The sequence below is a fragment of the Pinus tabuliformis genome, chromosome 1_2 (assembly GCF_031772625.1).
Source record: "Pinus tabuliformis cultivar Carrire ecotype Pingquan chromosome 1_2, CPIR1, whole genome shotgun sequence".
NCBI classification, from domain to species: domain Eukaryota; kingdom Viridiplantae; phylum Streptophyta; class Pinopsida; order Pinales; family Pinaceae; genus Pinus; species Pinus tabuliformis.
In genome coordinates this window covers 1,083,202,795-1,083,274,883 of record NC_142298.1, presented here as the reverse complement: position 1 = coordinate 1,083,274,883, position 72,089 = coordinate 1,083,202,795, and the positions used below count along the sequence as shown (strand labels likewise).

Genomic DNA, 72,089 nt, shown 5'->3' with positions numbered 1-72,089 from the left:
TGATCTAGAGGCCGGGTTTCTGTCTACATTCGATAGGCAGGAATTCTCTCCATCATTAACTTGTAATTACGACAATTGCACTCCTCGTAACCTACTGATCTGCAGAAGTTGCAGAAGATTTGTGGCAGTGTCTGTACGAATTTCTGCAGCAAGTGGCAATTATTTGTTGCATATTTTCCAGCTACCTAACAGATAGCTGATCCGGATTTAAATAGGAACGCAATAGATTACAGAGATAACCATAAATACAGAGATACGATAACCATAAAAACAGAGATGCAGCGGAAATAATACTTCATTTCATTACTGTAAATACTGAAATATGTTTACAAACAGAAATGGAAAGAAACCAGCTAGGGCGATGGTAGCTTATCTCTGAGAAGAGATGTGGCGGCTACATGCCTCTGAACTGTTCCGAACTGTATTACAATGAGGCTCGAAGGCCTATTTATTGTTGAGAAACAATGGAAAACCCTTCACATCCCGAAACCTAACCCTAGAAGATGAAACGCCAAATTGTGGGCCCCGTTTGGGTAAATTGGTACATCAATTTCCCGGGGTCGTAACTTTGGCATACGATCTTCGTTTGACGCGTACAATAGCTCGTTAGAAAGATCTATCCGAGCACTACCACTTTGGGAAGGGCAACATTGGTCTATAGACCCATGTTGCCCCCAGATTCCCAAAAAAACATCGTTTAGGGCCTCAAAACGGCTCCGGAAGTTCAGGACCCGAAAAACTGCTAAAAATAGTAAGTTGTGCTACAATTAAGGAAACTGAAAATGCTGAAAGAGACAGTTGTGGGGGTCCAAATGGGTTGGTGGGTGGCCACCAACATCCACCTGGATCATTCCTCCCCCCTTAGGAAGCAATGGTCCCCATTGCGTTGAGTTCCTCCATCTGCTGAACTTGTCCTGCAATCTCTGATGTGTCCAGTGATGGTGGGAAGCATGGTCGACGATGGTCCACATTGAACATTTGGTGCAGGCGAAGGAATGGAGGAATTATGTGCTCCAAAGCATTGTTCCCCATAGCCTTGGTACTGCTATAAGGACCATGTCGGTGTGGTCTGAGCTTCTGATGGGTTCTGGTAAGGCGTTCTTTCTGTCGATGCAACCAGACTTTGTTGCCCACCTGAAACTTATGTGGTACCCCTGTGGGTGAGGAGAAGTTGTTCCTGTGTTCTGTCATGACCGTATCCTTTTGCTGCTGCTGCTGCATGGAGGAACCCTTTGCAGGGGTCATGGGTGTAGCAACGATCTTCCCCTTATTTTGGGAGTGAACCAGACAAATGAATTTCCTGGTCTGTGATATGAGTTTGCTGCCTTTCTTGGTAGTGATCAAGGATGTGGCAGTAGGTGGGGCTACCTCTGGTATCCTGTATAATGAATTATTCAAAGAAATAATGACAGCACGAGGCCTTGACTCATACACAGCATGTCGCCTCCATAAGTATGGCTGGCCTAATAATACATCACAAACATCCAGAGGTGTAACATCACACAATACCTCGTCTGTGAATGGTTTGATGCTGTAGGGAAGGCGGCACTGCTGGCGAACTTTCAGATCTCGTCCTTCATGAAGCCACCCGATACTGTACGGCTGTGGGTGTGGTGTAGTCGGTAGGCCCAACCGCTTCACGACCTCTGCTGAAACCAGGTTCTTTTGGCTACCACTGTCGACAATGAATCGCAGCGGTGAACCCTTCACCCACATCTGTGAGTGGAAAAGACGCTCCCCCTCCTCTGGATCTTCGGGCTCATTTTTCTTGATCTTGGCGGTGGCAACAGTGGCACTGGGATCCGCATCAATGATCTGCTTCCCTTTACCATTCCCCTTGTCGAGTTCTGGCTCAGGGTCGGAACATGCATCTGATTCGGAAGCCTTCAACTCGGCCACCAGCGACTGCTTGGTCCGACACTCACTTGTGTTATGAGTGGGACTCTTGTGGAACTCACACCACTTTCCTGTGTCCTTCTTCGGCTTCGTGGTGTTGTTCTTTTCTTGCGGCTTCGACGGGTTGTCTTGGGTCACCCCGCCTTGGCTTTGTCCTTTGGGCTTTGGATTTGCAGATCCAAAGTCTCGCTTCTTCTGTTTGAACTTTTGCTCGATTTTGACAGCGTATCGGTATGCTGTGCCAAGTGAGGAGATGTTCAAGAACACCATCTCTTCCTGGATGTATCTGTGCAGGCAGCCACGGTATTTGAGTACCAGATGCAGCTCGGAATCTTTGATACCCAACTGTGTGCGAAGGGTATGAAAAATGTTTGTGAACTCTGGCACATCTTGGTCTCGTCCCTGCCGCAGTGTGGTCCATTTGATGTATTTGTCCTCATAGCTTCCGACAGGGTAATACTGCTCCTTGATGGCATCCCGAAAGTCATTCCAAGTGGGTGCGGCTGAAAATAGTGAGCCTGTACTTTCATCCTTCTGCTCGCAGTAGGTTTCCCACCAGTCCTTGACGTGGGGGGCTGCTTTGAGAAGAGCGAAAACAATCTTTTCCCGACTTGAAAATTCATGAACAGAAAAATACCCATCTAGCAGATTTAACCATTTATCTACGGCATCTGCGTCTATTTGACCCTCGAAGATGGGGATTTCAAAATTAACTTGTACCTTGAAGGGTGTGGCGTTTCCAGAGTCGCTTTTGGAAGCCGATGCGTCGCCTCTGGGTAGCCGCTGAAGAATCTGCGCAAAGCTATCCATCATCGCGTTCCTTTGCCGCTCGAGCGCTTCTTCGAGCAAGATTTTGATAGGATCTCCTGCCCCCTCGTCTTTCTTCTCATCCGCCATGGGAGGCCGTCGGGATTTGCGAGGCTGGTCTTGCAAAGGTTCGACCAGTTCAAGCCCTAACTCCTTATATCCCAACCTCGTTGGGGACATGCAAAGAAAAACAGAGAAAAAGCAGACCGCTCTGATACCACTGATCCGGATTTAAATAGGAACGCAATAGATTACAGAGATAACCATAAATACAGAGATACGATAACCATAAAAACAGAGATGCAGCGGAAATAATACTTCATTTCATTACTGTAAATACTGAAATATGTTTACAAACAGAAATGGAAAGAAACCAGCTAGGGCGATGGTAGCTTATCTCTGAGAAGAGATGTGGCGGCTACATGCCTCTGAACTGTTCCGAACTGTATTACAATGAGGCTCGAAGGCCTATTTATTGTTGAGAAACAATGGAAAACCCTTCACATCCCGAAACCTAACCCTAGAAGATGAAACGCCAAATTGTGGGCCCCGTTTGGGTAAATTGGTACATCAATTTCCCGGGGTCGTAACTTTGGCATACGATCTTCGTTTGACGCGTACAATAGCTCGTTAGAAAGATCTATCCGAGCACTACCACTTTGGGAAGGGCAACATTGGTCTATAGACCCATGTTGCCCCCAGATTCCCAAAAAAACATCGTTTAGGGCCTCAAAACGGCTCCGGAAGTTCAGGACCCGAAAAACTGCTAAAAATAGTAAGTTGTGCTACAATTAAGGAAACTGAAAATGCTGAAAGAGACAGTTGTGGGGGTCCAAATGGGTTGGTGGGTGGCCACCAACATCCACCTGGATCAATAGCACACCACAACACGGGTCCTGCACTTGGCCCTACTTAAGCTTCTAGCATTAGAGGCATCGACCCTCCTCCTGAAACATAATTTGCGAAGAAAGGAAAATGATCTTTATCATGCCCTTGACTCTTACATTTCAAACACCAAACTTCTTCACACACTTTTGACAAAGTTGCTCTATCCTTCTTCAGAGTTTAGAATTCTAGGAAAAGGTTCTACAACTCCACGTGAATCTGTTGAACTCCCAAAGTAGCATCTTGAATTGGTGTCTCGTGCAGTCTTGTTAATTTCCAGGGCCTCCTCCTGGGTCACAATATTTTGTTGTGATAAAGCAACCCTCAAATGAGGCAAGAGCAAAGCCACAAACCATTCGCAGTGCTGCCCATCCGTAAGACTCATGCTAGCCTTGAGAATATTTTACTTCAATCTCTGATCCAGCTCCTAGGGTGTCTTGCCAGGCTTAATCATGATCTCCTTGAATCCAATGATCGATTGCGCTTCAGATTTGGGCCTACCGAATTCCTTATTCAGCGCAGTCTGAATATCTGCCAATGAAGTTGTCGGGTTATTAGTGCAATACTTAATGTACCATGTTAGCACACATTCTTGTAAAGTAGTAACCAACATTGCTTTCTTCATCTGATCGTCTATAATTCCCTGGACTTCCCACACAACCTTCACAATGAACCAAAACTGGTATGGGTCCTCATTCCCCAAGCCCTTGAAAATGGGAAATTTCACTGAATTCGCCATATTGAACAGTGTTAGAGGTGGCGTAGTGTGGGCGAAGGTGTATGCGGTGGAGGTGAAGATGGAGGTGGTGTGGGTGGATGTGGTATTCACAGGAACCCTTGCCTTATTAACTGGATAGTGCTCTATAGAGAAGCCTGTGTTGCTTCTTCATCGTCACTCAGAGGAGGCTCGATCACTGAGTTATATTGATGTCTTGTTCCCCTTCTATCCTTGAATAAATTTCCACTTTGCATAGCTCCAAACATTAAGGTAATTGAATAACCCGCTTTTCACACAAAAGAATTTTAATGCAAGTATTCAAATATCTTAAATACTTACCTTGCGATCCTTTGAAGAAGCGTCACTCTGTTGCGTTGTAGCTGACCGAGGTATCGACCGCGAACTCTGTTACAAACCCTCCGAGGATAAAATCAAGCTAGTGATCGACAACACACATGATCTTATCTTCAGAGGCTTCCAACCTTCACACTAACTCCAGGTTCCAAACTATTAGACCGTCAAGCCTCCACCTTCCTTGGCCATCTGCCAATTTAGCAATCCACTCATATAATTCGACCAGGAAGGACCATAAGCAAAATTTCGTGTATTCTATGTACATATACCTGTCCAACCATAGTTCTTTTGTCAATCACAGGTTCCTGTTCTCTTGTGTCGCAAATTTGTGGATCTTTCAATCTAGCCAATCTTCAATTTCCTTCTTAGTTGGATTCCAGTGATGCGACATCACACATCTCTTTATGCAGATCACGGTCTTGGCAACAGAACCATTTGTTGGCTTAGTGGGTCCTGACTCAGGTTCACAGTTAAGTTAGCCAAACAAATCCCTACACTACTGGCCCTTTCGGCATCAATCCGTGGAGCACGAATTGAAGTATCACCCGAAGCATTATGGGGGGGTGCTAGAACGAAGTTTCTGCACCCAGATATTAGCTTAATGTCATTTTATGCCCTAAATATACCTTTGCTCAGATCGATAAGCCTTTTAGGGCTTATCAATATACTTCTCTTAATCTCACTTAGACTTTCGTGGAGGTATACGACTGTCTTTCGCGTACCTTAAACAGGTGAATCAACTACTTACGTGCTTTTGTGATTGCTTCTGTGTTTACCTAGATCAGCTCAAGTATCTAATAACTTTAACATGCATTAATATATTCTTCGCATAAATAGATATTATGACTTGCGTTTGTATAACAATGTAAAACACATAGATTCGTGCATCAATACAACAATAAATCATACACTCATTATTCATCATAACATAATCACATTCATTCATAACAGAAGTAAAAGGACAAAACATAGATATTTCTGGAACAATCTCTTTATTAATGCTTCAGATCTTCTTATAGACTCAAACTAACCTGCGCACTCAACTGCAGGGGTCCGTGTACTCAGCTGCAGACTCTACTCTAGGCCTCTATGCACACAGCTACAGATCCTCTCTTCTACTCTAAGACTCTTCACTCGTCACTTCTACTAACCCATTACATTTATATCATTATGTTATGAAACTAGCTCATAAAAAGATACAAAAGATAGATCAACGCCTTAGAATTCAGCCTCTTCGAGGGGGAAACCTCATTTACATTACACAAATGAATTATTATTTGATGATTCAAATGAAAAAACCTCCTTTCTATATATAGGAGTCTAAGGAGTCACAATATAACCCAGCCAACCTAACAATAATAATATAAAGGCACAAAAATAACAATAGAGGGATTCTATGGGGCACAGTAATAACAATATGGGGACAATAGGGGCACAACATTGTTAATAAGGGATACAACTACAATAGTAATGGAGTAATCACTAGTATTATAGGGACATAACATGCCCCTCTCCTTCAAAAAAGTGTTGTCCTCAACGCTTGAGTAGTTCTAGATGCTTCTGTATAAAATTCTCATCCTCCCATGTGGAATCTTCAGCAGATAATTTCTTCCACTTGATGAGATACTTCGAAATTGATCGATTTCGTAGCTGTCAAGTTTTTGTTTCTATGATTGCTTTTGGTTCCAATATAATTTTTCCTTCCTCGTCAAGTTCTGGCAATATTGTTTGAACTAGGAGCTTGTCGCCTATAACCTTCTTTAAACATGAAACATGGAAAACTGGGTGCACTCGAGAAGCTGCAGGAAGCTCCAATTTGTATGCCATAGTACCAATCTTTTGCAACACCTTGTACGGAGCATAATACTTTGGTGATAATTTATTATCCTTCTTATCTTGCTTGAGGGACATTTGTTTATATGGTTGTAGCTGTAGGAATGCCCAATCACCTACATCAAAATTTCTTTCACTGCAATGTTGATCTGCCTGTTGTTTCATTCTATTCTATGCCAACACAAGGTTATCCTTTAAGAGTTGGAGGACTTGTTGTTGGTGTTCGATGTGATGTTCCACTACTTGAACCTTAGAATTTTCTCTTAAATATGATGTGATGGATGGTGGCTGATATCCATAAAGTTCCATAAATGGGGTCATTTTTGTTGTTGTATGGAAGGAAGTGTTTTACCACCATTCAGCCAAAGGCAACCATTTGACCCATTGTGTCTGTTTATCATAGACAAAGAAACGAAGATATCCTTCCAAACATTTGTTTACTATCTCATTTTTCCCATCAGATTGAGGATGATAAGATGAGCTATGAGCTAACTGAGTACTGAGACAAGAAAATATTTATGTCCAAAAATTTCCAGTGAAAATGGATCTTTGTCACTTACAATAATCTTTGGGTTTCCATGTAGCTTTTGAATTGTTTCCATAAATGCAGTAGAAACTCTACTGGCTTTAAATGGATGTGATAATGCACAAAAGTGTGCATACTTGGTAAGTCTGTCAACTACCACCATGATGACACTCTTTCCCTCAAACTTGGGTAAACCTGTGATAAAATCCATTGAAACCTCCTCCCAACGTTGGCTTGGAATGGATAAAGGTTGTAATAGACCTGGGGTCTTAATTGTTTCAACTTTATTTTGTTGGAAAACAAAACATTCTGCCACAAACTTTTGAATATTTGATTTAAGGCCATCCCAAAAAAATTCCTTCTTAACCCTGTGGTAAGTTTTTAAAAATCCTGAGTGCCCTCCTAAGGGAGAAGTGTGCAATTCCATAAGAATCTTTTGTTTGAGTTGGGAATTCTTACAGAGGTATAAGCGATCTTTGTACCATAACGAATAATTTTGCCAGCTAAATGTATTAGATGTACTGGAATCTTGTTGTAACTTTCGAATAAGTTCCCACACTTCTTCATCATTCTTCCATTTCTCCCTTGCTTCGTTTATCCAATCTAGTTGGATAATAGAAATGGCGCACAACAATGCTTCCACATCCTCATCCTTTCTTGAGAGTGCATCTGCCACCACATTTTGCTTCCCTTTTTTTTAGATGATTTCAAATTCATAACCCAACATCTTTGTGACCCACTTTTGTTGCTCTTCAGAGGATAATTTTTGTTCTAAAAAGTATTTAAGGCTATCATGATCCTTTTTTACCTTGAAGTGTCTTCCCATTAGGTAGGGTCACCATTTCTTAAGTGCATGTAGTATTGCCAACATTTCCTTCTCATAAATAGCTTTGTGTAAAAACTTTCCCTTGATTGGATGACTTTCAAAAGCAATGGATCTTTCATATTGCATTAAAACAACACCAATTCCATTTCTTGAAGCATCACATTCCACAATAAATGTTTTTGTGAAGTCCGATGTAGCTAAGACCGGTGCTTGGCACATTGCCTCTTTAAGATGTTCGAAGGCTTTTGTTGCTTCTAGAGTCCATGAAAATGCATCTTTCTTCAATAATGTTGTTAGAGGTGTTGCTATTCTCCCATAATTCTTAACAAACTTGAAATAATACCCTGTCAACCCAAGAAATCCTCGTAGATGCTTTATGGATGTGGGGATTTTCCATTCCTTAATGGCTTTAATTTTTCTAGGGTCTACCTTAACCCCTTCATGAGATACAATATGACCCAGATATTCCACCTCTTGTACTCCAAAGAAACATTTGGATCTTTTTGCATATAATTGTTTCTCCTCCAATACTTGTAGCACCCTATCAACATGTTCAACATGATCCTTCCAAGACTTGTTGTAGATTAGTATATCATCAAAAAATACTAACACAAATTTTCTAAGGGTTTGAAAATGGAATTCATCAAACCTTGAAATGTAGAAGGTGCATTGGTAAGGCCAAAAGGCATGACCAACAATTCATAATGACCCTCATGAGTTCTAAATGTTGTTTTCGGAATGTCCTCAGTCTTCATTCTGATTTGATGATATCCTGAACAAAGATCCAACTTGGTGAAGTAAATTGATCCATGCAATTCATCCAGTAATTCATCAACGACAGGAATGGGAAATTTATATTTAATAGTGAGCTTGTTGAGCTCCCTATAATCCAGACACATGCACCATGATCCATCCTTCTTGTGCACCAATACTACTGGAGCAGAGAAAGAACTTTGACTAGGTTGAATTATACTAGCCTCTAGCATTTCTACAACCATACGTTCAATTTCACTCTTTTGGGCACAGGGGTGTTTGTATGGCCTGATGTTTGGAGGAACACTTCTTGGAATCAGATGAATAGTATGATCATGATCACGAATAGGTGGGAGACCTGTGGGAGTCTCAAATACCTTGGAATGATTGTCCAAGACTTTTTGGAGATCTGGAGAAATAGATGATTTCGATGTGGAAACATCTAGCGAACATAATTGTGAAATTACTCCTTTTTGTTCCCTTTTTAGAAGCTTTGTCATACCGTTAGAGCTGATTATCTTTCCCGGTTTCCCTGTAATACCCCTTAATTCAACTTCCTTTCCTTCCGCAGAAAATTTCATGAAAAGTTCTTGAAAATTAAAAGCTATTGTACCCAAGGGTTGTAGCCATTAGACTCCTAGTACAACATCAACACCTCCCATTGGAATGGAAAGCATTGGGCTATTCAATACATATTCTCCCATGGATAGCTCGATATTATGGCACTTTCCAGAGCAATTTATCGTTCCTCCATTTGCAACCATCACTTGACACTCTGGTGCTGGATATAGGAAGTAATTTAATTCTTTTGCTATCTTACAATGAATAAAATTGTGGGTACTTCCTAAATCAATCAACACTATTACCTTTTTCTTCTTGATTTGTCCTTCTATCTTGATGGTTTGAAGAGTGGTAATTCCAGCCAATGCATTACAAGATATGGTCGGATTCATTTCTTCTTTATCTAAGCTTTGTTCCTGGAGTATATCCTCTTCTTTTAACCTTTCTTGCTCATTTTCTTATTCCTCTTCACAATCTATGTAGAATAATTTCTTCTCAGCACACTTATGACCTTTAGTGTATTTGCTATCACAATTGTAACAAAGCCCTTTTTCACTTTTTTCTTCCAATTGCTGTGGTGTCAACCTTATAGGTTGTAGAAGACTAGGGGCAACAACACTTCCATCTTTATAGTTGTGAGTGTTATGCTTCCTGGTTGCCATAATTTTGCTTTCCATTTTTCTTGCTAACCTAAATTCCTTCTCTAATGATTCAGGTTCCCAAAGGCGAACATCATGTTGGATATTATCCTTTAAAGTCCCTATGAACACATCAATCCTATGCTCCTCTGGAATATTTTTTACCCTTATGTTCAATTTTTATAACTCCTCAATGTGCTCTATTATTGAACCCTTTTGTTTGAGACTTATCAATTAGCTAAAAAAAGTGTTGCTTTTTGTATCCTCATAATGTGTTGTCAATTCTTCCGTAAAAATTGCCCAAGTGATAATTTGTTTACAAGAGTAAAGCCATTGATACCATACAAACTGATTTGGTTCCACATATAAAGTTGCAATACGTACCTTTTATGTGTTTTGCACATTATTGAGATTGAAAAATTGCTCCATCTGTAATATCCATGTTGCATGATCCTTGCCATCAAACTTCCTCATATCGATTTTTGGAATATGGTGGGTCTTCGATCCAACATTAGAGTCTATGAAATCATGATTAACATTTCTTTTGTTCGCATCATGATTTTCCTTTACTACCCTTTCACCATTAGTAAGTATTTCTTGTAGAAAATTTGTCAAATCTGTCTTCAAATCTGCCATGCCTATCTTCAAATTTGTCTTCAAATCTATCTTCAAATCGTCTATCTTAACTTCCATGCCATTCATCTTAGCTTCCACGCCCTTTATCTTAGATTCCACACCATTTATCTTAGATTCTGTTAGCTTTTGTGAGAGTGACATTTCTTGCACTTGGTCTTATAATTTTGATATATCATTTAGCATTTCTTCCTCTTCTTCATGAGTCATGCTAGAGCTTTCAGGTTGCTTACTAGGTGTTTGCATTTTCTTTGCTTATTATGCCCTTTGAATTCCTTCAAAATAATTTTTCAAACCAAGCTTAAGCAAAATTTTAAAAAAATCTGCACACCTTTTTTTACTTTGTAGGAGCTCGATATTGCCTCTGATGTATCTCTGTAATTTCGGATCATCCAATTCTAAAATTTCGACCTACAGTAGCCCTTTGTGTCCTCTTTCCAATGCCACCAGTCTGATCCAAATTGGATTCTCCAAGGAAGAGTTATGCCAAATCTCCCACAGTGACCTGATTATAGACTAGTTCAGTAGAGCGAACTTGTACGACGTGCCACGTGTCCCTGTTTCAACCTTTGGCTCTGAAAATATATACAAGAAACTACAGTCCGTCCTCTTTCTGTAACTTCTTACGAAATTTCAATCTAATGATCAGAGAGAAAGTTATGACGATTTTCCCCAGGCCACCTATTTGGAATGTAATTCAGGAGTCTGCAAAAAGACCAACTTCCTCAGATCATATCTCCGCAAATATAGTGCAAAAAGCTCTGAAAATCGGACTCGAAGTTCAGTGCGATTTCATCTCAAATGGGTTTTTTTTTCACTTCTAAAACGTCGCAGAAAAAATTTATAGTGAAAATGCCACAATGACCTATTTGGAGCAGCGAAACCCTAGATTCCAAATGTTATGAACCCAGCGCACAAAAAGATAGAAAAGATAGCTCAACGCCTTAGAATTCAGCCTTTTCAAGTGGGAAACCTCCTTTACATTACAAAATGAATTATTCTTTGATGATTTAAATGAAAAAACCTCCTTTCTATATATAGGAGCCTAAGGAGTCACAATATAACCCAACCGACCTAACAATAATAATATAAAGGCACAAAAATAACAATAGAGGGATTCTATGGGGCACAGTAATAACAATATGGGGACAATAGGGGCACAACAATATTAATAAGGGATACAGCTACAATAGTAATGGGGTAATCACTAGTATTATAGGGATCTAACACATTCGCTACCAAAAACTGCCTTAGACTCTTCTAAGAATTTCCTTTTTATATAATCCCATGGTCCGCGGATCATGGGTAGATCTTCTAAAGCCGACACATCTTACATAAAGGAAGGGTAAAAACCCTTTATGACACTTTTACATCTACGTGCTCCGCAACCACATCTTGTGGAAACTTTACTCTATATACAAAAACTTGGGCTTTCAGCCCCAAAACTTAGGGTTTTGCCCCAAAATTGACCACAGGGGACCCTGTCCCAACACTACTCCTTGAGTCTTTTTACAAGGGGCCAAAGATGTCCCTCGATGGGATTTGAAACTAGGTGAAAATGATAACATCCCATTGTGCCAATCACTCATAACCCCGAAAAAAACAAAAATAAACTTTTAATCAAACAAAAAAAATCATACTTTAAGAATAATCTAATTTGATCTATTACTATATTGTTTGGTATTTTTAGTTTTATTTTCATAATTTATATTTTGAATATTCTAGTATTTTTTTAATTTTACATTTAAAAAACCACTAAAATAACTTTCATTTACATTGATAGGTGTGAATTTTCTCTTAAAGTTTGTCCTAGTGGAAGAGGAGGTTGAACGTGTGAATTTCCTAATGGTGCTACTAGCGAGAGCTTATGGATGAGACTTATAACTTCATATTTCAGGTATGGAAAACCACTAAATATGATTTATATTGAAGTGCAATTTAAATGGGCTACATATTCATCTGTAAAATAATAGAATTTTTTATTTGATTTTGAGAAATTTGGTGGAGATTTTGAGAAATTTGAGTTGTAGTTGTCAAACTTCAAGATTTTGAATGCTTTAAGGTTTTTAATAATATCATGTTATTAAAAAATAATTTAAACATGATTTTAGATATTTTAAGAGTTTTTAATAATATTGAGTCCATTTCCCTTATTAAAAAACGATTTGAACATTCCCACGATCAAATTTCTTTAATTTTTTTTAACTAAATTCTAATAATAATTTTTAATTTTTTTTAACTAAATTCTAATAATAATTTGAATAAAAACAAGTCCCATCCCAACGAAATTGTAATCTCGTTGGACAACGCCTTTATATCGATGAGAATTGAATGTATTTCGATGAGGTTACACCATGGAAGAGGTGAGCTCAAGCCCTTATGTTCTCGTAAGGGTGACGGAATCTCATTCTTTTTAACGAAATAAAGTATGGTACTATGTTTTTCTTTTTCTAAAATAATTTAGGAACTCTTGCATTTTGATTTTAGTATTTATAAGTTTTGCAAGCTAAATGTTAACAATGTTAAATTTTTATTTGAGAAGTCAATGTTGTAAAATATGGTAAATAGTAGATTGGGATAAACCTGTATTATAACATGGTAATGGAATAATAATTATTATAAAAATAGTTTTGTTTAAAGAGTTGATACATCATGTTTGAATTTGCTGAGGGTCACATTAATTTTATACATATATGAGAGTCATATTATATATATATATATATATGAAATACAACAAATTATAGATATAATTATAAATACAAAGATGTAGTAGAAATAAAACTTCATTTAATTAATATCAAATACTGAAATATACTTACAAACAGAATGGAAATAAGATTATTTCGAGTGATGGTAACTTATCTTTGAGAAGAGATGTGGTAGTTACATGCCTCTAACTATGTTACAATGAGGCTCAAGGGCCTTTTTATTACTGAACAATAAGAGCAAACCCTAAACAACCAAACCCTAACCCGAGGAGAAGTAATGCCAAGAGTTTGTGGGCCCCGTTGGGGTTAGTTGGACATCCAACTTCCCAGGGTCGTGACTTGGTCATATTATCTCTGTTTGATGTGCATGATACCCCTTAGATAGATCTCTCTGAGGACTACAATGGAAAAGACGATCTTATCAAAATATTATTGGCGGTAGATTGCCAGAAAACGTCGTTTAGGGCCTCAAAACGGCTCGAGAAGTTTAGGACTTGAAAAACTGCTAAAAATATTAAATTGTACTACAATTAAGGAAACTGAAAAACTAAAAGAAACAATGGTGGGGTCCAAGTGGGATTGGAAAGTGGCCACCAATATCCACCTAGATCATTCCTCCCCCCTTAGGAAGCAATGGTCCCCATTGCGTTGAGTTCCTCCATGAGATGAGGAAACTTCTGCTGAACTTGGTCCCTGGTGAGCCAGTTTCCCTAGTGAAGGAGTTGGCCTACTTTGACAACTCAATACAGTTGGATCTTCTATTGGCAAGTGTGCTTGATCTGCTTGTCCATGATCCGATTAGTTGTGGCTTGTTCCATGCAATCTGCATTTAACTCTGTAGGTGTGAGCTGTTTGGCAATGTCTAATGTGTCTAGCAATGGTGGGAAGTATGGTAGAAGGTGGTCCACATTGAACACTGTGTGTAGGCCAAGGAATGGGGGAATGCTGAGCTCAAATGCATTACCTCCCATAGCCTTGGAAATGGTGTAAGGACCATATTGGAGTGGTCTGAGTTTCCGATAGGCTCCAGTAAGGCATTCCTTTTGCAAATGCAGCCAGACTTTGTCGCCCACATGAAACTTGTGTGGCACCCGATGTTGATCATGTTTCTGCTTGTACTTGGCATTTTATTTCTCCATAATGTCGTGGACCTGTTGGTGGATATGTTGGATGTGCTCAATGAAGTTGTTTGCCTTATCGATTTCAGACTGGACATGAGCCGAATCTGCTTGAGTAGTTGAAAATGGCATGGCCACATCAATGGGACATAATGACTGGAACCCCAAGCCCAACTGAAAAGGGTTGTGGCCAGTCGAGCTATGGAGAGCCTGGTTATAGTTGTGTTGGATATAGCGGAGGTTCTCATCCCATGTGCGTGGATGCTTTGAGTTGTACATGTGCAGAATGTGTATGATCATCCTGTTGATGACTTCTGTCTAGCTATCAGTTTGGGGATGGAAAGTTGTAGAATTAGTGAGCTTGGTGTCCAGCATCAACCAGAGACTGGACCAAAATGTACTAAGGAACTTGTTGTCCTAATCTGAGACGATAGACAGTGGGATCCCAAAGTGTACCCACACTCGTTCAAAGAAGAGTTTAGTAGTGGCTTCCACTATGATATTCTTCTTGCAGGCATCCATAATGGCCATCTTCGAGAATCTGTCGACGACCACAAAAACACAGTCATTACCATGCTTAGTAGAAGGAAGGCCCGACATGTAATCCATGGAGATGGATTCCCAAGGTTGAATAGGGGTAGGCAGCGGAATATGGAGGCCTTGCTTCTTCATGGTCTGTTTGGAAATGGCGCAGGCAGTGCAAGATCTGATGTACTTCTCGACATCCTTTCAAAGATTCAGCAAATAGAAATACTTCTGCAGTACTGCCACCATTTTTTTGACCCTGAAATGCCCAACGACCAGACTATAGTGCGCTTCCAAAATCATCTTGACATGCTCGCTTGAAGGAACAAAAAGGTGTCCTAGGTGGCATAACAAGGCATGTTGGAGGTGAAAATATGGAACTTGCTGACCCTCCAAGATTGTCTGGTATGTGTGGCCGAATTCTGGGTCGCTTTTGTAGAGGAGTGTCGAATCAGAACTCTCGTGCCCAGAAGAGTTGAGCACAATGGTTAATGCCATGATCGGTAGTCGGCTGAGGCAATCTACAACATTATTGGTGCTACCCTTCTTATGCTTGATATTAAAATGGCATTGTTGCAGGTATATGGTCCACTTTTGATCGCAATCATTCTGCAACTTCCCTTGTGTCTGTATGAACTGCAGGGGCCGATGGTCTGTGTGGATGATAATTTCCTTCCCCAAAATGTAATGCTTCCATTGTCGCCTGGGTTGTACAATGGAATACATCTCTTTGTCATAAGCGGGATACTTTTGTACTATGTCTAAAAGTGTCTCACTATGATAAGCCACTAGATGCCCATGTTTAGTAAGGACTGCCCCAATAGCATAGTCAGAGGCATTTGTCTCGATCTCATACGGTTGTTGCAAGTCTGGTAATGTGAGCACTGGTGCAGAGCAGAGGCGATGTTTCAACTTTATGAATGCCTTATGTCGATATTCAGACCAAAATAATTTTGCTTTCACTCCTCCCTTGGTGACTTGACTCAAGGGCCAAATGATATGAGAGAATCCCAACACGAACCTACGGTCGAAATTAGCAAGACCCAAAAAGTTGTGGAGCTCTGTCAGAGTGGCTGGAGCTAGCCAATCCCGAATGACTTGGATCTTGGCTAGATCCACTTGCACCCCCGTCCATCAATAATGTATCCCAGATACTGAACCTGGGTCATGCCAAAAGTGCATTTCTCCAAATTGGCACATAGCTTGTGTTGTCGTAGTGTTTGGAGAACCTGTCGGATGTGGTGGAGGTGCTCTTCCTAACTCTGGCTGAAGATCAGGATGTCATCCAAGTATACCACTACAAATGAGTTGGTGAATGTCCGCAATATGTCATCCATTAGCCTCATGAAGGTTGCAGGAGAATTCGTCAACTCGAAAGGCATAACCAACCATTTGAAAAGGCCCTCCTTGCCTTTGAAGGTAGTCTTCCACACATCAGAGGGTTCAATTGGTACCTGGTAATATCCTAATTTCAAGTCGATCTTGCTGAAATATTTTCCCCCCTTCTATTGGTCCAGAGGGTCATCAATCCGTGGGATCGGGTACCTATTCCAGATAGTGATCTTGTTCAATGCCCAATATTCAATACAGAGTCTCCAAGTCCCATCCTTCTTCTGTACCAACACGATTGGGCTCCCATAAGGAGATGAACTCAGACGGATGTGACCTTTCTGCAGTAGCTCTTGAATCTGCCTCTTGATTTCTTGATTCTCCAAAATTGAGCGTTGATAGATTGTTCCATTGGGCAATGGTGCACCTAGGGTCAGATCGATGGAGTGCTTGACCTGACAGTGCAGAGGCACCCCTGCAGGGGAGGTGAAGGCATCCTCGTACTCCTCCACAACCTTGTCCATCTGTTATTGTCATGCGGAGGGGCCCTGTTTGGAGGTCGTGGCCACTGTCTTCTTCTTTCCATGAGGGTGTATCATCAGGAAAACAAATTTCCCAGTTTTGGAAATGATATTACTGCATTTTTTTGTAGTAACCAAAGAGATGACGGTAGGCAGTGCTACCTTAGATATCCTTTACAACTTATTTCTCAAAGTAACAATAACAGCACAAGGTCTTGACTCATACACAGCATGCCACTAAAATAAGTATGGTTGGCCTAATAATACATCACAAACATCAAGGGGAGCAACATCACATAATACCTCATCCATGAAGGGCTTGATGTTATATGGAAGGTGGCACTGCTGGCTCATGCGAAGATCTCGTCCTTGGTGAAGCCACCCGATGGTGTATGGTTGTGGATGTGTTGTGGTTGGTAAGCCCAGCCGCTTCACGACCTTTGCTAAAATGAGGTTATTTTGTCTCCTGCTATCAACAATGAACTATAGCGGGGAACCCATTACCCACATCTGGGAGTGAAAGAGGTGCTCCTCCTCCTCTGGATCTTCGGGTTCCTCCTTCTAGATTTTCATGGTGGCAATGGTGGCGTAGGGCTCCGCATCAATAATCTGCTTCCCTTTGTCATTCCCCTTGTCGGGTTCTGGCTCAGAGTTGGAACATGCATCTGATTCTGAAGCCCTTTAGCTCGGCCACCAGTGACTGCTTGGCCTGACACTCACTTGTTTTGTGAGTGGAGCTCTTATGGAACTCACGCCACTTTCCTGTGTCCTTCTTCGGCTTCGCAGTGTTGTTCTTTGCTTGCAACTTTGGTGGTTTGTCCTGGGTCGCCCCGCCTTGTCTTTTTCCTTAAATTGTTCTGCGATTTGGGGGCACCTTTCCCTTGCTTCAGATTCACAGAACCAAAGACTTGCTTCTTCTGTTTAAACTTTTGCTCAATCTTGACGGCATATCGATATGCCTCTCTGAGCGAGGAGATGTCCAAGAATTCCATCTCGTCCCGGATCTACCTGTGCAGGTAGTCGTGGTCCTTGAGAACCAAATTCTTCCTAGAATCCTTGATACCCAACTTTGTGCGAAGGTTATGAAAAAAATCGGTAAATTCTGGTACATCTTGGTCCCTTCCCTGTCACAGCATTGTCCACTTTATGTATTTATCCTCATAGCTCCCGACAGGGTAGTACTGCTCCTTGATGGCATCCTGAAACGAGTTCCAAGTGGGTGTGGCTGAAAACAGTGAGTTCGTACTTTCATCCTTCTGCTCACAGTAGGTTTCCCACTAGTCCTTGACGTGGGGGGCTGCTTTGAGAAGTGCAAAAGCGATCTTTTCTCGGCTGGAAAAATCATGAATGAAAAAATATCCTTCTAGCAGATTTAACAATTTATCTATAGCGTCTGCATCTATTTGACCCTCAAATATGGGAATGTCAAAGTTAACTTGTACCTTAAAGGGTGTGGTGCTTCCAGAGTAGCTACCAGAAGTAGATGCGTCACCCTTGGGTAGCTGCTGAAGGATCTAGGCAAAGTTGTCCATCATCGCGTTCCTTTGTCACTTGAGGGCTTCTTCGAGCAATATTTTGATAGGATCTCCTGCCCTTTGTCTTTCTTTTCATCCACCATGGGAGGCCATCGAGATTTGCAAGGCTGGTCTTTCAAAGGTTCGACTAGTTCGAGCCCTAACTCCTTATATCCCGATGTCGTTGGGGACATGTAAAGAAAAACAGACAAAGAGTAGACTGCCTTGATACCACTGATCCAAACTTAAACAGGAATGCAACAAATTACATATATAACCATAAATACAAAGATGCAGTAGAAATAACACTTCATTTCATTAATATCAAATACTGAAATATGCTTACAAACAGAATGGAAATACTACTAGCTCAAGTGATGGTAGTTTATCTCTGAGAAGAGATGTGGCGGCTACATGCCTCTAACTATGTTACAATGAGGCTCAATGGCCTTTTTATTATTTAACAATAAGAGCAAACCCTAAACAACCAAAACCCTAACCTGAGGAGATGTAACGCCAAGAGTTTATGGGGCCCATTGGGGTTAGTTGGATAGCCAACTTCCCGAGGTTGCGACTTGGTCATATTATCTCCGTTTGACACACATGATACCCCATTAGAAAGATCTCTCCGAGGACTACGATGAAAAGACGATTTTAATGTAAATCGTAAGGTAGATTGTCAAAAAAACATCATTTAGGGCCTCAAAACAGCTCTGAAAGTTTAGGACCCGAAAAACTGCTAAAAATATTAACTGTGCTATAATTAAGGAAACTGAAAAACTGAAAGAAACAATGGTGGGGGTCCAAGTGGAATTGTCAGTTGGTCACCAATATCCACCTGGATCAATGAATAATAATATATTTAATAATTATAATAATAAATATATATATATATATATAAGTATTTAGTACATTAATTTAATTAATGTAATTTTGAAAGTTGGGGAGAAGTATGATAATATTTAATTATGTTAGATCAAAGATTTTTGTGATTCACAATGTAGATATAAGTTTTTCGTATTAATCACATTGTTAGGATTTGGTTGACATTTCAAACCAACTAATGTGGTTCATCCTCAGGACAAGGTGAGAAATCAATCGATCTAAAAGAATAAATAGTATGGATGCATCATTGCCCAGAGTTAGCCGTTGAGAATTAGTTGTTCGTAATTTGTTAATAAGGAAGGTAAAATATTATTTAAGAATTAGTGGTAAGGAGATGTCTAATAAATATTATCTATTTAAATTAAAAACTAGCTATTATAAAATATTTTATTTCAATATTATCGATTATATAATATAAAATTTATTAATAGTATTAATTTATATATTATTATTTGTTATGGGCTGACTTATTCTCATTTAGTTGAAAGCTAGCTATTGGGGATAATTCAATTTAAAATATTTTATTCTTTAAAATTTTCATTTTAATTTTTTGTTATTTTTTTTAATATGATTATTTATTAATATTTTCAATTGATATAATTATAATTTGTGAAAATTGTTCATATCTTTTGTTGCTTCAGCTCCCGCTCTGCAACCTGCGAGATCCGCATTCTGTGGGCTTTGAAGACTGCGCGCGAGCCCGCTCTCTGCGAATACCGATCCCTGCGGGCGGATCCGCCGAGGGCTTCCCTTCTATCTGCAGTCGTTTAGGGTTTGAGCTGTTGGCCCTTCATGGAGGAGCCGACTCCCCCTCAGGGGTCTTCGTCCCCTCCTCTGCCTTTCGCCGTTGAGGCCTTCAGATCCTTGCTAGCCTCCCTGCCCAAGAAGAAACTCGTGGAAGCTGCCAAATTCGTGAAAAATATAGAAGATATCCCCGGGATCGCCCTTCCTCCTGAAGGTCCGATTCAAGTAGCATTATCTCTGGCAGATCGTGCTCTGGTCGGTCAGTTTACAGGTCTCTGGCCTTCCCCGAAATCAACAGAGAACTGGGTCGCTAGGAACTGGGCTCCACTGATAAAGAACAAGGTAACCTCTTACTTCCTCGGAAGAGGATACTTCTTATTTGAATTTTTTGAAAAAGAGGACAAGGATCTCATTTTCAGGAACGGCCCCTACTTCATGGGCCCTCAAGCGCTGTATCTAAATAAATGGACGCTAGACTTCGAACCGGCGGTGGATGTGCCTTCAGCGGTCCCGGTGTGGGTAAGGCTCCCTAATCTCCCTGTTCACTGCTAGAATTGGGACTCTCTGAAACATATAGGAAACACTCTTGGGAAATTCATAGACAATGCCAACAGTAAATATCAGTATGACTGCGCCAGAATTTGTGTGGAGGTAGATCTGGAGGTAGGACTACCAGAAGCCATCAAAATAATTGTAGGTCCCTCGACGCATGTACAGAAATTGGACTATGAACAGCTGTCGTTCAAATGTCGGAAGTGTCACATCTACGGACACTTCGCCAGAGACTACCCGTCCAAAGGGGTAGAAGAAAAAGGGAAGGAAGAAGGATGGAATCAGGCAAAAAGACCCAAAACTTCACTCAGGAAGAATGCAAATGCTAATGCTAGAGCCCCCCAAGCGGGACCTGCTCAGAAACCACCCATGGAAAGCCAAGGGAACAAATTTGAGATCCTTGGATCTGAAATCATGAATACGCAAGAGACAGAAATTCCGAAGGAGATCTCTCCATCTAAATCCAAAAGCGCTCCAGAGAGATCCAAAGGGAAGATGTCAAAAGAAGAAGAGGATTAGAGCATGCATTTTGGAGCCTTGGATTGCTCCTCTGGTGAATGGGAGGGCTGCTGATTTTTTCAAAGCCTCTAGAGGGTTGAGGCAAGGGTGTCCCCTTTCACCCCTCCTATTCATCCTCCAAGCTTTTGTCCTCAGCTTTTACCTAGATAAAAAGCAGCAAGATCAAGACATTGATGATTGCTGGCATGTGCATTGCAAGAGGGGTAAAAAGCATCAACCACGCCCTCTTTGTTGATGATACTTTACTGTTGGGGGCTACTTCTCCTCACTCGGCTATTGAATTCAAAGATGTTCTGGATGACTACTGTAAGGTCTCAGGCAGCGTTTTAAACAAGGGTAAATGCCATATATACATTTGGAATATTCTTGCTTCTACAGCAAACTCCATAGCCAGATGCCTTGGATTTGCAGCCTCCATTTCTTGGTCCTCATTTAAATACCTTGGTCTGCCAATCTTCCACAAGAGGGCATTGAGCAAAGACTGGTCCCCTCAGCTAGACAAATTCAAAGCAAAAATGCAATCATGGGATCCTCTTGGCTCAACATCACCGGAAAATTAGTGCTCATTAAGGCAGTGCTCAGCAGTCTTCCAATATTCAAATTCTCTATCCTCCTGGCACTTGTTGGAATCATCAAAAATATGGAGAAGCTAATCAAATAGTTCTTCTGGAAAGGAGGCAAACAAAACGATAAGAGAATTTCCCTAGTTAATTGGGAAATAGTCACCAAACCAATTTATGAGGGAGGATTGAATTTCAAAGATCTCAGAGCTCAAAATCTAGCCATGGGAGCCAAATTGATTTGGAAAATCATAGCTCCTAATCCAGGTTGGGTACAAGTAGCATTGTGGAGGAAATACTTCAGAGGAATGAGACTTAGATGTCTGGCTCAACCCAAAAATCAACTCAGAACTCCTTTCAGCATGTTCATCAATAGAATTGGCTCGCTGATAAGAGATTACTCCTTCTGGATTCCAGGGAATGGCAAAAGCATTCATCTGTGGAATGAAAAAATCCTGGATCGACCTCCACTGGCAAAATTGAGAGACACTACATAGCTAGAGCGATGGATGTCTGAAGCGAACATCAACACCCTGTGGGACCTATCGACTTGGAAGGATGATACCTGGGCGAGTTGGAAACAGCTCCCTGTTCCTCACGCCTTGCATTCAGAGATGGAAATGCTCAGCAAACACTTTCACAGGTTGGCTCCTATACACGCGTGCAGGCAGGACGGGAGAGGTTGGGGCAAAAATCGGGCAGGCTATACGGTATCTCAGGGATACATTAAATGTCTTGAACGACCCCACGTGGCTCCCAACCCTGCCCCCTGGGTAGGCATATGGAAATTCCCTTCAATTCCTAAAGTAGACCACTTATGTTGGCTTCTCTGCCATCAAAAAATACTCACTGATGACAGGCTCCAGAAAAGGGGCATCTATGGGCCTTCTAGATGCATGCTTTGCAAAGAAAACTCAGAATCTGCCTTCCACCTCATGATTGAGTGCAAGTTCGCAGCCTCTATATGGTAGGAGCTTCTTGTTTCTTGGAAATACAAGTTCATCTTCCCTTCCTCAGTTTCGGAGCTGTTTGCGGGCTGGATGGCTAGATATCGAGGCACACTTCCAAAAAATAAAACAATCAGGACAACGTGGATTGCTCTGCCCAAATTCATCAGTTGGCAAGTTTGGTTGGAAAGGAACAGGAGGATATTCCAGAGCAAGGAACAGGATTTCAGAATAGTAGCCAACTCAGTGAAAGGCCAGCTAGTTGAGTGGCTGGAAGACAAAGGTGATGATTCAAATCTAAGTCAGCAGGATAGAGATTTAGGAACTGTCCTCAATTTCAATTTTCAAAAATCAAACAGTTCTCCTCCAATCCTTAAAGAATGGCAAATTAGGAAAAACGAAGAAGACTTTTAGTCCTGGCTGTCCAATCAACCACTTCCCTCCCTCTTCTTCGATGGGGCAGCAAAAGGGAATCCAGGAATTGCAAGAGTTGGTGGGCTCATCATTAATCTAGTCAGCCCATCTTCGCGCAGTTTTGCTTGGGGATTAGGCCATTCCTCAAGCATACAAGCTGAGGTGTTGGCCCTCTTTCAAGGTATCAAACACCTCAAAGAGCTAGGACTGGAGGAGGCAAATGTCTTTGGAGACTCCCAGGTTATCATAAGAGCAGTGGCGACCAATTCCAATCCAGCGGATCTGCAACTAGCAAGGTTAATTACAAGGATCAAAAGCATGTCAAAATACCTGAATCTGAATTACTTCCATGTCTTGAGAATAAATAATAAAGCAGCAGACATTGAGACAAACAAGGCAGTCCACTTGGATGCCGGTACTATTCTCAAAGATAAGGAAATCCATTAGGAACCAATCCCTTAAAGTGTCATGTTTATTGCATTCTTCTGCACCAGTTCATTTGTATCTTTCAGCTCGGAAAATTAGCAGCAGAAGTGCACTTTAACAATTGTAAAAAGAGCAACCTGATAAGAGTAGGCGCTATTTTCCTCTTGTTGGAAAGGCATGCTGAAATCTGCTCCTCCTTTTGTAACCGAATTTGTGGCCTTTAGCCATTCAGTTAATGAAATCCCATAACCGTTCTTGTAAATATATATATATATATATATATATATATATATATATATATATATATATATATAGATATATATATATATATATATATATATATAAAATTTGTCGGAGGTTAGCTTATTTCATTTAAATAGAAATGAAATAATGTTGAATTATATAAACGAAAGTTTTAGGTTAAGAATTGTTAATATTAGGGGTATACATATTTTAGTAGTATTAATAAACTTAATAATATTACAAAAATTAATAAAAAGAAGAGGAGGATCCAAAATTTTATAGGAGTTTAGAAAGATGAAAGATCAAGAGGTGAGATAAAATCATAACCAAATTCTAAAGGGTTACAAAAAAGTGAAATTAAAAAAGGGTAAGCATAATTAAAAGAGAGTTAAAAATAATCATTATTATATTTAATTATATTAAAAAATATTAATATGAAATATAATTTAAGAGTTGTTGTTATGTTTAATTTATCATATCTAATTATGAGAAAAGAGAATTAAGGAAAATAAATATATATATATATATATATATATATATATATATATATATATATATGGGGGTTTGCCATGATCTTTAGGAATATTGAAAGATTATTTGTTTGGTCTTTCTTCAAAGATGTTTCCTCTTGAAAATTTCTACTATATGTAATAATTATTTATTTTTAGGTTAGCTATATATATATATATATATATATGGATTTGCCATGATCTTTAGGAATATTAAAAGATTATTTGTTTGGTCTTTCTTCAAAGATGTTTCCTCTTGAAAATTTCTACTATATGTACTAATTAGTTATTTTTAGGTTAGCTAGTGTGAGCAAGTTATGTTCTAAGGGTAATTGATTCATTGATATAATATAAATATTTGGGTTATTGCATTTATGATTTTTATTTAGTTTCATTTCTAATCTACATGCATTATTATTGTTATGAGAAAATAAGAATAGAGAGAGACAAGGATTTCATAAAAGAATGGAGGTTTCTAACACATTTATCTTCAATTGTTCATAAGTGTATACCTTACTTATAATACATTCCAAGGGATATCTAACAATGATAAATTATTGCATTACTTGTAACTACAAAAGTTGGAAGAATAGGAAGAAATACAAGAGTAATAGATAAATACTTAAGGTGAGCAAGTGAAGTTCCACAAATACATGTAAGAAATCAATAAGCAATAGCTTATCTTATAACATGATTAGGTAATAGTCATAATGAAATACCTTAGAACTCCATTGGTATCTTCTAAATGAATGATCATGCAACAAGTAATTGTGGAATCATAGTAGCATTTCCATATAAAAATGTGATAAGGACTAAATAGGGATGGTGCATATTAGGATGAAAATAATGTCAATCAAGTAGTTGAGTTAAATGTTTGGAATAATGATGTAGGCCATTTCTAGGAACTATAGGAAGGATGGTTATGTTAGATTAAATATGAAATTAACCCAATAGTTCTTGTAAGGTGGAATTGAAGAAGATAAGTTGTAAAATATAAGAATCTTGCAAGAAAAAAAGAGAAGGGAAAAAAACATAGGATAAATGAAATTTGATCCTTGTTAGTCAAGGCATATTGACAATAATCAAGGTGTAAAAATTGAATAATAACCATAGGGAATCGTGATGATTAGAATAACTAATAAAAGCTTATACAAATATCTTAAGTACGCCTAATGGATTTATGAAAGTGTTATGGTAATAAATTCAAAAATCCATGCTAAACCAGGTCAAGCTAAAACGTCTACTAACACATTCACGTTACAATAATGTTCAACTTAATCACATACAGTACTCACGTTCCAGGTAAGCTTTACTTTTGTTGGAGAGTTATTTTTTGAGCTTAAATCTCCTCCAACAATTCATTTTGCCACAAATAGGATCCGAGTTCAACTCAAAAATATCAAAGGCAGAGCTCAAGTAAATCTCAATAAACCAGATGACCAAATGAACCATGTATACTAACTCTAACAAACTTCAAGAGAAAGTAGTTGGTTGTACACCAACCCCATTATTATACCACCAAACACAATTTATTGCATCGCTAAGTGTGGTGTATGACACAATCAACTTTACCATCATGACTGACCTCATTACCATATATATTAAAAAATCCATACTATGATTGAAGCCCAATCAAACTTATATTACATATAATATGACTTACATAGTTTATTAAATTCCATCATAAATTTCATGCATAAGGCCATAAATCTATATACTATCAGATTCATTTTCCAACAACACGTATCACCTTGGTCCATACCCATATAATATACCCTTTTGTCATGTACTCAAAAACAAATTCAAGATAGCACTTGCCATATATCTTTTTTACTATATATTTATTTTCTTGCCTAATAATTGTAATTATAGCACATATGATCAATAAAATTTGTGAGATAGCCATACATGATCAACCTTTTCAAACTTTTTGTGTAATCTAAAAGATGATACATATGTACACCACTTCTATACCATGAATCACAAATCTAGGAATAAATTTGTATTCAAAATTTGCAAAAATGAAACAATGTTCCCACATGATCTTCATATCACAACAAGAATTCCTCGATGATACTCATTTGAAAAAAAAAAAAAATCATATGTTGTATAGTCATATAAGCCATAAAACTCAAGTCAATCATTCATAATACTTCAATTCGTACGACCCTAGAGATACACAATAATTTAGCTTAAGAAAAACACCAAGATATCAAGATTTGAAATATTTTGCAAGCTTTAATAGAAGTGAACCATATATGGGTCAACACAAGCCAGTAAGGTTTGGTCCCAATATCTTTCAATGACATGCCTTTTCCATGTCGTCTTGTTCATCACTCCAATAACATTGTTAGAATGCACTAAAATGGAGATCAATGTGAGATACATTTATTAATATCATACACATATAAATACTTGCTTTATAAGATTTAAATTCATATTCCAAGAGGTCTCTGGAACTCTTGATGATTGTTCCAACTCACTTGTGGTTTTTCATATTCTTCTTGAATGAATAATACAAAATATCACAACCCTAACAAATTAGGTTTCAGACATGTTGGATATAGTTCCTACATGGTAGCATTATTTTTTAGAAAATTAAGAAAAAACTTCCTAGGAATGCATTATAATGTGTGTAAAATTTTGAATGTTAAAAGTAGCCTTGACCTGAGTAAAAAATATAAAGAATAATAGAAGCTAAAGAATATTTCGAGAATATGGTTCATGTTGGATATAGTTCTTTCATAGTCAAAGTTCCTTCATCATCAAAGATATTATCAATCATAGTTTGAGGGAAGTTTCTTGAAGTAAGAACTTTGACTATGAAAGAACCATTTCGAACAAAAAAATTGACTAATAAAGGAACCATTACCAATAGTAACATTTATGAAGGAACTATGAAACTTACTGAAAAAGATTTGACCAAGATTTGTTAGTCCAAAAAGTTTCTTCTTTAGAGAGTTTTTCGATCATAGTTTTTTTTATCATAAATCCTCGATTAGAGCTCATCAAAGTTCTTGTTACTCATAGTTATCATTTATTAGAGTTAATATTGCTAAAATTTATGTAAGGAAGGGTGTTAAAAATATCGAATTGAGATTTAGCTACTTGCAATCTCTTCAGAAGGTTGAGTTTATGTTGTATTTAATGTTTTCTTATACTTGGATGCTTCATTGTTGGAATTATTATGATGATCATGGTTTAAATGTAAGGGGTTCTAACCAAAGAAGGAACATCGGGTTTAGATTTCCTCTCAATGATAGATCTTATTAGCTATAGTTCATATTACTCATAGTTCTTGTCATTTGATTTATCATCTGTAGTGGTTTTTATAATCAATAATGGTTCTCATCGATAATGGATTGCTCCAAAACTCTTTACCTTTATGCTTGACATCAACATCTTAAATCTTATTGGTTCTTTGAAAATTGATTTTGATAGAAAAAATTTTGTTTTGAGGCCCATTATTTACCTCAAAATTTATCTAATAAAATACCAATGACAATAAAATTTCTTGATTGATTTATGGTTAAAGGATGAGATGACTATGTCCATGTTAGTATTTGCATTATAAATTTATGCTTGTACTCTATGCTGGTTACTCTATGCCGCTACTCATGCTGTTGATCCAAGAGTTGATGCTGGTAGGCGCAATCCAGGTTTCAATCCAGGAGTCTTAGCTGCCGATAGTCGGTCGATCCAGGTGCCGATCCCAAGTGGTGATGCCGGGAAAATGGTATTCAAATCACTTATTAAATGCATTCCTTTTTATTAAGATGTACAAATGGTTTCTAGAACAAAATTTAAATTTTATATGACGAGATTTCAATTCCTCATTGTTGAAATTACAATTTGAATTAAAAGCTATTTGTTATCACTCATAAGTAGGGGGGAACTACTTTGCTAATTCAGAATTAGTTACACACTAAAACACACTTATAAGTGATTGATCGTTGGAATTGAAAATTTAGAATGTTTGAAAAATAATTATGGATTTGTTCCAAGATGAATCTAGGACTTAAAATCCATCTACAATGTTAGAATTTTCATGATGCAAAGGGACAAAGATGATATGTTGTTGGTCCTTTGGTGCACTAAATGTTCACCATTATGATATAGTTGAAATGGATAGGAATGTACGTATAATCTTCCACCACGTATTGTAATGTTCTTGGGCTGGTATTGGGAGGATCCTTACTAGTTTCAAGATCATACAATGAAGTCAAAACACAAATCAAGTTCTTGAGAACAAGTCAATCATATTTAATGGAAGTTGAAGTGTACTGTAACAATTATACTATTGCAATCACTTCTTTCCACTTTAGTAGTGTTGTTTGCAATTTTCAATGCAATTTACCCTTTCATAAATGTTTTACACGGTGAACCCATTTTGACCTCACGAGAATTAATCATATCTCTTGACTTACTAAAACATAAGTTTTAGTCAATTCATCAATATTTAAAAATATTACAGATATGTAATCATATCTTTTCACTTGCTAAAACATAAGTTTTAGTCAATTCATGAATATTTAAAAATATTATAGATATGTTAACATTTGATATCTTGTGATATAGATATGTTAACATTTGATATCTTGTGATAAGTCTATAATCTCTACATATTTGTGGATTGGGATTCGAACTATTGCATGAATGCCATGAATTCACATAAGTAGCAATGAATACATGGGTCTCTCAAAAACCCAAGGTTGGTAATATAACTACTTTGTAAAAGAATTTGAAATCATGGAAGTTTGTGATTAAAGTGGTTGGACATGATGATGAGTGTATTTTTTCCAAGACTTTTCTAAGTGTGGGTGCAAAGCTTAGTGAATGCAATATAAGTTCTAAGTGTAACTTGAAGTAAGGTGCACATGATATTAAGGGCAAACACTGAAGTGGTGTAGATAGACAATTCAACAAACCATTAAAATAAACCTTAACCATTATAATGGATTGTGCATTATCATTGTCTAAACATTTAGCAAGAACTTGACAATGTTTCAAATAGTGCAATTTGAATATTTATCATTTCATAAATTAAATGTTTACAAGAAACGCAAAATTATAATTTTATATATGTTAGATAGTTAAATAAATGCAAAAATAAAGAAATATATTGTAGACTATAGTCACTTATATTTTCCATCAAATTTCATAACTTATATATATATATAGCATAAAAATATAAACATACATTACAATATATTCCAAAAATTTTTAACAAATTGTGAAGTCTATTTTATTATAAATGAAAATAAGAACTTATGAAAAATAGAAAATTGTTATTTTTAATAATATTTCTTATAAAAAAAAAATAAATAAATAAATATTTGAAAATGGTAAAAACTATTTAAAAATATATAGTTATATTACTACTTTTCAAAAATACTCATATTCATCTAATGTAAAATTAAAAATTGTTCATCCTGTTCAAAATATACTTATTTGACTTTTATGTATACTCCTATATTGAAATTTCTGAAAGGTTATATCATATTTAAAATACAAAATATGTTTATGTTTTTATATTAATTGCAAGTTTATTTTCCACTATATAATACATGATTGAAAATAATATCGATAATAAATTAAAATTAAAATTAAAAAATTTACCAAATTAATCCTATACCCTACTGGAACAGAAACGGAAATGGTTAGGACGGTGGATACATACTGAACAAATGCATTCATAGTGAAGGTAAGTCGAAAACATTTAACCAATCAAGCGAAAAAAGGAGAAATTTTATTTTTAATGAGAACAACTGAGACTTTGCCGCAATCTATATTCTTCTGGCTATATGTATATCTTAGATGTTCTGTGAATATGCTCAGCGTATCAGCAAGGCTCGAAATCTTGAGAATAATAGGCCAACATTTATAATTAGATATTTGCAGTCATCTATATTCTGGCTATAGGCGTATCTCAGATATTTTGAGAATACGCTCAGTGTATCAGCAAAGGGTCAGGATCTTTGAATAGTTATATATCATAACAACATTTGTATGAGATAAATTTGTATAATAATATTTCTATTTCTCATTTTTTACAAATTATGAATTATTAAAGATTTCACTACACCAAGTTTCTATTGTAACTATTTTTGTAGTCTTACTGAATGTGAGACCTAAGTTTACTCCACAGTAGCCATATTCTCTTAGGAATCCATATTCTCTTAAAAGAAACCAGGCACTCACTTTTTAACATGTTATACATATACTAAGAGAATCCAGCCCATCCCATCTCATATCCTTATCCAAAAGTATTCTGCTCGGAGGATTCACTCCACCAACATCAGCCCCCATTGAAACTGGAGCTAAGACCAATCCCGAAGCAGAGATTGATGGTATAATGCAAAGTGCATCTATCACAGATTAACCAGGCTGTGCAGAATTAGAATTCCTTGCCATAATCACTGAAATTTTATCACCTTCACAATTGTATACATCAGGACTTTTCGATTTCACCTCAATGGGTGATTTCTTGATACAAGGTGTGAAAAGAAGATGACCCTTTCTCTTCCTGGAGCTTGGAAAAGAAAAACTGCGGAGAATATCAGCACCCACTTCGTTCAGATCAATCCTAGATGCCACCATCTAGCATACGAATTCATGGACTATATTGATGGGATCTTTGGTCTCCGTAGGGTTCACCATGTTTAGACAATTCATGGGTTTACATATAGCAGGAGGGACGATTAGATTATAAGCCCATGCTTCAGCGGCTTCATCAAATACTTTGACGATGGAAGCTGCAGGAACCCAGATGTGCTTCCCAAACACCATGCAATTTGAACTATCAAACGCACAGAAGAAATTCATCCTAAAGAGATAAAATTGTATCCTTCTTATAGGGCTCTTGGGCTCTTGAAGAACTGGGACCAACCTTTCTTGCACTAATTTATTTTTTTTTATTTTTATTTTTTTTATTTTTGTAAAATCTATTCTGTAATCATCGAAATCAATACTGCTTAGTGCTATACCAATTGCTGCACCTTAAGAAGAATTTACAATTCAAGTGGTTTGTAGAGTTCATAGAAATTTTAATGATTATGTTTCCTCTGGTTTGCTAAATATTTCAATTGGGAACTGTTTTTTTCTTGTGAATTGCATTCTACATTTAATAATGGTTATTCATTTTCTTTTAGTAAAAAATTATGTGATGCTCTAGCTCAATGAAGCACCCATTGAATGGTAGACAATATTGTTGATAGATGTTCCCACCGGCTGTGAAATTCAATTAATATTCAGGTCAAAACTTGTACAAATAAAAAATATCTTATAATGATAAATACAATCCTATAAATCTATATGAATCTTTCTGCCATTCCTTCAGTAACACCCATATTGGAATATTTATGCTCCCTCATACATCAATGAATCCCTTTTTTTTTCTTCCTCTACCATCATGCACTGAAAATTTTATACAAAGAAAAATTCATCTACTTTGGTTTTATACTGATCCTACATCAAAATCTTGTGCAAAAAAAACATTATTTCAATCTATTGTAAGATTTGTGTGAAATTTGTTAGTATGAAACCAATTTTTGGGCCAGAAGACAATACATGCATACTTAACCTGATTTGAACAAAACATGGAGAAAAGGTATAAGAGTGCTAGCATCAAAAGTATTGACAATTAACGATAAACTAGTTAAGTAAATTTCCACCCATTTAAAAAAATGAACATGATAACAGAAACAAGTAATTCTTGTTGGATAAAATAATCACAGCCAAAAATTAATCATAATATAATAAAGTTGTATACTCAATCTACTCATAGGTATGATATGTTTGACAAAATGAGCATGATAACAGAAACAAGTAATTCTTGTTGGATAAAATAATCACAGCCAAAAATCAATCATAATAGAATAAAGTTGTATACTCAATCTACTTAGGAGTAAGAACTAATAAAGGCTCAAGAAAATAATCAATATGCAATAAAAGTAAGTAAGAACTAATAAAGGCTCAAGAAAATAATCAATATGCAATAAAAGTAATGAAAAGATTAAGTGCAACAAACAGAAAGGAACCATGCAATTACATCCTTCAGTGGCCTAATCAAAAGAATCTTTATAACAAACATAACAGAACTTAGACCTGAAACTTGAGGTCGAGCAACTTGACAAGGAAAAAAGAGTGAATATCAGAGTTTTGACAGAAGTTTGATTCAAAAATGGCAAAGGCAACAAAGATAGACTTATGAGTACTGAGAAAACCCTCGAAAGACATTCACTAATTGAATATATATGACAAATTTTAATATCGAATCGCTACTGTTATAAAAACAATTCTAATGAGGATAAAAACTTCATGTGGCCTTAACTAAAACAAATTATTGAAATACATACGGGAGACAAATTGAAAAAAACTATTTGGAGAAATCATTGCACTTGATAAGACCGCTGCAAAACACTCCAATGATTTAAGATATTCCCAAAATATTTAAATAAGAAGAAACTAGCAATGGCTCATCGCTTACCCAAGAAGAATGGTTTGGCTAGAAAAAATTATGTAGGTCCACAATTGCAGATGTGGTCAGTGAAACAGGCTAGTGAAAACATGTTCACAATCATAGCAAAGGCTAGTGCCCATAACATCTTATGTGCAATTGTATTTTGTTGTTATGTGCAATTGTAATTATAACAAAATACAGATCATCCTAAGTATAAATGCATTGCAGCTAAGCTAACAATTGAAAGTGCTCAATTCTCTACGAAAGCCCATAAGATAAAGGGAGGAAAAAATAAATTTTATCTACGTACAACAACATTCAAGAAAACAATATAAGAATACGTTCTTTCAGTGAGTGAATTGGAGTTGACGGAGGAGAACAACAAGTGAGACCTTGATCTAAGAAGTATAGAGAAGCCATACAAGCCTCACATGCTCATCTTTAAACAATCACAGTAGACAAGAAAATATGGTAAATTCCATTGGAAAGAGATCCTTAGAAATAACATTTTTGTAACCATGTGAAGAACCACTAAAATGAAGAAGAGACATATGGTCGTGGTCAATAGAAATTGCAGTGGCTGTTTGATGCATAAAAATATTACTATACAACAAAGTGTTCTACCTTCTTCACTCATGTTTCGAGATCAACAGGGATCAAAATCGAATCTTTTACATGTAGTCAATAACCAGTGTTCACCTTTTTTCATTTGAAAATTCTGTTTCTTCCAATTTGGTTTGCTTTCACGTTGACGTTGTTGTTTAGAATTTGATTTACTAGCTTGTTTTGCAGTTTACTTTACACAAGTCTTTGCAATTGATGGTATGGGCATCTATGGAAGCTTACAACATGCATATGAGTATTGACGTCATTGACCACACAATAAAACAAATATATAACTGCAATCCAACTAATATAATATTTTATACATATGCATAGATTTTATTTTAAATGTGATCACACATATATAATATCATATTAAACTAACTAATAGTTGTTTGAGAAACTAAAAGTAATATAAATCTTCCCATGGGAAGAACATCACCAAAATGGAAGCTTTTGAAGTTGCAATTTTCATAAACAAACTAAAATGTAGAAGAACCTTGATCATTTGATGTAGTTGCAACATTTCTTCCTGCATTTGTATTGTTAAGCAAATTGGATATACTCTCCCTTGCTCTATTGGAAAAAATTGTATTTCCCACCAAATCTTCTTTGATTCTTTTTAACACCATTACCACATCCCTCATGGTTGGTCGTTCTGCAGGTGAGTCTTTTGAACAAAACAAACCAAGATGTAGCAAAGAATGTAGACATTTGTATACATCATTTTCTTCAAATGCATCTCCATCCCTCTCATTAAGAAGACTATTGTCAATGACATCCTTTAGTGTATTTGGAAATGCTGAGTTAACCCACTTGTGCAAGCTTAACTCTCCAACAAACATGTCACTAGTTGGTTTCTTTTTAGTAATTATTTCCAATAACATAATGCCGTAGCTATAAACATCTCCTTTGATGGAAATTGTCTCACCCAATCCATATTCTGCATTGAAGATAATTGCAGAATCAAATTTTTTTACCAATTTATACAAAAATATTAATAATATTTAAGAAAGTAGAACCAATGTTTTGAAAATCCATACCTGGAGCAATGTATCCCATGGATCCTTTCAAAGCAAGTGTTGAAGTAAGTGAATCACTAGAGGTTGCACCAATTAATCTTGCAATCCCAAAATCTGTTACATGGCCTACCATGTCTTCATCCAAAAGCACATTGCTTGGTTTTATATCACAATGCACTACTTGCACAGGAGAATCATGATGAAGATATTCCATGGCATGGGCCACATCTATGGCAATGTCTAATCGTGTTTCCAATCTCATTTCACATACTTTATCACCTTCATTGTCATCTCTATCAGGATATAAATGCTCCTCTAAGCTTCCATTACACATAAACTCAAACACTAAACCTTTGAAATGGAGATTGGAACATGAGGTTATGATTCTCACAAGATTTCGATGACGAACATTTTGCAACACCTTACATTCTACTTCAAAACTTTTCTCAACTTGACCATTTTGCAGATTGAGAACTTTCACAGCAAGAAGTGTGCCATCACTCAAAATTCCCTTGTATACTGATCCAAAACTACCCTTCCCCAACAAATTGGCCTCAATAAATCCATTTGTTGCTTTAAAAAGCTCTTGATATGAGATCCTTCGATGCTCTACCTTTTGTAAAATAGCTTGTGCAAAATTAAAGTTTTGTATTTGCACATTCCCTCTCCAAAGGAATGATAAAGCTATACAGAATAATATAAGAGCAAAACCAACAATCGGCAGCAACAATTTTTTTAGAACTTTAGAATGACCACTTGATGTCGAACATGTATGTAATGAAAATGCTTCTGGTCCACACAAACTAGGATTTCCTATTAGGCATATGGTTTGATTTGTAGAAAATCCTCCTTTTGATACTTCACCTGTGAGCTCATTAAAAGACAAATTTAAGTATTGAAGCATTTTCAATTTCTCAAGTGCAACTGGTATTGTACCTGATAAGGAATTTGAAGAGAGATCTAGGAGCATGAGATTTTGCAATTTTCCAAGAGAATCTGGAATAGAACCTTGGAAAGTATTTTGAGATAAATTCAATGATTGTAGTTCAATGCAATCTCCAAGCATAATTGGAATGTGGCCAGTCAATTGATTGGTAGAAATGTCTATAGCTTGAGCCATTGCAACCTTACTAATCTCAGCTGGCAACGAGCCTTCTAATAAATTCCATGACAAATTCAAATAGAATTGTAGATTAGAAAGACCGAAGATTTCATGTGGTATGGTTCCACTAAGTCTATTGTGAGACAAGTCAAGCAATTCCAAATTTTTGCACTCTCCTAAAGAGGCGGGGATCTTATCAGATAAGAAGTTGTGATGAAGAAAAAGCCTTCTTAGTTGTTTAAGGTAGTGCAAGGAATCTGGAATTCTTCCAGAAAGCATGTTTCCACTAAGGTCTAAGAGACCAAGATGTTGCAATGGTTGAAATCCATTTGGAATGTTTCCTTCTAATTGATTGTATCCACAATCCAATCTTTCTAGTTTTACAAGGCTTTTCAAAGATGGAATGCTACCATTGAAAATATTTGTTCTTAAATACAAGTAGGTTAAACCACTAAGATTACTAATCTGCAAAGGGATGTTTCCTTCTATTCTGTTCTCATGTAAATCCAAGATAGAAAGATTGCGAGAAAGTTTGCCTATGGTAAATGGCAAAATTCCACTGAATTTATTCTTTCCCAAGTATAGTTTTTCCAGATGAGAGCAATTGGAAAGAGCTGTAATAAAAGGCATGTTGGTAAGACCACCACTTTCAAATTGATTAAAACCCAAGTTTAGTCGTTTAAGAAGGGATAGCTTACCTAGCTCTATTGGCACAATCCCTTGTAAATAGTAGTTTGAACCTACGGACAATATTTCGAGTTTCGAACAATTTCCAATGGAATTTGGTAAGTTTCCACTGAGCTGATTACCAAGTAAACCGAGTGTATTCAAATTGTTGAGCTTACCCAACTCCCAAGGGATGTGCCCCACTAAGTTATTTATGGCAACCTCGAAGTCAGTCAAAGAGGAGAGATTTGACACAGAAATGGGAATGGTCCCTGAGAGTTTATTTACTTGAAGGTAAAGCATTTGTAGGCTAGTGAGCAGACCCAGTTCATGTGGAATATTGCCAATGAGTTCATTGTGAGAAATGAGCAACTCAAACAAAGAAGAAATATTTGACAAGGAAGCGGGAATCTTACCGGACAGTTTATTGTTAAAAAGGTGAAGGATTTCCAAATTAGTCAGCAGACCCAATTCGGGTGGAATACTGCCGGTGAGTTCGTTCATAGAAATATCCAACCCAACCAAGGAGGAGAGATTTGACAAAGAAGCAGGAATGTTGCTGGACAAGTCATTTCTAGAAAGGTCGAGGGATTGAAGAGAATTGAGTAAGCCCAAATTTTCTGGAATGCTGCCAGTTAAATTGTTGGTGAAAATTCTCAAATCCATCAAAGTGGAAATATTAGACAAAGAAGTGGGAATGTTTCCCAACAATTCATTTTGAAAAAGATAAAGCTTTTGCAACCTCTCAAACAAACCGAATTGTGGCGGAATGGCACCAGTAAGAGCATTTTTACCTATATTTAAAATAATCAAGGATGAGAGGTTTCCAAAGGAGGAGGGTATAGTACCTGTGAACTCATTTGCTTCTAAGATAAGCTGCTGCAAATGCGAAAGGGAACCCAACTCCAGAGGAATATTTCCTGTCAGATTGTTAAATGAGAGGTTGAGCTCAACCAGATTATGGCAACTCGAAAGGTTACCGGGAACGCTTCCTTCGAATTGATTGGAATACAGCCACAGTTCTCTCAAACGAAAGAGGCGTCCCAGTTGAGGTGGGATATTACCGTGGAGCGCATTGTTTGAAAGATCTATCGAATGGAGAAACGATAAATTGCCGAGAGAAGGAGAAATGGAACCTTGCAGATCCATGGCAGTGAGGTTGAGGGCAATGACCCTGTCCATTTGATGGCGCCGGGTGCAAGTAATTCCAGTCCAATTCCACAACGGATTGTTGGGATTCCAGTCGACCATGGATTGCTGAGGATCGTTGGCAATAAGGGACTTGAATTCCAACAACGAGACCCGATCATCGTGAATTGGGCGAGTAGAGGATGAAGAAAGGAAGAGAATAAAAAACAGAGAAAAGCGAAAACGGACAGACGACATGATGTTTGAAACGCGGGGAAGGATCAATGGATGAATGCATGCAGTGTGTGGATGAACTGGGTTACTAGCACAGCTACTTATAGCTTGCCAGGGAGAGGGAGGAGCATACGTGCTCAAAACTCTGCCAAGAAAAGAGATAATACCTATTCTGCCATTCAAATTTGTGTCGTTGTCAGTGTGGTCGCTAATTATAACGTGTTTCTATCGCGGTTACAATCATTTCTGCTGGCCACTTCACTTTAAGTGTTACCATCTGTATCACGAGTAAGATTATTACAATATTTTCTGCGTTCCCACTGACCGCAAGCGTTGCGAACTGGTATCACGAATAAGTATAATCTAAGAATTGTATATTAGGGTTAGGTTGGAGTGCCTACGCTTATATTGCTGTCAACACACGATATTTCTCACTTTCTATCATTGTTACAAACGAATAGAGTCACATCGTCACGGGCTGGCATTATCAACAACGCGCGTCCATAACTTTTACAATTCAACTTAATCCCTTAATGTTTCTATCGCGGTTACAATCATTTCTGCTGGCCACTTGCCTTTAGCGTTACCAACTCTCTATCACGAATAAGATCAATGCGATATTTTCTGCGTGTCATGTGGTCAAAGGCGGGCATTATCAACAACGCGCGTCCATAACTTTTACAATTCAACTTAATCCCTTAATGTTTCTATCGCGGTTACGATCATTTCTGCTGGCCACTTGCCTTTAGCGTTACCAACTCTCTATCACGAATAAGATCAATGCGATATTTTCTGCGTCTCATGTGGTCACAGGCGGGCATTATCAACAACGCGCGTCCATAACTTTTACAATTCAACTTAATCCCTTAATGTTTCTATCGCGGTTACGATCATTTCTGCTGGCCACTTGCCTTTAGCGTTACCAACTCTCTATCACGAATAAATCAATGCGATATTTTCTGCGTCTCATGTGGTCACAGGCGGGCATTATCAACAACGCGCGTCCATAACTTTTACAATTCAACTTAATCCCTTAATGTTTCTATCGCGGTTACGATCATTTCTGCTGGCCACTTGCCTTTAGCGTTACCAACTCTCTATCACGAATAAGATTAATGCGATATTTTCTGCGTGTCATGTGGTCACAGGCGGGCATTATCAACAACTCTTACAATTCAACTTAATCCCTTAATGTTTCTATCGCGGTTACAATCATTTCTGCTGGCCACTTGCCTTTAGTGTTACCAATAAGATTAGTAACAACTCTATCACGAATAAGATTATTGCGATAATTTCTGCGTGTCATGTGGTCACAGGCGGGCATCATCAACAACACGCATCCATAACTTTTACAACTCAACTTAATCCCTTAATGTTTCTATCGCGGTTACAATCATTTCTGCTGGCCAACACGCATCCATAACTTTTACAACTCAACTTAATCCCTTAATGTTTCTATCGCGGTTACAATCATTTCTGCTGGCCACTTGCCTTTAGTGTTACCAACTCTATCACGAATAAGATTATTGCGATATTACCCGTTAGCGATTATCTTAGATTTAAAAAAATTATTATTCTGCATGTCATGTGGTCACACACGGGCATTATCAGCAACACGCGTCCATAACTTTTACAATTCAACTTAATCCCTTAATGTTTCTATCGCGGTTACAATCATTTCTGCTGGCCACTTGCCTTTAGGGTTACCATCTGTATCACGAATAAGATTATTACGATATTTTCTGCGTGCCCACTTGCCGCAAGCTGGTATCACGAATAAGTATAATCTAAGAATTGTATCGTGACGTGGCCGCTTCGTTACCTCCTTTGGCCGATATTGTTCACATAATGAAACTTATTTCAAGACTCTTCAAGGGGTCCTCTTAGTACCAGCCTCCAGGGAACTTCTTTGTTCGCGGCCATTCTTAAAAACAAGTCACTAAACTAATCATTGGTAACGGCATGGTACCATGGTAGCATGCATGTTACTCCATTAGCATTCACTTTCGGATCAGATCCATCTCTCCGGGCCTCCGGCGTCCGCGGGCAACACCACTCCGACTTGCGAGAAAGTAAGCATTCAACCAGTGGTCTTTCATAGTGAGAAAATGGTTTAATTTACAGAATTTATAACTCAAAATAAAAATATTCATTATCTCAAAATAAAATATTCATTATCATATATATAAAAGAGGAAGGAAGTATTCAGCCATTAAAAAAAATAATAAATAAATAAATAAATATTATGGTGATTTTAATATTTCAAGTTTTGTAGGAAGTATTCAACCATAAAAAAAAATAAATAAATAAATAAATAAATATTATGGTGATTTTAATATTTCAAGTTTTAGTTTTTTTAGTAAGCATGTTGGTGATAAGCATGTTGATGAAGATGTTTGATATATTTTAGGGTAATTATGTATTATAGTTATTGGTGGGAAATTTCAAATTAAAAATTATCAATAAAACTAATGTTAAATTTGCTTATAACATTGAAAATGAAGCAAAGTAATATGATCTAATACTTCTATAAGGCTTAACTAATAGTATTATTCATACAACAATTTTAAAGCTTAAATTCTAGGAGATAAAAGAGTGGATGGAGTGGAGAGTAAAGATGATACAATTTCTTAACAACAATTTATGAAAGTTGGTATTTAGAATAGTCCAAATAAGTCATCTCACGTGGTGAATACCATCTCTACTACTAGATCCAAGAAACTATTTGTAAAGAATGATGAGGGTATGATTAGATCATAGTTAGTCCTAGTCTTCTTTCTAAAATGGTTAATAAATACACATAAACATCCCTTATAGGAAGGTTTCGTGTAAATCAATATACAAAGAAAGGATTGCTAAATGGATGGAATATCAATAGCGTAGAAAGCATGAATATTTCCTCCTTGGCTCTCAGGGGTTTCAACACCTTCCTTTTTAAAATATCTATGGATAACTTGAAAGTTTTTAATGATGTAACATAGTTTTGGGATGCTTCAAATATGACAATTTATTAATGGAATCCATGTTTCAACCCATTGTGGGACACATCTCCAAACATTCAATATGGGTCTAGATTCCATATCTACCTATAGAATTCTAGAGTGAAATATATTATTTGGTCGTTAGGGACAAACTTGGCATATTCTTAAATATATATAAGCCTACCTAAATTCTCCCAATAAAATTGTTGCTAAGATATGCATTGAGGTGTAAGTGAATGAAGTTTTGTAATGTGTTAGTTGGGAAATTGAGGATAAATTGTGATTTGGAAGCTATCATTAAACTAGTTGAATGAAAGTGAGTTAGGATATGCAGGATGGCACTATAAATTCCATCCCACTGCACAATGAGTGAATCTCCATGCCCGCAGAGTTCTCCAACAACTTCAACAATAGACGAATTAAATATAAAGACCACCCAGAGCAAAGGAAATTGATGTGCATGAGCCATTTGTTACGAAGCATGTGACACTGGGAGGAAATCTTAAATTCATGGACAGAAAATGAAAGACAGTCGGACCCCATTTCCCTTTGTTCTCTTTAATCATGCCATGGACTAGAATGAGTGGGAGGCAAATGACCTTGCCCCAAAATGAGACAATTTCCAATGATGTCATCTTTATGGATGGAGCTCGAACGTCTTGGAATTATAAACATGATTAAGGGATAGAGGCATGATTAACTAAACCTTGATCCATCTCTATTCTACCTTGACCAAGTGTGGCTGAATTTAGACATGCCTTTACACATGGAAATGCTCCAACTGCTCAAATTGAGAAGCAATTAGAGTAATCCTTTGAAGAATGGGAAGATGATCAAAGCACGACACCTTCTTGGCCTTGATTAATTATTGAATGACAAACATTGAGTCACCAAAAAAAATAATCTAGTTATTTTATTTGCGAGAGACATTTCCAAACCTTTCCACAAAGCGAAGAACTCAACTTGGTTGTTGGTCGCAACACCAAGTCCTCAAGCAAATTGTGACACAATTTTTCCATTGAAGCTAACTATTGCCCCTCTCGCTCTTTCCTCCCCCAACTCCCCAAATCTATCTTGCAATTTAAAATCTACATTATTAACCTCTTTATCTTTCGATAAATGAATGGAACCCTAGGAGTCCCCCTCCTCTACCATTTTCCTCTTACACTATTCTCATGGGACACTTTTTGCTAGGGAGTTCCTACCATAATCATAAGGAAAATTCCTCATATGGACTATGTCACGACTCTAATCCTAACCTCAAGTTATTTTATTTTATAAAAACAAAAGAATCTTATAGCTTGAAGGTTTACAAAATCCACATACCAAATTTACTTTCAATATTCATTCACATTTGTCCATATTATATGATTGAACATTGTTCTTATTTATCAAGGAAAGCCTTTTGGTTTCCCCAATATAGGTTATAGTTACAACAAACACATATCTTATAATGTTTATCTTACTATGATGACTACTAGTATTATTGCTCGAATTTTTGTCTTCCCTCTTATTTCTCAAATTATTACATGCTCACTTTATTATTTTCTTTCAATTAAAAAGGATTTGCAATGGCATGTCTCCTAGATAATACATTCAATCTAAACACTCTTGTATTAGCCTTGACTCGAAACCCACCTGTCCATATGTATTGTTGTTAATAAAGGTACCCTCCCTTGGGCCTACTACAAGTCGACCCTAATTCATTCTCATTGGGGGTTACCCATGGTATATGTTGCATGGTGGTTATGTATATGGGATATTATTTGTGCAACGAACTTTTAATTCTCGAGGCTGTTGATAATACAAAGTAGAAACTTGAATTATTAAGATTTGTATGGATATGTTTACCACAAGATTTATGATATGAAACCTCTGGAACCTTGGTACAATTCCTTGAGGATTTGAAAGCGACATTTTTAATATATTTATTTATTGATCTATGATCTAGGCATTACATATGTCTGTCAAGTAAGATCTACCACTAATCTCAATTGGCTTTCCATTAGGGTAACTTCCCTAGGGTTCGTCAAGAGTCTTTATTCATTTTATTCTTTACCGGAGCAGTGCTTTGCCCTTGGTGTATTAGGGTTTGATACATACAGATCGCGTTTATGACTCTGGAGGAGCCCAACTACTCCACCCTACTATCGTCTTTTCATGGAGGTGAGATTGATTCTTCGCAGCCTTATTCAATTATTAGTTTTATTTTACCTATGATGAATTACTATGGTTAACTCTTCTAGACATTTTTTTTCCTATCCTGTATTTTTTTCCTTCCAACTAAGTTCCTTTGCCTTAACAATCTTTGTGGAATCATCTTGGAAAATTAGCAGGTATGAAGTAATTTTTTTGACAAATTTTGTGCCCTCCATCTACTTTGGAATGGGTATTCCCTTTACGTTAACTTCTTCCATTTTGATTTTGTTCTCAGGTAAACTAGATGGGATCAACATCGACATGGTGGGCACCTCTATCGACCCGCTGCTTGCAGGTCAAAACCGTCCTCAGTGACAAGGGTTTGACCCACATGACTTTCCTTTCTGAGTTTTTTTTTTGTTTTAATGTTCTAGTTAGTTTTTTTCCTCACGAGTTTATAATTCTTTTCTTTACTTGTCTTTTTAATGTTCTAGTTAGTTTTTTTCCTCAGTACAAAGTTGGCAGCAACACAGATTTCATTATGCTCGTGTGTTCCTTTCAAGATGTGTACTATTATAGGCTTCCAAGGGGCTCACTTCCTTTTCCCTTCGTGTGTTGGAACCTTCATGCATCTCACTTGACTCTTCGCAAGGTCACACACTTTATCTCACCCAAAGTTATCATACTTCCCTCTGCGTGTTTCCACATTCAAGGAATAACATTACCACCCACTGTTGGGACTCCTAATTGAAATGGTGTGAGGTCTAGTTGGGACTTCATATCAGGGAGATCCCCTTAGGTTGGCGGGTCCAACACCATCAACATTTTTGGCACTAGAAGGAGGGACAGATGACAAGTTGACCCCTTGAAGTTTGTTTTGAATTTTTTCACACATTTAATGACTTCCCCCCAAACCATAACCCTGACATGTTTTTCTAGACACACAAATACGAAAGTGTCAGCGAGAATTATTGATGACTTGTCCAATCTAAAATTCAATGGCGAGGGTGAAACAACCTTATTTAAACATACCACACAGTTTCTTGATTTATGCATAAAGCATAACATTTATTGTGAGGATGTTGGTTGTAGGTTTTTCATTTTCACATTCGAAGGGTGCGTGCGAGAATGGTGTAACACATTGCCTAATGAATCCAATCACTCTTTCAAATAGCTTTTCATAGAGTCATGTCGTTCTTTCAATTTATATGATTGTAAAGCTCTTAATAAGAAAATTTTAAAATTGTGAAAAGCACCTAATGAATCCATTCAGGATTTTCACGATCATTTCATCCATTACTGCTTTGAATTTCCTGAAGATGAAATTGATTGGTCTTTCTTGGTAGACAAATTTCTATATCTTGTTCACATTTCAGAAAATCCACACGAATTAGAATCTTTTGAACCTATCCCAACATACCTCAGTGTTATAGCTTCTAAATCTGAGATGGACAAGGTTGTTGTTCCAAGTGACCCTTCATCCCCTTCTCATCAAACAGCTCTAGTTTCGCAGGTCAAGGTGGGAGAATTTGAGAATTAATCCGTTGATCTACCACCATCTTATCCTACCCCATATACTCAGAATTTCAGCGTAGGTTTGGACTATGACTCTGATGGTTGTGATGAAGTGTTATCCCCTCGTTCTCCATCCTTTGGTCCCTCTGATCCTCCAGATTGTGATGTGTTATGTTCACCTGTTTCAAATTTATCTTGTGATGTTTAGGAGGATCAAGTTCTCGATGGAGTTGGTGTTGAACAGTCAACCTGTGATATCCTTTTTGATGAGTATGTGCGGGATTCTGAACAAGAATATGCGGTGAAGGATGACCTCCTTCTATCTACACATCTTCTACATTATCCTGACATTTTTCACGATTCTTCCATTCATGTTCAATCTTGTGAAAATTCAATTTTTGATGTTACTACTTTTGATCATTCACGGGAATCATGGAATGCTAGTTTTTCATTTAAATGCGGAGAGGAAAAATATTTTATGCATGATCCTCTCAATCTCTTATCTTATCTTTCCGCGAACATAGAGGGTGAAATTTCTCGTTCTCCATCATCCCCTCTTTACGATTTGTTAGATCATGAGGATACCTCTATTTGTAATCTTGAACTTTCTGATCATGGATGTCGTGATCTTTGCATTGATTCATTTGGTCATGATTCTTATTCTTCCACTGTCGATCTTTCTAAGCCATCGATCTTCGATGATCCATCTTCTGATGAATTGGAACATCCCCAAGTTGTCAAGGAAATTAAGCCCAAGCTGATGGTTATGTTAGGTTCTCGTAGCCTTGAGGTCAATTCCACTTTCGATCATAAATGTGTTGAATCTTTCCAGGCTCCTCATCACTCTATTGTACACATTGAAAATCAATCTATTTTACAATTTTTTCATCCTCCATCTGTATCACACGATCCTATCGCTCAATCATTGGAGGAGTTGTACGTAATGAGCATTGTTGCAAAATGGAAATTTTCTTCTTTCTTCATGTTCGCTCATCTTTCAAGTTCGAAAGTTTGTGCCTGCATGTCTTCGACTCAAATTGTTTTTGAGCACCATGGGATATCCACAAAGTTCCTTTCATGCGCTTTCCATTTTTATTTTTCAGCGGGTTATTTCAAACTTTGAACATTTTGGTTTGTATTGTCTTATCTTTTTTTTCTATTGGTATGCTTGTATATCTTTTTGGACACGCATTCCCTCAGCTACACAGGCCAGCCAATGCACTAGTGGCTCCATTGGAAGTATCACTTTATGTAAATTTGGCCTATGCTTTGTTTAGGTTAGGAGTAGGAGTATTTTTGAATTTCTTTATTGTTTCCTTGATTTTCTTTACTTTTTTTTCTTTTACTCTTATTCTTTCCTTTCGTTTGTTTTCTTTTTAGTTATAGGTTAGCTTCTGCATGAGACCATCTTTGGCTTCTCAGACAAGCTCGGTGAAATACAAGAGGAAGTTGTACTACTTTCAATGCTTGGTTATCTATTTATTCCCTCTCTTTATGGGAATCTTGCATTTCTTTTAGTCGATGAGATCAAGGAACCTTCAGTGGATTTTTCATTACTTATCCAGGTGAGTTTTGCTTTTATCGTCTTTTGTCACTTTTTCTATCGCTTTTTTTTGTTTCTCTTGTGTGAGTGTTGTTTCGCTTATTTCTCTTCATGTTTGATGGTGTTTTAGCATATTTTATCTTGTAGAAGTGTAGTTTCAAATTATCATTTGCCCTTCACAAGTGTCACATTGGTTTCTTTGTTTTTGCACTAACGGTCATCGTTGCGGTGACTCTCCTCACTAATTTCATTCTCTTCCTATTCATTTAGTTTATGCACTTGGTTTATCATGATTCATTCACACTTAGTCAGATATTCAGTCAATCTCACTTAGATTTGCTCTTTTTTCACACTTCCCTTGGGAAAATTTTCCCTTTCCTTGGCCGATTTTTCCTTACCGAGTTGGGTGTTGTGCAATCCTAAGGTTCAAACCACAAGCTTGGCCTCTAGAACTATGCAATGTGCAGTACAAGTTGGCTCCAAGTGCGCATTTCATAGTTCCAGGGGTCAGCATTTCACCTTGGCCACTAAAACTGCACAATGTGCAGTCTGTCTAAGTCTTTGCCCAGGCCGGGAATGTGCATTTCGTTGTCCCAAGCCTCAAGATTCATTCTTGGTTGTTGGGAATCTGCAGTGCGTAGTTCCAACAGGCAACCAATCCCTCTTGCCATTGAAAATTGTGCAATATTTCCCATCAGATGGCCGGTTTGCTGCTTTATCATGCTTTGAAGGTAGATTTGTTGAAGCTAATGTTTGTTTCCCTGAGTGTTATTTTTGTCCCATGGGTACCACACTTGTGAAGCACTTTCTCCCATCAATCATTGTTACCATGACACCAAAGAGAGTTTCTTCAATAGGGACCACTAAAAGCAGTACTAGGGAAGTAGTTGAGCAAACACCAGTAGACTCGTCAGTATATGCAAACACTCAACTGTTTATAGAAAAAGAGTCAACACTAACATGGCAGCAAGTTAATGAAGATCTTTCAGCAAAGAGCCTTGGGGCAGATCTAGAGAACAACTCCGGAAGCAGCACTAGCAAAAAGCAGCAATCCCTTGTAGGATAAGGGAAAGAGAAAGGTTGATGATAGTCCAGAGGGAGAACAAAGTTGCAGAGTGAAAGTGGATTCAATCCTTATGCAAGAATCTTTGACAGTGGAAGCAAAGAGGAAGAAGAGGATAGAGAGACTAGAGTGGAGGAAGAGAGAAAATAGAGTTTGCGGGAAATAGAACTAAGGGTGTAGAAAACAGAACAAGAACTGGGGAAAGAACAGGAATAGAGAAGGAGAGAAAAATAGGAGAAATAGAAGCAGGAAGAATAAGAAAGGAAAGGTGCAATGATAGAAGAAGTAGTGCCAATTCAAGTTGAAGAGCAAGAACAGAACTAGCCAGCAGCAGAAGGAGAGAGTGAAAAGATGCAGGATTGGGAGCTTGCTCAGCAGATTGAAGAATTGATTGAAGTTGTGGACATGGAGTTGGAACTGGAACAGTGGGATGAATATGTTGACCTTTCAGTCTCCACAACCTCCAGTCGTAGAGTTAGCACCGAGTGAGGAAGGAAATGTAGTTCCTCTTGATGATGGTCTGGTAATGGATGTGTACAGTCTGTTATATAATGAACTTCAAAAGATGATTATACAAGCGTGGAGAAAGCATTTTTCGGATGATCATGCACACCTACATTTATTAGAGAAGGGTGATAGTAGCACACACCAGCGAGAATTCAAATGTCTGTTGAAGCCAAATTGGCCTTCGCAGGTGTGCCGAGATCAAACACTCAGTTTTTTACGGGCGAGAGTAAGCAATTGGTACAAAATCTTTAGGCTTCCTGGAAAGAGATAGAACAGCTCTACACAACAGCACAAAATGCAGTCTCTGCAAAGGTCTACTTGGGGGGGAATGACAACAGCAATACTTGGTGAAGTATCAATGCTTGGAGAGACCATTCAGGAGCTCATGACCATACATAAGGCAGTTGTACACTTACATAGCTTGCATCAGTATAGTGAGGAATTTTTCAAGACTCTTAGGAATGTGAAAATTGTTATCATTGTCTTGCAATAATGGACAATGTGATACAAAGGGGCATCGCTTACTTTGATAAAGAAGATGAAGCCGTAGGCAGAGCTGGAGAAAGCAAGAGTTTGAACGTTGATTCAAAACATCAAGAAACTCACCTCACCCATTGTAAACATTCAAGCCCCATATGTATGGTTGTACAATAGTTTGGATTTCATGGTGAGAACCCAAAATATCCCATTAGCTAGCTCATTCACCGAAGCTAAACGCAAACACCAACCCAAGAAGGAGATTGACGAGTACTTGGAGCAGTAGAGACTGCTTTCCACCAAGGAGGATTTAGAGTTGAATAGACAAACATGCAGAACTAGATCAATGGTCTCATCTAGATCAGAACCATGTTTCTCCTATTCAAGAAAGAACTTAAGACTAGTTCCAAATCATTGTGTCTAGATGTTATGGATGCTAGAGTTTGCTTCCAACCTGACACCAACATGCAGTTTGGGGATGTCATCGCACAGTACCAAGCTTGGAATCGATACATGACCAAGAAGCATCAAGTGGAAGTTGTCGAACTATAGTGTTCCCACACTCAAGCATCATACCATTTTGTCTTGTTAGGTTGTCAACTTGTCTCTACCATATTTTGTCTTATATGGGTATTAGTGTAAATTGTAATATTATTTGTAATTATGTCGTAAGTGAAATTCCAAGTGTCAATATTGGAATATGAAGAGTCATGATGTAATGTAATGAGTCATTTTGTAAAGAAGTTGAAGAGTCATGAGGGTAGTCCAAAGGTCAAAAAAGAGAATTGAAGAGTCACCCCCTCTTGTTATAAATAGAAACTCATAACTCATGTAACAGGCTTTTGGGAGCCAAGCTTTTGGCTAGGCTTAGGCTTAAGAAGAGCTTGGGAGTATTGTGAAGAGCCTTAGCTTCTTCGTAGCATAGAGAGAGTATACTTATTTGGAGGAGCAGGTTTTCTTCACTGTAATGTTCCACTATTAGGGATAGTGGTCATCAATGGTGTATGTATGAATGGAAATTTCACTTATAATAATAAAATTAGAGCCAACACGCTTTCATGAATATGTTGTTAGAAAGGAAGGGAAGACAAAACACAATTCACACATAAAACATGAGTTGCTGCTCTTCTATTGATCACACAAAACATAATGATTACAATGAACTTGGTGAAGGGTATTTAAACCTTTTCCAACTAGCTAACTGCCTAAAATATCTTGACATGCAACTACATGCAATCTCACACTCAAAGTAGTCTATCACTTAACTCACTTGACTCAACACTCAAACACTCAATCATGTAATCACTCAGTTAACTGAATCTCTATTCTTAGCTAACTCGTCATGCAGGAGTAATTATCTTATTTTAACATATGGAAGGGAAAAGCAAGATGGAAATGAAAGAGGAGATATGGAAGAGATTAATGCATGACCTGTTAATGGAGATTCTAGCAAGACTACGTGTGGAAAGCATTGTGAGGTTTCGTGCAGTTTTCAAAACTTGTAAGGAAATGTTTCAATCTGTGGAGTTCAGAGATTTAGTGGCCACCATAGCAGTTTCCTCTAGTCAGGCATTTCTAAATGTTCAGGGAAGGAAATAGTTAACATCCCTTGATTCATCTCAACCATTGTACGTCAAAAACCTATGGATTAGTATAGAAAGGGGCTACAAATTTCAGAGTCTCTCTTTGGATTTTCTTCCAAGCCCTGTTGTTGTGGTGGCCTGTTGCAAGAACCTACTTTGTTGTTGGAGTGGAAAAGAAGAAATTTATATATGAAATCCTATCACCCAAACCTAGATAGAACTTCCAGAGCGTTTTGAAGATTCAGCGTGGGATTTCATTAGTCTAGTTTTTAATACACGCACAACATGCTGTAACCTCATCATTGGAAGGAATTCTACAGCAGATGTCAGGTCAGAAAGGCACTCTACTTCAAGAAAATTTATAGTGGTAGAGATGTATGATTCCAAAACTAACAAGTGGAGTCAATCATAAACAAGTGTGGACAATCTAGTACGACCTCAAGGAGAAGGCATACATTCGAATGGGAGATATTATTGGTTGAATGAATTACATGGCGGGGATTATTTAAGCATAGTTTCATTCGATGGGGAACAGAAACAGTGGAACGTAATCAGCGGGCCAGATAACATACTAGTTGGCATCTTACCACCAACACTTGGTGCCACAATTGTTATGGGCATATAGTGTTAGTTTGTACGGGTTTCCTTTCTTTATGGGAACTTAGTATAGATGAAATAGGAGAGAAATGGTCTCCATTTAAAATGGTGGAAGATGAGCAAGAATTGAGGAGGTTGAGGTTTTGCATGGACATGGCAGTGAATCACAATGGTTGTGCCTTATTTTTTCTACCTTTGGCAAAAATATTTGTTGTTTGGAGCGAGGAAGCAGAGATATTGCAGAAGATAGAGTTCAGGAAACTCGTTGATTTTCCATAGTATTTTAATTCTCATATTTCAGTGCGTGCCTTCCATGTCAACAATATTTTCTGGCCCTAGTATACATAACGCTGCTTATTTTTGTTTTGTTACTTCTTTTGTCTCTTCCATTGGAAGCTCTTTCAGATATTTTTATGGGTTTGGAGAGTATTAGTGGAATTTACTGTTTTTGGAAGTGCTCTAGGCCTGTGTTTGGAGTGTTTGGAGGGTTCTAGAACACCGATGAATGTGTGTTTTTGTTGAAACTTTAGTAGACTTATGATCAAATATATCAATGTTAGTCATGGACACTGTCTTGAATCGAAACAGTTGTCATTTCCTAGGAGAGATTAAAATCAGTTTTGTGGGGATCTCTTTAATTGGATGTTCTTATCTCGTTTGTATCTATTCTTTAGCATAAACTTATAATTTTAGGTGAATAAATTTTGTTTCTATCTTGATAATAGAACAAGGTCGTATAGTTAGTGTTTCCTGCAACTTAGTTTAATTATTGAACTTTGAAATGTATGAACCAACTATCACATTTGAACAAGGGCTATATTGTTCGTAATAATTGAAAATACTTATTATATTTCTCTAGCATTCAATTTTTTAGTTGCCTATTATAGTTTAATATTAATAATTAAATTTTATTATTTTTTATTATATATAAATTTATTTGTTTAAAATCTAATTGGTTCAATTCAAACAACTATATTAGCTAGTATACAAATCCATTTTATTGGACTTGAATTTGAAAAAAAAAAAATATATATATATATATATATACACAATTCACCATATCCCAACCCAAAGCCCTAAAAATGCATTGTGTACTATTATTGTTGGGTCAAAACAACATTGAACATGAGACATATATATATATATATACAAAATTCACCGTATCCCAACCCAAAGCCCTAAAAATGCATTGTGTACTATGATTGTTTGGTCAAAACTGCATTGATCATGGGAACGGATATCAAAAACCAATTTGTTTTAAAAAGAGAAAGTATTAAACCTGAGAATTTATTGTATGATTTGATTAGACAAAATCTAATCTAATCTCTCTTCACTTATAAAAAACACATGACAATTTCTGATATAAGTTTTTGGATATGCATGACTCACTTATTATTATTTAATTTGATTAAATGAGAATATAATCATTCATTAGAGACTAGAAGAACTTTTTTAATGAAGAAATAAAGTGTTACTGCGAGGAATTGTCTGAAAATTCTACATTTGTATTACCCATGTGTATCGATTTTATTTTTTCATATAAACAAATTTTCACATTCACTTTTATTATAAAGAAAAATGACTCATCATTAAAGAAATATTAAAAAAAACCTATGCCTGATTTTTAAAGCACAATGTCTCACAAATAATAGTGTTTGAAGAATATGAAATTTACCATTTTGGAAGCCAGCCCACGCCAAGTCGTAAAGGATAATGTATGAGACATATATCTACAATAACAAGTACGATTCATGGCTGTCATTTCTTAGAGGGAGCCTCTCGGAAAAAAATATATACGCTGCTAAAAGTTAACAGAGAAGACGTTCCGACCACTGAATCAACCTAAAAGTTAACAGAGAAGACGTTCTGACCACTGAATCAACCTAAGCCGAACATATTTACCCCTGGCAATCCCCCGTTATATGTACTTTCAGACGGGAAAATACATGTATGTTTTATGGCTGTCATTTTCAGAAGGGGAAGCTGTGTCAAACATGAGAAGCTTAAAAAAAAAGGCATATACCGATAAAATTATTTTTTATATCGATAAAATTAACCGAGAAGGGGATTTGACGAGTAAATCAATTTGAACGGAACATATTTACAACTGGTACTCTCCGTTGGGACATAATAAAGAAATGTGAATAGCTGACATGCTAATAAATTTCACAGAGCTCGCATGCTCCGATGACATAAGAAATTGTTCACACTGAATCTGACATCCACTGAACAAGGGGCTATAAATTAAGACTGAAATTCTGGTTTCTGAAAAACCCATTGGTATGGTATCTTGTTTATGTAATCAGGATCATATTCACTGTACTTTGGGGGAATAGAGACTATTTTGGGATATACTTTTGTAATTTGGCAGTTGTTTAAAGAATGATAGAGTTTTTAGTTTTGGTTAATGAAACTGGAAAGTTGTTTCAATTCAATTTACTCTTATTTTGGTTGAAGTTTCCTATTGATCATTTCAATGTCTTTCTACTTTACACTATAGTTAATCGAACAAGATAATATTTCTATATAAATCTGTCCAAACCATATTTTAATTAATTTTTAGTTTTTTTGGTTTATTTTGAAAAATATATTTACTTTTATATTTTCAAAATTTAAAATTTAAAATTTATTATTAGAAGGGTAGTCAAGACGAAGACAGAGAAGGTGGGTAGACAAAGATGGAGAGGGGTGAACCCACAGTTAGTTGGCTGGCGTGGGTCGGTCGGAGTAGTCTCGCTGGCATGAAACTTAAATGGTAAATTTTCGACTCATTAGTCTACCCCAGTTTCTCATTAGCCTTCGATGATGGACCTTGTTTCAAAGAATGCTCTAATGCAGAGGCGCGGTAAAAGAGATAACACAAAATATTAAAAATTACTGCTGATTGGGACAAAATTTTCGTGGATGAATGTATACAATATTGGAGGATGGGTTACAAAGAGTTTTGTACCCTTCCTTTCTATATTATGTGGGACATTTGGAGATGCATTAATGCATTCATATTTTATCACTATCCATTGGATATTGAGTGAACCAACCTCAAGATATGTTCATACTTCAACGAGACTAGTACTATAGTTAACAAAGGATCGGTGAGATGCATCAATGTGGTGTACATATGGAACAAATACCTTGTGGGGTTTTTTTGATGGGGCTACAAATTAGAATATATGTGTCAGTGATGTTTACATCGAATTAAAGTCTCGCTGATACTTTCATTTTTTCTAAAACAGAGGGGTGGACATATACATTAGGATAAAGATTATTGCTTTATGGAGTGTATTATACTGCACCAAATGGTTATCGATTGAGGTGATGGATGTATTTGGGGGCTCTAAAGTGGTTATTGACTGGTTTGTGGGCAAGATTTCCTTTGATCCTCATATGTTCTCCTATTGGATGCAAAGGATTGGGTAACATGGTTAGACTATTTGGTGGGTTGACATTTACACATATTTATTGGGAGCAAAATGAGATTATTGATGCTTTATCACAAGTAGGCCATAAATATCATCTGGGCAAGATTATCTACTGAGCCTACATCAACGACTGCTATATTGGGACGTAGAAAATCCACTGTGCATGAGCACTTTCATATAACATAAAAACATTTTGGCAATTTCTATTCCAAATCTAACATCATTAATATGTAGTGGATGTAACTAGATATGTTTTTATATTTGGAATATCTTTATGATAGGTGATACATGAGATACATAGATTATCTTGTATATTCTTGGTATTTCTAGTGCATATGTGAAATATAGTATGCAAATATTGTGATATGTAAACAATCTTAAATATAATAGAAAATATGTTGATTTTTTCTTTTTGAAAAAGAAAAACTCCCTGAAACACTCTATCCTCATTATAATGAAAATAATAGTGTAGTTGTAATTCATGACCAGATTGTAGAGGGAAATCATATTTTCAAAATATGAACTATAATATAATAATAATCGGAACCAAACCAGTTCGCCTCATCTCTGAGACTTTTTTTTAAATCTTTTATACACCATTTTCCTTTAACATTTCCATGTTTTAGATAAAAGATGGATCCTTTTTCTTTTTATTGGTAAGACATGGCTATGTGTTTAGTCATGGTTTGATACTAGCTATTTATCTAATATTAGTAATTTATATACTAAACTTTAGATAGATATGGGCTAAAGTAATAGATCTCTTTGATTGATTTGACAATCATCAATGGCCAATAAATGCATGGTGCTATTGGCTATTTATCAAATATATGTAACTTGAATATGCAAACATAGACTTAAATATGGATATAGGCTAATATAATAGATTTGTTTAGTTCGCTTTACAATAATTCATGTTTAATAGAGGCATGGTGCAATGCTATTTTGTTTTATAAATTTTGAAACAAGATGACTATTTTTCTTGTTTATATGGTACTTTACATGAGTTTTGTTGTTACCATCATCATGCATTGCATGATACTTACGCATATATCACTTTTGTTTTCACGGTGCATTCCATGTTACCCTGCATCTTAAAATGTAGAGCTTGGTGGGATGAAAATGGTTTATATAAATGATACATGATCATATATTTTTGGAATTACATGATTATATTCTTTTTGGAAATTGAAGAAATTAATCTTTTATTTAATATATGAAATGACGTTATTTACCCTTTGGCGACTTAATAAGTTATAGTATGTAATTTTAAAATATTCATAATTTTAAATCAATGTTTTATATTGGACAATTTAATAAGTTTTTTTCTTAATAAGTTTTTGACAAAGAATGAAAAATGAAAGTGTGGTGCAAATATTTCTCTTCTAAATATTCAAAATAGTTAAATAGAATACATAGAAAACATCAACAATAAATTATTGGAGTGAAACTTGACTAAACTGAAGTAAGATTGAACTGATTGTGACACCTAGCAGAAAATGGAAATAAATGTGATGACTCCTAGCAGATAGTGAGATTAATATCTGAACATCCCCTCCTAATCTCAACTGTTACAAGTAGAGGCATTTACAATGCCTAATTGATCTCTTTGAAATTCAAATACATTTTTTCCCGGAGTAGTCTACCTAGGCGGTAGAATGGCCCTTTTTTCGGCATCGGCCGGAAAATTGTCCGGCTCCGGCTACCGAAAATCTCTCCCTCCTCCACCACCATCTCTGAGCTCCACCACCCTCTTTCTCTGCCACCCTCCCTGACCGCCCTGACATTCCCTGACAAAAAAACAGGATGCGCGCCTGACATCCCTGACCGATCGGGGATGAGCTGGAATTCATGCGGGGAGTAGAATCGCCGATTCGAAATGGTCACCCGCGCCCCATTCAAGCTCTGATACTCACTACCCGCTCTGCGCTGCGCTTCCGCTGTGCTGGCTTACCCCTCTGCGATTCCGCACTGCAGCTCGGAGGCCAGGTACTCCTCGCTACTCCTTAATCGATTCCCTATTGAACACACATAAAACCTTGAACCTGCCTTCCAGTGACGTTATATCAAATTCGAGGAATGTGGAAAATTGCATAAACTGGTGCATTTTTTATTCCATCATCTGTATGTCTCGCTATCTTCTCCTCGACCCATATGGTTTGAGCTCCCCAGGGCCGTAGTTATTGGAGAGGGCTGAAGCTATACCCATGACCATGACAGGAAGACGACCATGGATGGCAATGAAGATTGTCCAATGTTGGACTCAGCAATGGCAATGGGGGCGAAGCATGAGCCAGAAGGCGAATGTGAAAGTGAGGACCAGAGACCACGCCTTTGATGATTACATGGATGTCTATAAGAAGGTGAGAAACGTAGAGAAATTCCAGAAGATAATCCTATCTCAGCCTAACCAATCCATCTGCATCGCAAGGCTCGACACTCTCGCCCGACGACACGGCATGAAGATGTTCGAGTCGGGCGGTTTCGTCCTCAAATTCCCCCACATTTTCGAAATATTCGAGCACCCTGTTCAAAGGCTGCTGTGGTGCAGATTAACCTCGGCTGCTCTCCAGCAGATAGAAGAAGAAAAGGCGGCCTTGGAGGCACAGAAAGAAGAGGCAGTGACCAGGCTCCGAAAGCTTCTGATGATGACCGCTGGTGGCAGAGTCCGGTTGGAGCATGTGCAACACATGAGCCAGGAACTTGGTATGCCCGAAGATTTCGAAAGCTCCATTATTATGAAAAACCCTCACTACTTTTGCCTCACAGGCGAGGAGACAAAGTATGCCAAGACCAAGTATCTGGAGATTGTTGAGCGTGATCCTCAATTGAGTCTGTGCGCCATAGAGAAACTAAGAGAGCAGGAGTACAGAGAACGCGGTAAGAGTGAAGAAAATATTAGGTTTTCATTTATTGTCAATTTCCCCCCAGGGTTTAAGATCAGCAAGGCTTATAGAATATTTGTATTCAATTGGCAGAGATTGCCCTATTGGTCTCCCTACGAAGACATAAGCAGGCATGATCTCAGGTCCCTCGAAGCCCATAGGCGTTTGGAGAAACGAGTGGTTGCTACAATCCACGAGTTCCTGAATCTCACTGTTGAGAAGAAGATTACATTGGAGAAGATTGCCCATTTGAGGCACTCTTTCTATTTGCCTAATAAGCTGAAGAATTTCCTCCTGCAGTATCAAGGTATTTTCTATATTTCGACTCGCGGCAACAAAGGTAAGCTTCATACCATTTTTCTCAGGGAGGCTTATAAGAAGGGGGAGTTGATAGAGCCCAATCGTCTGTATTTGGCTAGAAGGAAATTGGTAAACTTGATAATGTTGAGTCCTAGAAAGGCTACCTATGATGAGAGCTTGGTGCATTATATGAAGGACAAAGATGATGAGCAAGTCACAAGGGAGTATCTTGAAAGAAGCGTCAGATTGGATGCAAATCTGGCTTCAGAAAAGATTGCCAATTTAAGCCAAAAGACCTCTGAAAGACCTGGACAAGTTTCTTTGGGGCACGGGGCCAATGCATTTGAAGATTCACAGTCCATTGGTAGGTTTAAGGGGGACAATGCATTTGAAGATACACAGTCCATTGGTAGGTCTACGGGGGATATAGACATGCAGTTTTCTAATGGCTCAAGAGAGAATATTGAGGAAATTATGGCGAGAAGAAATCAGTAATATTGGACAGCAGGCATCTTGGTTTTCTCGTTGGTGCAAACAGAGTTGCAAATCAATTTATAAAGAGTGATTAAGGTCAGGCTGCAAATGCATATTTAGAAATTAATCTTCAACTGGCTGCTAATAAATGTCTTAAGTTACAGTATCGGGAAAGTTCCTAGAAGTTTCAAGGCCCAAACAGTGACCATTCGTCAAAATCAAGATATTGGAGAGAACGCGGACATTTTTATGTTGGTTTTTAGGTTCCTCATTTGCGTCAAGTTCTGGTCGCTGCAGCTTGACTTGGAGGTATAATTGTAAGCTTTTGCTGGATGGTTGCAGCTCGCAGCTATATGGACCATGGCTAGGCCGTTTAATTCAGATGATAACAGAGTCTTTGCATTGGCAATCTTGAGATGACATTTGGCTCAAATCCGTTTGAAAGATTGCACCATATTCTGTCATAAATGATTAAAACCTAATATGGTGGACGTTGCAGCTCTCAGCTATATGGAGCATGGCTAGACCGTTTAATTCAGATGAAAACACATTATTTGCGTTGGCAAGATGGGGTTTGGCCCAAATCTGTTAGAAACAATGCGTCATATTGTGTCATAAACTTTTGATTAAAACCTATCGTGCTGTACATTGCTTTGAAAACCCTTGTGACTCAGGCTTGTGGGCAAGAGACACTTCCATTTGATGTTGCAGGCAAACTTTGCTCCATTGTTGACAATCTTGATCGGTGTTGTGTGCCAAGAAGTGATGTAAAGGAGAAAATTGAGTTACACTTATATTTTTTGCCTTTTAACTAATTGACAATGAAGTTTTGTAGTCTTATCCCAGTCAATTGTTGCTCTACAAAATGCGGCTGTGATCTTTAATGTAAAACCAAACTTTAGTTTTTTAATTAACAGGGATTGCCAATTGGAAAACGTGCATATTTTTAATCGATGGTGTTGTCTATGCTTTATAATGTTGAAACAACATTCATTTTCAACAACAGTTTGCACCCATTAGAAAATGCACTTATTTTACAACGAAGTTTGCAGCCATTAGAAAATGCATTCGTTTTGCAACAAAGTTTGCACCCAATTAAAAAAATGGAGTACAGGTGATGAATTTCTACGAATCACAGGCAGGAATTTGCATTTGATTGCAATAGTCCTTGTGAAAAGAAATTTGGTGCTCTGAGTTCTTAATTTTATAAGAAGTTGATTATGTGCATGTGTTGATATGTTTTCAATGTTGTCTATCACAATAGTGGTCTGCTTAGATTCTAACATATTGTGTATGAGCTGTATCAGGTATGCCTAGGAGCTGTACACATTGCTCTTTGTAAAGTATGAAGTCTAACAAAGAGCATCTCACTAACAACTTTCCAGGAAAAAGATTCAGGGTGAAATCAACAAGGCTATATTTATTGAAAAGGGAGTTTTTTTTGCAAGGAAAACCTTGCAGAAAACTCGCAACTACCTTCCCCATGATTCACGGATGGTAATTGGAGATCAGAGCCTAACCCCAGGGGACGCAGGGGATCAAGAGAGTCGAACCTGTGAGCTCACCAACTTTGATAAATAGATCTCATGTATGGCTAATGACTACTTGAGCTTGAGAGAACCCAAAAAAGATGAGTTTTTACTATTAAAGATTTTTTAATCGTTTAGCTCAAATATTATAGATATATTTTTAAAATTAATTGATTAAGAGTTAAAATCCAAAATAACCTACTCCACGCCTACCAAGTCCCTCCCTTCTCCCTCAATTTGCCATGGGTTGTTTTGTGGTGCATTCTATATTTGCTTAAGAAATCTGTGAATGATGGTTAATGGCCACATTTTTACCCCAATATCTAGGGATCAAGGTTTCTTGGCTGCATATTCCCTAACAACATTTGTAGTGAGGCGAGTCCTTGGTGCATATTTCATTGTTTGATGATCTGGATTGGATCATTATATTATTTGTTATCCATTTCAATGCTTTCAGAGTGGAAATAATGGAGGATTCAACTCACAAGACTATTTTTACCTGTAGATTTTGTTTTGGTGAATTGGGGTTTTAAATCTTTTGGAGGCATTTGAGGTATTTTTTGAAGTTTTTTGGGGTCCAAAAGGTCCTGCTTGCACTAGACCTCCTGGTGTTGTTCTTCACTCATATACCTTTTCAATAACGCAAGAAAGACTTCAAATGGAGTTTTTATGCAAAAGTTATGCCACTTGGAACTTGACCTTCCGATTTTGTCCAACATGATTCGAGAGGATGTCACATCAACCCATTACTCATGGAAAAGGGGTTAACCACATGACCATGATGAAGAAGATTCTAGAAGACTTGAGTTGTAAGTCACATTGAGGATTGAATGGGTCACATTTAACCCCTAAATGGCTATTGGGCTGTGCTATAACCAGGCATCTAGGAGGAAACGACGTTCGATTCTATTCTAGTGCATTTTGTTCCATAGTTAAGTAGAGTAGTTGAGAAAGGATAGAGAAAGGGCATAACAAAGAGGGTTTGTGTTTTGTTGTAGTCCCCAGCCCATACGTCTCTCTCCTTTGTATTTGCATTATTTTCCATTCAGAGAAAGAGAGAGTAGAGTAGCCTCTCCTTCGAGCTGGAAAAAGTAATTCTTATAGTATAAATTTCGGATTTCAGTAAATTTTTATTAGATCTGTTGTGACGATTTGTCTTATGACAATTTATGGATCATATTGGTGTCAGGATTCAGAGCAAGTGTCTTTGGGTATTTTTTGGTAAGTTGGAGGGGATCTAGATCCGTTTAAGCAGAAAGTCGTAAAACCCTAGCCATGGTTGATGAATCTATCAACAACCCTTGAGACGCGGCAAAGGAGAGGTTCTCAAGGTTGAAAGAGTAGGTTGAAGAAATCAATCGCAATATGAACCTCTTATTAGCGGCTTTGGCGAACAAGATTGGAATTGGAGAAGGTGAGTGTTCCAACTTAGAGGTTAGTTAGAGGGCAAATTAGGGGATCAGGAAGAACTAGAGGAGTCTAAGAAGGAACCCAAAAGAGACAACCCAATTTGAGTGCCATGAACCATTCATAGTCCCTATTCAAGATGGAAGCGAAGGTCAACATCAAGCCATATCAAGGTGAGATTGATGCTTTGAAATTAGATCACTGGTTGTAGCAACTAGAAGCTTATTTTAATGTTCATCACATAAAGATTAAAAATTTCTTTCGCCTATTTAAAACTAGAGGGCCACCCCTGACTTGGTCGGAAAACTATATGGAAATCCTGAGGTTGGTAGGGGATCCTCCAGCGACTAAGTGGACTATGGGAGAATTTCAAAACTCTGAGAATGTCCCAACTCAATTCTATTGGGTATGTAGAGGACTAGTGGATCTAGTGGCATTACTTTAGGTAGAGATAGAGGAAAAGTGTACAAGAGTACACCACTGAATTCAGGAAGATCACAATAATGTTGGGTGTCTCTCCCAAAAATCCAGTTGTACTCCTCAAGTATCTGGGGGGTCTAGACTCTACACAACCGTTCGCGGAATTAAGCGATGTTGTTCAAACCCAAGACAATGGATGAGGCGTGTGTATAGGAATAGTACCTGGAAAACATAGGCCAGAAGAAAGGGCAATCAAGTGGGTCAAAGTAGAAGGAACACCAAGAAGTTTCCAAATAAGGGAAGAAGAAATAGAAAGGGAGAAAGGACAAAAACCACAACACACTAGTGCAAAGATCTCAACGACCACCATAACCAATGTAACATTGATGGACATACAAAAGAGAAGTGTTGGAAAATACATCCAAAACTCAACCCGAAGAACTGAAAAAATGATAGGAAAAAGGAAAATATCATGGCCACAAATTCCAATAATTAGGTGGAAAACAACTTGGACGTGGATGAGAAGATTGTCTACATATTAGTGTTGAAGGGGGTGAATATGAGTCGCTTTCAAGAAAAAAAAGGAGATGACCAAACTGTTCCAGATAAAGATGAAAGTCAAGAAGATGAAAATTGATGCTCGATTTGACTCAGGATTGTAGTTGAATCTCATTGTAGCAGAGCGGGTAAACAAATTGGGATTAAAATATCATGATCGTCCAAGCCCATATTCACTGTGATGGGTAAATGAGAATGCATAAATAAAGGTAACTAAACAATACAAAATCCAATTCGCTATTAGTGTTGATTTTATTGATGTAGTAGAACTAGATGTAGTTCGACTTGGTAAATGTGTAGTGGTGTGTGGATGAACTAAGTCTATTGTGAGATTTCATGTGGTATGGTTCCACTAAGTCTATTGTGAGACAAGTCAAGCAATTCCAAATTTTTGCACTCTCCTAAAGAGGCAGGGATCTTATTAGATAAGAAGTTGTGATGAAGAAAAAGCCTTCTTAGTTGTTTAAGGTAGTGCAAGGAATCTGGAATTCTTCCAAAAAGCATGTTTCCACTAAGGTCTAAGAGACCAAGATGTTGCAATGGTTGAAATGCATTTGGAATGTTTCCTTCTAATTGATTGTACCCACAATCCAATCTTTCTAATTTTACAAGGCTTTTCAAAGATGGAATGCTACCATTGAAAATATTTGTTCTTAAATACAAGTAGGTTAAACCACTAAGATTACTAATCTGCAAAGGGATGTTTCCTTCTATTCTGTTCTCATGTAAATCCAAGATAGAAAGATTGCGAGAAAGTTTGCCTATCGTAAATGGCAAAATTCCACTGAATTTATTCTTTCCCAAGTATAGTTTTTCCAGATGAGAGCAATTGGAAAGAGCTGTAATGAAGGGCATGTTGGTAAGACCACCACTTTCAAATTGATTAAAACCTAAGTTTAATCGTTTAAGGAGGGATAGCTTACCTAGCTCTATTGGCACAATCCCTTGTAAATAGTAGTTTGAACCTACGGACAGTCTTTCGAGTTTCGAACAATTTCGAATGGAATTTGGTAAGTTTCCACTGAGCTGATTACCAAGTAAATTGAGTGTATTCAAATTGTTGAGCTTACCCAACTCCCAAGGGATGTGCCCCACTAAGTTATTCATGGCAACCTGGAAGTCAGTCAAAGAGGAGAGATTTGACACAGAAATGGGAATGGACCCTGAGAGTTTATTTACATGAAGGTAAAGAATTTGTAGGCTAGTGAGGAGACCCAGTTCATGTGGAATATTGCCAATGAGTTCATTGTCAGAAATTTTTAAGTAAAGCAAAGAAGAAATATTTGACAAGGAAACGGGAATCTTACCGGACAGTTTATTCTTAAAAAGGTCAAGGAATCGCAAATTAGTAAGCAGGCCCAATTCAGGTGGAATACTGCCGGTGAGTTCGTTCATAGAAATATCCAACTCAACCAAAGAGGAGAGATTTGACAAAGAAGCAGGAATGTTGTTGGACAAGTCATTTCAATAGAGGTCGAGGACTTGAAGAGAATTGAGTAAGCCCAAATTTTGTGGAATGCTGCCAGTTATATTGTTGGTGAAAATTTCCAAATCAATCAAAGTGGAAATATTAGACAAAGAAGTGGGAATGTTTCCCGACAATTCATTTTGAAAAAGATAAAGCGTTTGCAACCTCTCAAACAAACCGAATTGTGGCGGAATGGCACCAGTAAGAGCATTTTTCGCTATATTTAAAGTAATCAAGGCTGAGAGGTTTCCAAAGGAAGAGGGTATAGTACCTGTGAGCTCATTTGCTTCTAAGATAAGCTGCTGCAAATGCGAAAGGGAACCCAACTCCAGAGGAATATTTCCTGTCAGATAGTTAAATGAGAGGTTGAGCTCAACCAGATTATGGCAACTCGAAAGGTTACCGGGAACGCTTCCTTCGAATTGATTGGAATACAGCCACAGTTCTCTCAAACGAAAGAGGCGTCCCAGTTGAGGTGGGATATTACCGTGGAGCGCATTGTTTGAAAGATCTATCGAATGGAGAAACGATAAATTGCCGAGAGAAGGAGAAATGGAGCCTTGCAGATCCATGGCAGTGAGGTTGAGGGCAATGACCCTGTCCATTTGATGGCGCCGGGTGCAAGTAATTCCAGTCCAATTCCACAACGGATTGGTGGGATTCCAGTCGACCATGGATTGCTGAGGATCGTTGGCAATAAGGGACTTGAATTCCAACAACGAGACCCGATCATCGTGAATTGGGCGAGTTGAGGATGAAGAAAGGAAGAGAATAAAAAAAAGAGAAAAGCAAAAACGGAGAGACGACATGATGTTTGAAACGCGGGGAAAGATCAATGGATGAATGCATGCAGTGTGTGGATGAACTGGGCTACTAGCACAGCTACTTATAGCTTGCCAGGGAGAGGGAGGAGCATAAGTGCTCAAAACTCTGCCAAGAAAAGAGAGAATACCTATTCTGCCATTCAAATTTGTATCGTTGTCACAGTGTGGTCGCTAATTATAACGTGTTTCTATCGCGGTTACAATCATTTCTGCTGGCCACTTGACTTTAAGTGTTACCATCTGTATCACGAATAAGATTATTACGATATTTTCTGCGTTCCCACTTACCGCAAGCGTTGCGAACTGGTATCACGAATAAGTATAATCTAAGAGTTGTATATTAGGGTTAGGTTGGAGTGCCTACGCTTATATTGCTGTCAACACACGATAGTTCTCACTTTCTATCATTGTTACAAACGAATAGAGTCACATCGTCACTGGCGGGCATTATCAACAACACGCGAGTCATGTGGTCACAGGCAGGCATTATCAACAACGCGCGTCCATAACTTTTACAATTCAACTTAATCCCTTAATGTTTCTATCGCGGTTACGATCATTTCTGCTGGCCACTTGCCTTTAGCGTTACCAACTCTCTATCACGAATAAGATCAATGCGATATTTTCTGCGTCTCATGTGGTCACAGGCGGGCATTATCAACAACGCGCGTCCATAACTTTTACAATTCAACTTAATGTTTCTATCGCGGTTACGATCATTTCTGCTGGCCACTTGCCTTTAGCGTTACCAACTCTCTATCACGAATAAGATCAATGCGATATTTTCTGCGTCTCATGTGGTCACATGAGGGCATTATCAACAACGCGCGTCCCTAACTTTTACAATTCAACTTAATCCCTTAATGTTTCTATCGCGGTTACGATCATTTCTGCTGGCCACTTGCCTTTAGCGTTACCAACTCTCTATCACGAATAAGATTAATGCGATATTTTCTGCGTGGCATGTGGTCACAGGCGGGCATTATCAACAACACGCGCCCATAACTTTTACAGTTCAACTTAATCCCTTAATGTTTCTATCGCGGTTACAATCATTTCTGAAGGCCACTTGCCTTTAGTGTTACCAACTCTATCACGAATAAGATTATTGTGCAGTGATGTGTGGTTTAACGGTAAGTCAAACGGGCGAAGCTCGGGAGACCAAAGTTCAAATTTCATGGAGTACAGTGACCTGCTGTGGTGGCGGCTAGAGGGGCGGACCCCCCTGACCGCTGGGTCTGCTCTTGCTAAAATCATAGGATCTTAGCATACCCGACTTGCAGATGGTTGGTTATGCTCTTGGTGTTATAGTGGCAGCAATGAGGTTTAATGCTGGATCTCCCGTGGATTAAAACTTGATAGTTACCGATTCACCATGTGGTTAAAAAAAAAGATTATTGCGATATTTTCTGCTGTCATGTGGTCACAGGCCGGCATTATCAACAACACGCGTCCATAACTTTTACAATTCAACTTAATCCCTTAATGTTTAATGTTTCTATCGCGGTTAGAATCATTTCTGCTGGCCACTTGACTTTAGTGTTATCATCTGTATCATGAATAAGATTATTACGATATTTTCTGCGTGCCCACTTGCCGCAAGCGTTGTGAACTGGTATCACGAATAAGTATAATCTAAGAATTGTACCGTGACGTGGCCCCTTCGTTACCTCCTTTGGCCGACATTGTTCACATAATGAAACTTATTTCAAGCCTCTTCAAGGGGTCCTCTTAGTACCAGCCTCCGGGTTAAGAGGCGCTCGAAATACCTTGCAGCTAAAATGCCCAAAACCGTTTGTTGGGGAACTTCTTTGTTCGCGGCAATTCTTAAAAACAAGTCACTAAACTAATCATTGGTAACGGCATGGTACTATGGTAGCATGCATGTTACTCCATTAGCATTCACTTTCGGATCAGATCCATCTCTCCGGGCCTCCGGCGTCCGCTGGCAACACCACTCCGACTTAAGAGAAAGTAAGCATTCAACCAGTGGTCTTTCATAGTGAGAAAATGGTTTAATTTACAGAAGTTATAAACTCAAAATAAAAATGTTCATTATCTCAAAATAAAATATTTATTATCATATATATAAAAGAGGAAGGAAGTATTCAACCATAAAAAAGATAAATATTATGGTGATTCTAATATTTCAATTTTTGGTTCTTCTAGTAAGCATGTTGGTGAAGATGTTTGATATATTTTAGGGTAATTATGTATTATAGTTATTGGTGGGAAATTTCAAATTAAAAATCATCAATAAAATTAATGTTAAATTTGCTTATAACATTGAAAATGAAGCAAAGTAATATGATCTAATACTTCTATAAGGCTTAACTAATAGTATTATTCATAAGACAATTTTAAAGGTTTAGAATAATGATAAAAAAGTCAAATAAGGGTTGGAAAAGACTATATTGATTGAATGTGAGGTTGAAGCTTAAATTCTAGGAGATAAAAGAGTGGATGGAGTGGAGAGTAAAGATGATGCAATTTCTAAACAACAAATTATGAAAGTTGGGATTTGGAATAGTCCAAATAAGTCAACTCAGGTGGTGAAAACCATCTCTACTACTAGATCCAAGAAACTATTTGTAAAGAATGATGAGGGTATGATCAGATCATAGTTAGTCCTAGTCTTCTCTCTAGAATGGTTAATAAATACACATAAACAACCCTTATAGGAAGGTTTCGTGTAAATCAATATACAAAGAAAGGATTGCTAAATGGATGGAATATCAATAGCGTAGAAAGCATGAATATTTCCTCCTTGGCCCTCAGGGGTTTCAACACCTTCCTTTTTAAAATATCTATGGATAACTTGAAAGTTTTTAATGATGTAACATAGTTTTTGGATGCTTCAAATATGACAATTTATTAATGGAATCCATGTTTCAACCCATTGTGGGACACATCTCTAAACATTCAATATGGGTCTAAATTCCATATCTACCTATAGAATTCTAGAGTGAAATATATTATTTGGTCGTTAGGGGCAAACTTGGCATATTCTTAAATATATATAAGCCTACCTAAATGGTCCCAATAAAATTGTTGCTAAGATATTCATTGAGGTGTAAGTGAATGAAGTTTTGTAATGTGTTAGTTGGGAAATTAAGGATAAATTGTGATTTGGAAGCTATCATTCGACTAGTTGAATGAAAGTGAGTTGGGAGATGCAGGATGGCACTATTAATTCCATCCCACTGCACAATGAATGAATCTCCATGCCCGCAGAGTTCTCCAACAACTTCAACCATAAACTAATTAAATATAAAGACCACTGAGAGAAAAGGAAATTGATGTGCATGAGCCATTTGTTACGAAGCATGTGACACTCGGAGGAATCTTAAATTCATGGACAGAAAATGAAAGACAGTCGGACCCCATTTCCCTTTGTTCTCTTTAATCATGAGATGGACTAGAATGAGTGGGAGGCAAATGACCTTACCCCAAAATGAGACAATTTCCAATGATGTCATCTTTATGGATGGAGCTCGAACGTCTTGGAATTCTAAACATGATTAAGGGATAGAGGCATGATTAACTAAACCTTGATCCATCTCTATTCTACCTTGACCAAGTGTGGCTGAATTTAGACATGCCTTTACACATGGAAATGCTCCAACTGCTCAAATTGAGAAGAAATTAGAGTAATCCTTTAAAGAATGGGAAGATGATCAAAGCATGACACATTATTTCCCTTGATTAATTATTGAATGACAAACATTAAGTCACAAAAAACAATAATCTAGTTATTTTATTTGCGAGAGATATTTCCAAACCTTTCCACAAAGCGATGAACTCAACTTGGTTGTTGGTCAGACTTGGTGACACCAAGTCCTCAAGAAAATTGAGACACAATTTTTCCATCGAAGCTAACTATTGCCCCTCCCGCTCTTGCCTCCCCCAACTCCCCAAATATATATTGAAATTTAACATCTACATTATTAACCTCTTTATATTTCTATAAATGAATCGAACCCTAAGAGTCCCCCTCCTCTACCATTTTCCTCTTACACTATTCTCATGGGACACTTTTGCTAGGGAGGTCCTACCATAATCATAAGGAGAATTCCTCATATGGACTATGTCACAACTCCAATCCTAACCTCAAGTTATTTTATTTTATAAAAAGAAAATAATTTTACAGCCTGAATGTTTACAAAATCCAGATACCAACTTTACTTTCAATATTCATTCACATTTGTCCATATTATATGATTGAACATTGTTCTTATTTATCAAGGAAAGCCTTTTGGTTTCCCCAATATAGGTTATAGTTACAACAGACACATATCTTATAATGCTTATTTACTATGATGACTACTAGTATTATTGCTCGAATTTTTTTCTTCCCCCTTATTTCTCAAATTATTACATGCTCACTTTATTATTTTCTCTCAATTAAAAAGGATTTGCAATGGCATGTCTCCTAGATAATACATTCAATCTATACACTCTTGTATTAGCCTTGACTCGAAACCCACCTGTCCATATGTATTGTTGTTAATAAAGGTACCCTCCCTTGGGCCTACTACATTCATTCTCATTGGGGGTTACCCATGGTATATGTTGCATGGTGGTTATGTATATGGGATATTATTTGTGCAACGACCTTTTAATTCTCGAGGGTGTTGATAATACAAAGTAGAAACTTGAATTATTAAGATTTGTATGGATATGTTTACCACAAGATTTATGATATGAAACCTCTGGAACCTTGGTACAATTCCTTGAGGATTTCAAAGGGACATTTTTAATATATTTATTTATTGATCTATGATCTAGGCATTACATATGTCTATCAAGTAAGATCTACCACTAATCTCAATTGGCTTTCCATTAGGGTAACTTCCCTAGGGTTCGTCAAGAGTCTTTAGTCATTTTATTCTTTACCGGAGCAGTGCTTTTCCCTTGGTGTATTAGGGTTTGATACATACAGATGGCGTTTATGACTCTGGAGGAGCCCAACTACTCCACCCTACTATCGTCTTTTCATCGAGGTGAGATTGATTCCTCACAACCTTATTCAACTATTAGTTTTATTTTACCTATGATGAATTACTATGGTTAACTCTTCTAGACATTTTTTTTCCTATCCTGTATTTTTTTCCTTCCAACTAAGTTCCTTTGCCTTAACAATCTTTGTGGAATCATCTTGGAAAATTAGCAGGTATGAAGTAATTTTTTTGACAAATTTTGTGCCCTCCATCTACTTTGGAATGGGTATTCCCTTTACGTTAACTTCTTCCATTTTGATTTTGTTCTCAGGTAAACTAGATTGGATCAACATCGACATGGTGGGCACCTCTATCGATCCGCTGCTTGCAAGTCAAAACCGTCCTCAGTGACAAGGGTTTGACCCGCATGAATTTCCTTTCCGAGTTTTTTTTCTTTGTTTTAATGTTCTAGTTAGTTTTTTTCCTCACAAGTTTATAATTCTTTTCTTTACTTGTCTTTTTAATGTTCTGGTTAGTTTTTTTCCTCAGTACAAAGTTGGCAGCAACACAGATTTCATTATGCTCGTGTGTTCCTTTCAAGATGTGTACTATTATAGGCTTCCAAGGGGCTCACTTCCTTTTCCCTTCGTGTGTTGGAACCTTCATGCATCTCACTTGACTCTTCGCAAGGTCACACACTTTATCTCACCCAAAGTTATCATACTTCCCTCTGCATGTTTCCACATTCAAGGAATAACATTACCACCCACTGCTGGGACTCCAAATTGAAATGGTATGAGGTCTAGTTGGGACTTCATATCAGGGAGATCCCCTTAGGTTGGCGAGTCCAACACCATCAACATTTTTGGCACTAGAAGGAGGGACAGATGACAAGTTGACCCCTTGAAGTCTGTTTTGAATTTTTTCACACATTTAATGACTTCCCCCCAAACCATAACCCTGACATGTTTTTCTAGACACACAAATACGAAAGTGTCAGCGAGAATTATTGATGACTTGTCCAATCTGAAATTCAATGGCGAGGGTGAAACAACCTTATTTAAACATATCGCACAGTTTCTTGATTTATGCATAAAGCACAACATTTATTGTGAGGATGTTGGTTGTAGGTTTTTCATTTTCACATTCGAAGGGTGCGTGCGAGAATGGTGTAACACATTTCCTAATGAATCCAATCACTCTTTCAAATAGCTTTTCATAGAGTCATGTCGTTCTTTCAATTTATATGATTGTAAATCTCTTAATAGGAAACTTATAAAATTGTCAAAAGCACCTAATGAATCCATTCAGGATTTTCACGCTCATTTCATCCTTTACCGCTTTGAATTTCCTGAAGATGAAATTGATTGGTCTTTCTTGGTAGACAAATTTCTATATCTTGTTCACATTTAAGAAAATCCACACAAATTAAAATCTTTTGAACCTATCCCAACATACCTCAGTGTTATAGCTTCTAAATATGAGATGGACAAGGTTGTTGTTCCAAGTGACCCTTCTTCCCCTTCTCATCAAACAGCTCTAGTTTCGCAGGTCAAGGTGGGAGAATTTGAGAATTAATCCATTGATCTACCACCATCTTATCCTACCCCATATACTCAGAATTTCAGCGTAGGTTTGGACTATGACTCTGATGGTTGTGATGAAGTGTTATCTCCTCGTTCTCCATCCTTTGGTCCCTCTGATCCTCCAGATTGTGATGTGTTATGTTTACCTGTTTCAAATTTATCTTGTGATGTTCAGGAGGATCAAGTTCTCAATGGAGTTGGTGTTGAGCAGTCAACCTGTGATATCATTTTTGATGAGTATGTGCAGGATTCTGAACAAGAATATGCGGTGAAGGATGACCTCCTTCTATCTTCACCTCTTCTACATTATCCTGACATTTTTCGCAATTCTTCCATTCATGTTCAATCTTGTGAAAATTCAGTTTTCGATGTTACTACTTTTGATCATTCACAGGAATCATGGAATGCTAGTTTTTCATTTAAATGCGGAGAGGACAAATATTTTATGCATGATCCTCTCAATCTCTTATCTTATCTTTCCGCGAACATAGAGGGTGAAATTTCTCGTTCTCCATCATCCCCTCTTTACGATTTGTTAGATCATGAGGATGCCTCTGTTTGTAATCTTGAACTTTCTGATCATGGTTGTCGTGATCTTTTCATTGATTCATTTGATCATGATTCTGATTCTTCCACTGTCGATCTTTCTAAGCCATCGATCTTCGATGATCCATCTTCTGATGAATTGGAACATCCCCAAGTTGTCAAGGAAATTAAGCCCAAGCTGATGGTTATGTTAGGTTCTCGTAGCCTTGAGGTCAATTCCACTTTCGATCATAAATGTGTTGAATCTTTCCAGGCTCCTCATCACTCTATTGTACACATTGAAAATCAATCTATTTTACAATTTTTTCATCCTCCATCTGTATCACACGATCCTATCGCTCAATCATTGGAGGAGTTGTACATAATGAGCATTGTTGCAAAATGGAAATTTTCTTCTTTCTTCATGTTCGCTCATCTTTCAAGTTCGAAAGTTTGTGCCCGCATGTCTTCGACTCGAATTGTTTTTGAGCACCATGGGATATCCACAAAGTTCCTTTCATGCGCTTTCCATTTTTATTTTTCGGCGGGTTATTTCAAACTTTGAACATTTTGGTTTGTATTGTCTTATCTTTTTTTTTCTATTGGTATGCTTGTATATCTTTTTGGACACGCATTCCATCAGCTACATAGGCCAGCCAATGCACTAGTGGCTCCATTGGAAGTATCACTTTATGTAAATTTGGCCTATGTTTTGTTTAGATTAGGAGTAGGAGTATTTTTGAATTTCTTTATTGTTTCCTTGATTTTCTTTACTTTTTTTTCTTTTACTCTTCTTCTTTCCTTTCGTTTGTTTTCTTTTTAGTTATAGGTTAGCTTCTGCATGAGACCATCTTTGGCTTCTCAGACAAGCTCGGTGAAATACAAGAGGAAGTTGTACTACTTTCAATGCTTGGTTATCTATTTATTCCCTCTCTTTATGGGAATCTTGCATTTCTTTTAGTCGATGAGATCAAGGAACCTTCAGTGGATTTTTCATTACTTATCCAGGTGAGTTTTGCTTTTATCGTCTTTTGTCACTTTTTCTATCGCTTTTTTTTGTTTCTCTTGTGTGAGTGTTGTTTCGCTTATTTCTCTTCATGGTTGATGGTATTTCAGCATATTTTATCTTGTAGAAGTGTAGTTTCAAATTATCATTTGCCCTTCACAAGTGTCACATTGGTTTCTTTGTTTTTGCACTAATGGTCATCGTTGCGGTGACTCTCCTCACCAATTTCATTCTCTTCCTATTCATTTAGCTTATGCACTTAGTCTATCATGATTCATTCACACTTAGTCAGATATTCATTCAATCTCACTTAGATTTTCTCTTTTTTCACACTTCCCTTGGGAAAATTTTCCCTTTCCTTGGCCGCTTTTTCCTTACCGAGTTGGGTGTTGTGCAATCCTAAGGTTCAAACCACAAGCTTGGCCTCTAGAACTATGCAATGTGCAGTACAAGTTGGCTCCAACTGCGCATTTTATAGTTCCAGGGGTCACCATTTCACCTTGGCCACTAAAACTACACAATGTGCAGTATGTCTAAGTCTTTGCCCAGGCCGGGAATGTGCATTTCGTTGTCCCAAGCCTCAAGATTCATTCTTGGTTGTTGGGAATCTGCAGTGCGTAGTTCCAACAGGCAACCAGTCCCTCTTACCATTGAAAATTGTGCAATATTTCCCATCAGATGGCCGGTTTGCTGCTTTATCATGCTTTGAAGGTAGATTTGTTGAAGCTAATGTTTGTTTTCCCTAAGTGTTATTTTTGTCCCATGGGTACCACACTTGTGAAGCACTTTCTCCCATCAATCATTGTTACCATGACACCAAAGAGAGTTGCTTCAATAGGGACCACTGAAAGCAGTACTAGGGAAGTCGTTGAGCAAACACCAGTAGACTCGTCAGTATACACAGAAACTCAATTGTTTATAGAAAAAGAGTCAACACTAACATGGCAGCAAGTTAATGAAGATCTTTCAGCAAAGAGCCTTGGGGCAGATCTAGAGAACAACTCCGGAAGCGGCACCAGCAAAAAGCAGCAATCTCTTACAGGATAAGGGAACAGAAAGGTTGATGATAGTCCAGAGGGAGAATAAAGTTGCAGAGTGAAAGTGGATTCAATCCTTATGCAAGAATCTTTGACAGTGGAAGCAAAGAGGAAGAAGAGGATACAGAGACTAGAGTGGAGGAAGA

General features: G+C 37.5%; 2 protein-coding genes and 1 pseudogene across 2 annotated transcripts; 1 reads left to right on the top strand and 2 right to left on the bottom strand.

Annotated features, from left to right (window-relative positions):
* Positions 1-29,478: 29,478 nt before the first annotated feature.
* LOC149209912 (uncharacterized) lies at positions 29,479-63,300 on the bottom strand. The gene is made up of 3 exons (XM_089396550.1): positions 62,297-63,300; positions 51,241-51,295; positions 29,479-31,526 (listed from the first exon to the last, which is right to left on the bottom strand). The coding sequence occupies exons 1-3, from the start codon at positions 62,832-62,834 to the stop codon at positions 31,451-31,453; spliced, it is 669 nt and encodes a 222-aa protein (XP_089252676.1). The 5' UTR covers positions 62,835-63,300; the 3' UTR covers positions 29,479-31,450.
* On the bottom strand, positions 33,414-37,238 carry LOC149209914 (uncharacterized). The gene is made up of 2 exons (XM_089396548.1): positions 34,052-37,238; positions 33,414-33,951 (listed from the first exon to the last, which is right to left on the bottom strand). The coding sequence occupies exons 1-2, from the start codon at positions 37,182-37,184 to the stop codon at positions 33,491-33,493; spliced, it is 3,594 nt and encodes a 1,197-aa protein (XP_089252674.1). The 5' UTR covers positions 37,185-37,238; the 3' UTR covers positions 33,414-33,490.
* Positions 54,461-57,553, top strand: LOC149209913 (protein ROOT PRIMORDIUM DEFECTIVE 1 pseudogene; annotated as a pseudogene).
* Positions 63,301-72,089: the final 8,789 nt, after the last annotated feature.

Coding starts and splice junctions, on each gene's coding strand:
- LOC149209914 (XM_089396548.1), bottom strand. CDS start 37,184: ATGTCGTCTGTCCGTTTTCGCTTTTCTCTGTTTTTTATTCTCTTCCTT. Junction 33,952..34,051: donor CATGGGATACATTGCTCCAG/GTATGGATTTTC, acceptor TCTTCAATGCAG/AATATGGATTGGGTGAGACA.
- LOC149209912 (XM_089396550.1), bottom strand. CDS start 62,834: ATGTCGTCTCTCCGTTTTTGCTTTTCTCTTTTTTTTATTCTCTTCCTT. Junction 51,296..62,296: donor AGAAGCAAATGAGCTCACAG/GTACTATACCCT, acceptor TTGTTATTGTAG/ATATATGTCTCATACATTAT. Junction 31,527..51,240: donor GTGGGCTGGCTTCCAAAATG/GTAAATTTCATA, acceptor TGTTCAAATCAG/GTTAAGTATGCATGTATTGT.